Raw genomic sequence first — 51059 nt, forward strand, 5'->3', positions numbered from 1 at the left:
CACAAAAATAGGGAGTCCTGAACTCTTAGCAGTGTGATCCACTGAGGCTCAGGCTACGATCCTATACTCCACTTACCAGGAAGCAAGCTGCACTGAACTTGCTGGGAGTAACTTTCAAATGGAGATGATGACGATTATCATCATCATCTATTAAATTTCTATAGCATCCAAGGACCATGGGATGGTTTGCAACAAAAATACATGACATAATAAAAAACAAAAACAATACCCCCTCCCACATTTTGTTTATATATATATAATTTTTATTAAATTTTCTGTTTTACAATTTAAAGTACTTATTTATATATCCTTAAGATATCAATGACTTCCCTTCTCTTTCCACATTTTATTTGTTACAACTCCATGTATAATAGTAATTGAAAGGGTGGGGGAACTGTGTGCACGGGTTATAAACAGCTTGCAAGTACGTACAGCACCTTTTATTTTACGATTCAAAACGTGAATAAGTCAGATGACGAAATGCTCAGTCATTTTAGGATTGCCATATTTCCAAAAGTGAAAATCCGGACCCAAAAGCAGTTGAGCTTTCTTTTCTTGTCTTTTTGCTACCCAGGTTTTTCGCGATTTTCGAAAAATTCCCAAAGCGGTTGAGCAAAATTTCAAAATAAAATAAAAGAAAGAAGAATTTTAAATCTATTTATTTAGGAAAATAGCCCCAAACCCACTTCCGACATGGGCCGTCCGGCGTTCGGGTTTTTCCGGACACCTGGGTTTCACTCTGCCTTGCAAAGCACCACCACACAGCAGAGCATTGCGGTCTCCACGCATCTCAAGACTGTCCAACTATTCGGAATACTCGCTTCCTTTCTGAATCCAGTTTATCCCCCCGCGGCACACAGAATGCTCAGCGCGCATGCGTGCACGCTTTGCGAGCAAGCAGTATTCCCCATTCCCAACCTGCGCTGGGAACTTCAGCTACGCTCGCGACGCATGCGCTCTCTCCGAGCGCTCGGATTCGCCCGCCTCCCTCCGCGTCCGCTGCCGCGCATGCGCCTTACCGGCGGCGCTTCTATCCGGCGAAGGAGCGAGGAGAGGGAATCGACGCATGAGGTCCCGCCCGGGGCGCCTGCGCAGTACAGAGCGGCGGAAACGGATACGCGAAGCGACCGGAAGCAGCTCTTTCTTTCTCCCCGCGGCCTTCGGCTCGTGAGGCGGCCATCATGGTGAGCGCGGGCTCCTCCGCGTGGCTTTATCTCGAGGGCGACTGGGGTGGGGGCCGGAATGGCCGTCGCGGGGAGCCGCGCGGCCTGCCCTTCGCGCGGGGCGGGGAAGGCGCCCGGGAGGGAGCGGCGTGAGGCGAGGGGAGGGCCGGGAAGAGCCTTCGCTTGAGGGAGGGGGGGGAGACCGTTAAGGCTTCGGGGGGGGGCAGAAGGAAATACAGTGGTACCTCGGGTTACAGACGCTTCAGGTTACAGACGCTTCAGGTTACAGACTCCGCTAACCCAGAAATAGTACCTCAGGTTAAGAATTTTACCTCAGGTTGTGAACAGAACTCGCGCGGCGGCAGCGGGAGGCCCCATTAGCTAAAGTGGTACCTCAAGTTAAGAGCAGTTCCAGGTTAAGAATGGACCTCCGGAACGAATTAAGTTCTTAACCCGAGGTACCACTGTAGACCAAAGGCGGGGCGAGGGGGCAGGAATGGGGACGCAGGGTGTGGTGGAGAAAAGTGCGGTCTCGGGGAGAGGGAGCCCCGCCGCCAACCACCTCATGTGAAGATCCAGGCCCCGCGGAGCAGGGAAGATTTCCTCGGGAAATCTTGAGTTTTACTGTTTCCTGGGCTTCGTTTTCTTTTCTTTTTTTTTCCTGTTCTGTAATAGTGCTTTGTTCACAGTCGGGGCCGGGTTCAGGTTTGATATGGCCCTAAGTTACTGAAGGTAATGGGGCCCTTTCTATGTCCAGCTGCCTTTTGTCAACAAGAAATTGTCGCGGTTTTTTTGTGTTGAATATATGCTATGGACCTAATGGGTAATTTATGGACCTAATGGGTATCTAAACCCTGTATACAGTGGTACCTCGGGTTAAGTACTTAATTTGTTCCGGAGGTCTGTTCTTAACCTGAGGTACCACTTTAGCTAATGGGGCCTGCCGCTGCTGCCGCGCCACTGGAGCACGATTTCTGTTCTTATCCTGAAGCAAAGTTCTTAACCCGAGGCACTATTTCTGGGTTAGCTGAGTCTGTAACCTGAAGTGTATGTAACCCGAGGTACAACTGTATAGAAATGAGCAAACCAGTGATATTTTAGGGAGCAGGCTAGCAGGCAGGGCCCGTTACTTACATCATAGGAGCACACCCAACATGAAACACTCTTGCTGTATGTAGGTTTTGTTTTGTTTTTTTATCTTATATTTTGGAAATATACATCCAGGTTTTTTTTCCTTTAAATTTTTTTGGGGCCCCCAAGAGAGTGGGGCCCTAAGCTATAGCTTGTTTAGCTTATACGTAAATCCGGAACAGTTCACAGTTGAAATTGTTCCTAAGTGCCCAGCAGTACATCATTGTAAGTTGTTTAAAATAATGTTCTGTCTCTTTAAGGTGTTCAAACGCTACGTTGAGATTGGCCGAGTTGCCTATATTTCTTTTGGACCACATGCGGGCAAGCTGGTAGCGATTGTGGATGTTATTGATCAGAACAGGGTAAGTTTGAATGCTTCCTTGTGTGCCTCTTGATGACTGAGAAGGAACAGAGTCAGTGCCATTATTTTTTAAATAAACATTTCTTTTTATTTGAAATACTTGCAGGCCACCTCTGCCATGATGGTTTACATGACAAATCTTTCCAAATAAAATAGCAATAACATATATACAAAGTCCTTTCAAGTACTTGAGTGCTGAAGTGACCCAGCAATAATAAAATATCCAGCCTAAAATGTATAATTAGTTACTAAATCATCCATTTAACATAGCACTACAGGAAAAAAACAATTATGTATAGGCCGCATGAAACAAGTCTTTAGAACCTTTCTAAAAGTCTGGAGGATGGTGATTTTTCAGAGGTGGACAGACAATAAATTCCTAAATTTTGAAGTCAACAGTCAAAAGTCTCTCTTCCTTCTGCCTGACAATTTCACTAATTTAAATGTCAGGTAAATGAGGAGGGCCCTCTGTTGTTTTTAATGTACAAGTGTATAGGTGCAGGTGGTCCTTAGTTTGCCTGTAAAAAAAACCATGTAAGTCTTTTTGAAGATCTCAAGCTTCTAGTTCCTATGACTGGTCTATGTGTGCTCTGTGACACTGAGCAATTACCTAAGATTTAGGTGGGGTTGTGCTAAAGGTAGACTTGCAGACATTTAACTTTTTTCACAAATTCTTGTGTAGTCTGCCGTATCCCAGTTGCCTTGTCCAACTTGTGCAGCACAATCCCATGCATGATTACTCAGAAGTCAGTCCCAGTATGCTCAGTTGGGCTTATTCCCAGGGAAATTGTGTGTCAGATTGCATTCTAGATGGCTACTTTAGCCATTAAAAGGTTGCCATAGATGCTTTTCTTTCTGCCACTTGTGTGCAGGTAAGCTACTGAGGTAGCAAGGGAACTGCTGCTTTATAATTGTTTCAGCTGGTGCTGTTTGCCTTTCTCTGTTCAATTTCCTGCACTTCAGTTTAGAATCTAAATTCAGGTTTCCTTTTAGACTGGCAAAACAACATTGTATTTTTCTCCCTGAATCCAAGGGTCCTGTTGAAAGCCTTCTCTTTCCTCTAGGCACTAGTAGATGGTCCTTGCAGCGGTGTCCGAAGGCAAGCTATGCCCTTCAAGTGCATGCAGCTGACTGACTTTGTTCTCAAGTTTCCTCACAGGTCTGTTTTTTTCCTTGTAATCTAGCATCACTTCCTCTCTAAAATTGTGGAAATAGCTTGCATTGTTACTGCTATACCAAAGTGCATCATACTTCTCTTAACAGTTTATCATTCTGAATATGTGTGGTTTCATAGGACTGTCCTCCATTTTATTGAAATCATTTTTATTTGATTTTACATATACAAGGTTATAAAAATCCAAATATAAATCCATATACAGTTGTACCTTGGAAGTCGAACGAAATCCATTCCGGAAGTCTGTTCAACTTCCAAAATGTTTGAAAACCAAAGTACAGCTTCTCATTGGCTGCAGGAAGTTCCTGCAGCCAGTTGGAAGCTGTGGAAGTGCCGTCAGATGTTCAACATCCAAAAATAGTTTGCAAACCAGAACAATCACTTCTGGGTTTCCAGGATACAGGAGTCAAAATGTTTGAGAACTAAGCTGTTCAAGAACCAAGGTACTACTTTACAGAGATTTCTCTGAATCTCACAACTCCCCCCCCCCCATGGGGTCCCATTTTAAACATTTACAACTACATATTCCGTATTCTAACTTTTAAATCACTCCATATTGTCCATGGTATTTATTAGCTACAAGTGAAATCAAAATCCTGCCAATGTTTCCAGCTGCTTACAGTGGTCTCTTAGATAACTTAAATTATTTCCTATTCTTTTGTAAAGTTTTTAATCCTCTTGGTTCCTGAGTTTTCCAGTCAGCCTTGCCATTTCAGCATAGTCCATCAGTTTGGTTTGCCATTCCTCTCTGATAGGGACCTTGTCGTCTTTCCATCTGGAAAAATGAGTTGGAAAGGACTTCGCTCCATTTTAGAGGAAGATTTCACTTGGTATCAGCTTGAAGGGTATCCTGCTATAGTTGGGCTGAAGGTCCTAGTTTGCTAGCTTGTTAAAAAATGGGTACCAGCCCTTACTTCACAAACCTTCCCCCCATCCTCCCCAAAAATTGACTGGCATGATAGGGTCATGTCTGCTGAAACTATGACATAATCATTGTTTTTAAGAGCTGCCTATATAAAGAATCTGCTGTTTGTGACCACTGTCCTTACAAAGCAAAAAGTCCAATGCAGAGAATTTTTCAAGCCATGTTAGGATCTGAAGTGTTACCTTTTCTAAGTGGTTCTTATGAGACTATTTTTTGAAGGGGCAGGTGTATGGTTGCTACCAAGCTTTTACTCCTTACTATTAGGTCAAGAGGCTATCGGGGAAATGCAATGTAGAATGTTTTTCAGTGCATTGATTCTGGCTACTGAGATTCATCTGAAAACGGGAGCTCGTGTTTTGTTTCAGTAACAAATATTGGTGTTTTTTCTTAAATTAGTGCTCGTCAAAAGTATGTGAGAGCTGCTTGGGAGAAGGAAAACATCAATGAGAAGTGGAAAACTACCAGATGGGCACAAAAAATTGAAGCCAGGAAGAAGGTATGTTTTTGAAATACTGTAGCATGAAGTCTGCAACATTGGGCTGAGATGCTGGTGCTAATCTAGCTAAATAAGCTGTTGCTTGGGCAAGTGAATGATTAGTAGCAGCAAAAGTACTAGCAGGTCAACATGGTTGAATCTAAATCTGTTCAGTTAAAAAGCCACCTATCTATGTGCCTGGCTGCTGGTATGTTAGGTTAATTTAGGACAGGACCTTTAGGTTTTGCAATTGATGACTCTTTGGGTGCCAGCACTGAAAAACCCCTCTTCTTCTCTCTAGTATGCTCTTACTAGGGAGGTTTGCCTGGTACAGTGGTACCTTGGTAGTCGAATGGCTAGGTTCCCTTACAAAGCGGCTCCCAAACACCACAAACCCAGAAGTGAGTGTTCCAGTTTGCGAACGTTTATCGGAAGCCGCGCCTTCTTTTTCGAGCTGTTTCAGGAGTCAAACGGACTCCTGGAACGGATTAAGTTTGAATACCAAGGTACCACTGTACCTACTTTCATGGACTTTCAGAATCGGGGTGACTCTTTCTCCCCCACTCTTAAAACCTTCCTTGTTTTTTGCTGGGTTATTGGTTTTCTGAAGAGCACTAGAAGTTTTTTTGAAGGGCCAGTAAAAATCGCTATAATTAACAATAAACAAATCTGCTCTGCATGCTCTCTAACAATTATTTTTTGTCTGCTCTGGAAAATCTTTCCACAGAAAGCCAAGATGTCAGATTTTGATCGTTACAAGGTCATGAAGGCCAAGAAAATGGTAGGTAAACGCAAAACTGCTGGTAATCTAGTTTTATATTCCTTTTCCTTTGTAATTTGAATAGCCATGCCTCCTTTAACTAGTTGAATAGAACTGTCTTGCATATCAGTGTGAGCACCTTGTAGTTTCATGTTCTGGGTTTGATTAGATGGGCTGCAATTTATCATACACAAGGCTGCATTTGAAGACTCCCTCGGAAACTGCAGTGGGTCCAAATCCAGTGCTAGCCGTGTGTGGATGGAAGACAACTTGCCACCCTCGCTGGCTCTAGGGTTATCTCCGCTGCCTTGGGAGTTTTTACACTGGAAAACAGGGAAGCGGTGTTTTATCTAGATGGCTGCCTTTTCCTTCACTTCCCACTTCCATCTCTACCTTTCCCCCTCCATGCTGTGCATTCCGAGGAAGGCGTCAATCATCAGAGTGAGGCAGCCCTACCATTTTTGCTGTGATGTTGGCAAAGCCTGTTTAAAGGTTCACTGCAATGGTGCTCCATTCCTTACAAGAGGCAACCTCAAAGTGGAGGTCGAGGACTGTTTACCACCCCTCCAGATCTGCTGACTGAAGCAGGTGCCTCACCCTGCCTCATCATAGGGCTGCGCCTGACCAGATAGAAGTTTTGTCACTCAATGTGCGCTTCTGCAGTCTCTTGCAAGCATAATTTTTGAAAAATGTAACAGAAAACCGTTGACTGTTGCTCAAGCAAAATAACCCCAACCTGCATGGTAATACTTGAATCTTTCAGTTGCCCACTTACGAGTAACTAATAAAGTCAATTAGATAGGTTGAAAACGTGAGTCCTGCTTACGACTGTATAATTTTGTTTCCTTACAGAGAAACAGAATCATCAAGCACGAAGTGAAGAAGCTGCAGAAGGCTGCTGCTGCTCCTCCTCCCAAAAAAGAATAAATAGTCAGCAAATAAAATTTCATTTTTATGTGCACCTCGTATGGCCATATGACTGTTTCTTCAGCTGCTTTGACCAAATTTGTGATAAAAACTGAATACTAAGATGTGCATAGAATGGCTACCATTCCTCTTAAGTGCAGGCAAATCGATACCTGGTGCAGGTGTCAACTAGGCAATAGCCAGTTAAGAATTACCATGTCTTTTGGGTAACTGTTCAAGTTTGTACTTGACATAAATAAGCACACTCTAGTGCTTTCTAGTGTTCTGGAACATACCTTGATTACACTTGACTGTTGGTGTTACTGTAACTAAACACTAACTGTGAACACAGTTTGTATGCGCAAGGTCCCAGGTTCTGTCCCTTATAACTCTAGGTAGGGCTGCCAGTCTATATACAATTTTTATTTAAAGCGATTATACCCCATATTTCCTCCACAGAGCTGAAACTACATGCATTAGAAGCTTCCTTATACCAGCCTAGGCGTGTCTTTCTTTGAATTGCACCTCTTGGCAGCCATTATTGGTTATGTTGAGCCTTGACTCCTGAATCATTTCAAAGGGGCTTTACCACTTTTTAGTGCCATATTTTGGCTCGAATTGTGTATACGTTCGTGTTGATGTCTTTATTTTGATGCGTGTTTGTGAGAATACCTTCAATCGGATAAAACAGTGTGATGCCACCTAATGGCCTAATCTGCCCGATTTCTCTTATTTTCATATATTTGCATGTGTTCAGTGTGCACTCTCAGTAAATGGATGCATCCTCTTTGAGCCTCTCAGCCAGGATGTGACATGATACCCAGGTTGGGGATGTGAGTCTATGTTGGCCAATGGAGAGGGAAGAGATGGAGGCACAGTGAAGTGCAGCTTTATTCCAGCTGGGTTTCTCTCTCTCATAAGGTTTTTACAGAGAAGGCATCAAGTACAGTGGTACCCCAGGTTACATACGCTTCAGGTTACAGACTCCGCTAACCCAGAAATAGTACCTCAGGTTAAGAACTTTGCTTCAGGATGAGAACAGAAATTGGGCTCCGGCGGCAGCAGGAGGCCCCATTAGCTAAAGTGGTGCTTCAGGTTAAGAACAGTTTCAGGTTAACCTGACCTCCGGAACGAATTAAGTACTTAACCCGTTTGTACTTAAGTACAAATACTCATTTGGGAGATTGCATCCTCATCATGGCAAGGGAGAGACGAACCTGGCTGTGTTGATGTGCCAGAGAAAGAACAGCTTGCTTTCCTCTTCCCTCCCCTTTCCTTTTTCCTTTTGTGTTGCACCTGTTAGATTTTTGAAGCTGTGGGCAGAGACAGACGCACATCCTTTAGAAACCTTGAGGAGTTTTATAGGTGTTGTTAGACGAAGAAACAACCTTCCCATAGCACCTGCAAATGGTTGTTCGCACAAACACATTACACAACAGCTGTAGGCAACTATGTGGTCTGTCGCAAGGTGGTGCTGTTTCTCCCTTATGAAGAGTTCTCTTGGGGAAAACATCATGCATTTCCCTTAAAACTGACAGGCGAACACTGCAAATCTGTACCTGTGGAAAATTGTCATTTATCTCAACTTGCCAGTATTTATTCCAATCAAATTATCTCTAGCTTTATTGATGGACAGAACGGGGATCGAGAGTCTGGTGCAGAAAATAAAATGGATGTTGATATTAGAAGCGCTGGTTGTTTTTCAATCTGTTTGCAAATGAATATTAAAATAAGGAAATTTAACCGCAGACATTTGTTGTGCAATATACCAAAATTGTTAACTCTCAGACATCCTGCAGCAGAGATACAGTGCTTGCTATAAGAAATTCAGCTTATGGGTGTCCTATTAATTATCATCATTTTTGTTAGGGTCTGTGCATTCTGAGTAATTAAGAAGAATACGAAAGCTGTTTTGACTACAGAGATCAGCAAGCAACGGTCACAGTGTGGGACAGTTGTTAAAAATTGGGTTTCCCTCTGGGTGTATATACACGGTTACCAAACTGGAGACGGACCCTTTTGCAGGAGAGATTTGAAAACATATTTTTAAAATGCCACAGCGCTAATGCCATTATTGAATTTATATACAGCCCATTATTTCCATATTGTGTGTTCTGCGGCTGAAAGAGAATGGCTCGCGGCAGCCTTACAATGTAGCTCAGCATTAAATATTAGAGATTTTACGGGTAGGGGGACCCAAACTGAAATCAACAGAAAACTGAAGGAGCCAAGTTAAAGATTGCTTGCAATTTCACCAGATACACAGCATGTTTTAATTAGATAGAAATAATGGATTTCTGGACCAAAGCTCGCAATTTGAAAAAGTTCTCTTACAAAATAAGGATAAAATTCTGTCTAAAATGTATACCGTATTTTTCACTCTATAAGACGCACAAGACGCACCTAGTTTTTGGAGGAGGAAAACTAGAAAAAAAATATTCTGAATCTCAGAAGCCAGAACAGCAAGAGGGATCGCCGCACAGTGAAAGCAGCAATCCCTCTTGCTGTTCTGGCTTCTGTGATAGCTGCGCAGCCTGCATTCGCTCCATAAGACGCACACACATTTCCCCTTACTTTTTAGGAGAGAAAAAGTGAATCTTATAGAGCAAAAAATACGGTAATTTTTTTTACTTGAATGGGAAACAAAGGACGAGCTTGCAGAGTATATTGATGTTGATTATGTATTTTGTGGTTTTATATTTTGATTTTGTTCTGTGAACCGCCCTTAGACCTCTGGGTACAGGGCAGTATATAAATTCAAAAAATAATTTAAAAAAAGAAGTTTGTTTCCATATAGAAACAGAATGTCACTTCCAAAGAGAGTTTTGGCAATAGGCGAGAAACCATTTATGAAAAAATTAACAAACACCCATATTCTAGAGATTACAGAAACATCTGTGCTAAGGTCTTCCCCCCAAACTGGAGTATTTTTGCATTTCCCAAATACACATTTTATTCCCTGGTTATGATTATGACTCAGATAAGCATACGGCGACAGGAAATAACCAACCATCATGCCTTCCAGAAGTATTTACTCATTCCGATGGCTTAACCCAACTGTGCATACTGAAAAGCTTCCAATTGCTTTTCTAACCACAAAGCAGCCTTTGCAGAACTCCAGCTGAGATGATTTAAATAAGCGAGGCTTTTCTGAGCGCCCAATAAACGTGAGATTTCAAATGTCTCTCTGAGCAACACTGTAGAGTTCTGCTAAGACAAATAACCTTGCAAAAAGCTCTTCCAATTCGGATAGAAACAGTGACTCACACTTGGAGGTGGGCTTAGCCCAGGGATCTGAAATCCTCGGGCAAAGTGTGCCGTTTTCTCATTGACGAGAAGAAGAATCTGTACCAAATGAAAACTTCAATGTGTGTGCCAGAGATTCGATACATCAGCAGCACAGCTCAGCAGAACCTCTGGCAAGCCAGATGTTATCCAATCCAGCCAATATGGGAGTTTCAGAGCAGCAACATCTGGAGGGGCAGAGATCCCTGTATTAAATCTTTGTAATTTCAGCCCCTGTCTTACCGTTGCCACTTTCGTTCACTATCAAAAAGGTTTGTTCATCCGGCTGGGCCTTATTTACATTGGTCCATTAACTTCCTTGTCTGTGTTATAGATTTTGCTTCTCTCTATATATAATTTTGGGACGCTGTTGGTTAAACCACAGAGCCTAGGACTTGCCAATCAGAAGGTGGGTGGTTCGAATCCCCGCGACGGGGTGAGCTCCCGTTGCTCGGTCCCTGCTCCTGCCAACCTAGCAGTTCGAAAGCACGTCAAAGTGCAAGCAGATAAATAGGTACCGCTCTGGCGGGAAGGTAAACGGCGTTTCTGTGTGCTGCTCTGGTTCGCCAGAAGTGGCTTAGTCATGCTGGCCACATGACCCGGAAGCTGTACGCCAGCTCCCTCGGCCAGTAAAGCGAGATGAGCGCAGAAACCCCAGAGTCGGTCACGACTGGATCTAATGGTCCTTTATATATAATTATTTATTATTATTATTATTATTATTATTATTTATTATTAAATTTTCTGTTTTACATTTCAAAATAAAATTTTTACATATTTTAAAATATCCAGTGACTTCCCTTCTTCTCTTTCCATGGTTCATTTTACATATAAATCCCTGCATGTTTTGCAAAAACTATACCATTCAGTATTCCATTATTACACCCATCCAAACTTGCTTACGCTGTTGAATTTATCTTAATGGCCAGCGTTTAAAGGTAAAGGTACCCCTGCCCATACAGGCCAGTCGTGTCCGACTCTAGGGTTGCGCGCCCATCTCACTCAAGAGGCCGAGGGCCAGTGCTGTCCGGAGACACTTCCGGGTCACGTGGCCAGTGTGACAAAGCTGCATCTGGCAAGCCACCCACCGCGGGGATTCGAACCGCCGACCTTTCGAACGGCAAGTCCTAGGTGCTGAGGCTTTTACCCACAGTGCCACCCGCGTCCCGCTGCCAGCGTTTAGCTGTACACAATTATTTCCCCTATATTCAATAAACGTTTTCCAAAAATATGTTCTTCTTGTTGTCTTATTCTATGTGTTAAGTCTGCGAGTTGTGCATATTGTGTCAACTTAAGTTGCCACTCTTCTTTAATTTGGACCTTGCTCGTTTTCCATTTTGGGGTAGATTTTGTTTCTCGGCTTGTTTCATGCCTATTCATTTGTCTTTCGTCATTGCCCGTATTTATGCCGTGTTATGATTGCCTTTTGTGAAACTGTATGTGAAAAGTCCCATATAAATTTTACAAATAAACTAGGAAAGGAAGGGAGAGACCCGAATCGCTGCCCTGCTTGCCCACTTCCAACAAGCTCCACTGAAAAAATAAAATCGCTCTCTCTGAAAGCCGAACACCATATTTTCCCCAAGCCAAGGTGCCTGAGAAAAGGCTGGAGAACATGAATGCTGGAGAATTCAGACCGGTGAGGTGACCTCTCTCCTGCTTCTAGATCTCTCAGAACTGCAAGCAACAGTATAGTAAAAGACTTGCATTTAGAATTAAAAAAACAGAAATGCAACAACACAAAAATAGAGATGTGCAGTGGTACCTTGGGTTAAGTACTTAATTCATTCCGGAGGTCTGTTCTTAACCTGAAACTGTTCTTAACCTGAAGCACCACTTTAGCTAATGGGGGCCTCCCGCTGCGCTGCCAGAGCCCAATTTCTGTTCTTATCCTGAAGCAAAGTTCTTAACCTGAAGCACTATTTCTGGGTTAGCGGAGTCTGTAACCTGAAGCGTATGTAACCCGAGGTACCACTGTAGATCAAACAAACCAATCTCCATCTAATTCAGCCCCCTGCCTTCAAAAGTTACCATCTAAGCGGTTCCTCTTGCTTGGAAGTGCACAAACAAGGCTTGATGGGCAGGTGGAGATTTCTACTCCTTCCACTTATCCCTACTGCCTGAAAATTTGAGATATACTGCCTCAGGATCTGGAGGTTCTATTCCCATTTTTACTAATCTCTCACCAATAGATTTTTTTATATAAAAAAAGATTTTTATTAAGTTTTCAATTTTACATTTCAAAATAAGCATCTTACAAACGTTAAAATATCTGATGGCTTCCCTTCTTCTTCCATGGTTCATTTTACGTATTATACAATCCTGCATATTTTACTATAGCCATTCTCTCTTACTATAGTGGTTCCCTCACTACAGGAAGCCAAGTTACAGGGAACCAGGCAGAGGGCCTTCTCGGTGGTGGCACCCGCCCTGTGGAACGCTCCCCCACCAGATGTCAAAGAGGAAAATAACTACCAAACTTTTAGAAGACATCTGAAGGCAGGCCTGTTTAGGGAAGCTTTTAAGGTTTAGTAGGTTATTGTGGGACACGGGTGGCGCTGTGGGTAAAAGCCTCAGCGCCTAGGGCTTGCCGATTGAAAGGTCGGGTGCGCTCCCGTTGTTCGGTCCCAGCGCCTGCCAACCTAGCAGTTCGAAAGCACTCCTGGGTGCAAGTAGATAAATAGGGACCGCTTACTAGCGGGAAGGTAAACGGCGTTTCCGTATGTGGCTCTGGCTCGCCAGAGCAGCGATGTCACTCTGGCCACGTGACCCGGAAGTGTCTCCGGACAGCGCTGGCCCCCGGCCTCTTGAGTGAGATGGGCGCACAACCCTAGAGTCTGTCAAGACTGGCCCGTACGGGCAGGGGTACCTTTACCTTTACCTTTTAGGTTATTGTATTTTAGTGTTTTGTTGGAAGCCGCCCAGAGTGGCTGGGGAAACCCAGCCAGATGGGCGGGGTATAAATAATTTTATTATTATTATTATTATTATTAAAGCACATGACTCTGGTACTGATTCCCTGTGATTATTCTGTCATCGGCGGAGAAAAGCAAAGCACATTAGGCCGAGAGCAGCTCATGCATCAGCCTTGTTCCCAATGTGTCCTCTTCACCTTCACCATCCTCCCCTTGGACTAGAGAACAGAGTCATTACTAGAGAGCCAGTGTGGTGTAGTGGTTAAGAGTGGTGGACTCGTAATCTGGTGAACCAGGTTCGCTTCCCCGCTCCTCCACATCGCATGCAGCTGCTGGGTGACCTTGGGCCAGTCACACTTCTCTGAAGTCTCTCAGCCTCACTCACCTCACAGAGTGTTTGTTGTGGGGGAGGAAGGGAAAGGAGAATGTTAGTTGCTTTGAGACTCTTTCGGGTAGTGATAAAGCGGGATATCAAATCCAAACTCTTCTTCTTCTTCTTCATCCTCTGGCCTGCCCAAAATTCGGTAAGAAGCAATTGGTCACCCACCACTGTCTTCCTGCACAAATCTAGACTGTGACCACACACTTATGGAAGGCATTCTTACGCCATACAATGGACCAGCCCTGTGGATAGACGACTGAAGTGTAGACCGGCGCTTTGCTCCTTTGCATGACACCCTAGAATTTTCCGGTTGAGATGGGACCCCAAGGGACATCTAGTCCAACCCTCTGCCGACGCATTTATAGCTTTGTGTGATTGTGCTTCCTCCGGTGGAAGCGTGGCTTTGCTTTTCGTTCCTTCTCTTTCCCATCGTGATCATTCGGCACATTGCTTTGCAAGGGTACCGTCTCCCTGGATACAAATACATTTCCTGTCCCTTTTCTGGGTTAATTCATACACTAGTGGCCAAAATTGTGGAAACCTTTTGGAAAAAAGAGTATTTCTCAGGTTGGATGGCCCACGACACCACTTTTTGGGGGAGTACACTGGTACCTCAGGTTACAGATGCTTCAGGTTACAGACGCGTCAGGTTACAGATTCCGCTAACCCAGAAATAGTACCTCGGGTTAAGAACTTTGCTTCAGGATGAGAACAAAAATTGTGCGGTGGCAGCGGGAGGCCCCATTAGCTGAAGTGGTACCTCAGGTTAAGAACAGTTTCAGGTTAAGAACGGACCTCCAGAACAAATTAAGTTCTTAACCCAAGGTACCACTGTAATACCATAAAATTATATATCAATGGAAAGATAATTTAATGCAACAAAGTTTGTTCAATTATCTGCAGTGCTTTTTTCTAAAAAAAACTGTTTAGGGGTACTCTCATTTTGACTCAAGAAAATCACCATCTTATAGTTCAGATAAATAGTTCAGGGAAAAGTAAATACAGTAAATGGACAAAAGTACAAAGATTCACAAAATGTTTAGGGGTATGTGTACCCCCCCCCCCGAAAAAAATGCTGATTATCTGTATTCTATCAAAAGTTATAGCCATGTAACCAGAAAAAGGAATAACAACTTGCTTAGGTTGTTATGCAATAACTTTCCTTCACTTGAATGTAGCCAATGCGCATGAGAGCCAATGAGGTGCCATAGGCCATCAAACCTTGGAAATACACCTTTTCCAAAAGGTTTCCACAATTTTGGCCACTAGTGTACACTTTGTCCTGGTGGAGGGCAGAAATTCAGGAGGGCTTGAACCCACATCAATTTCTCCCTGATTCCTTACTACTGTAAAGCAAAGCAAACAAATAAATTTCCAGCATGCCCTCAGCTTGCTGCCCCACTGATTACAACTGATCCTCATTGATTAAATGATTAAGGCTTCACTTCATTAAACTGGCTAAAGCTCGCAGTCCGTGGCGAGGAGAATAATGGAATGGGCGCAGAAACGAAACGGGCAGCTCTGTTTTCTGCCTTTCTTTGGCACACCTGAAAAGGCGGTCGCGGCCTGAGACCTCGGGGAAATGAGGCGGGCGAAGCCAGCATGTTTTCTGGGACAAGACCAGTCCGCCGTATTGTATCGAGGATGGGAGCAAGGAACATAGCTGTCAACCTTCCCTTTTTTTGCGGGAAATTCCCTTATTCATTTTTCATAAGAATTATCATCATGCATAAATCATAATCTCCTGCCAACCTAGCAGTTCAAAAGCACAAAGTGCAAGTAGATAAATAGGTACCACTCCAGTGGGAAGGTAAACGGCGTTTCTGTGCGCTGCTCTGGTTTGCCAGAAGCGGCTTAGTCATGCTGGCCATATGACCCGGAAGCTGTACGCCGGCTCCCTCTGCCAATAAAGCAAGATGAGCGCCGCAACCCCAGAGTCGGCCACGACTGGACCTAATGGTCAGGGGTCCCTTTACCTTTTACCTATAATCATAATCATTTTACAAATAGGATTCTCAGTATCCCCAAACTTCCCTCCACCCCTCCATGGTTTCCATAGTTATTCTTTTCAAACTGCATCATATCATATTCTCCATATTTTCTTAAAACTCAATTCTCACCATAGTTCTCGCTTTATTGCAAGTGTTTTTAAAATCCTGCCAATGTTTTCAGTTGTTTACAGTGTTCTTTCAAGTAACTGATAAAGTTTCCCCATTCTTTATTAAATTTATTGTCCTCTTGATCTCTGAATTTCCCGGTCGTTTTCACCAATTCGACATAGTCCATCATCTTTACCAGCCATTCTTCTTTTGTAGGTACCGTAGTTTGTACTCCTTCCATCCTTGGGCAAATAGCATCTGCGCAGCTGTTGTAGCATACATGAAGGACCAGGTGCGCAGCCTGGGAGTCATTTTGGACTCACAGCTGTCCATGGAGGCGCAGGTCAATTCTGTGTCCAGGGCAGCTTTTTACCAGCTCCATCTGGTACGCAGGCTAACACCTTATCTGCCCACTGACTGTCACACCAGAGTGGTGCATGCTCTGATTATCTCCCACTTGGACTACTGCAATGCGCTCTATGTGACCTGGAAACTACAACTAATCCAGAATGCGGCAGCTAGACTGGTGTCTGGGAGAGTTGCCAAGACCACATAGCACTGGTTTTGAAAGACCTACGTTGGCTCCCAGTATGTTTCTGAGCACAATTCAAAGTGATGGTGCTGACCTTTAAAGCCCTAAACGGCCTCGGTCCAGTATACCTGAAGGAGTGTCTCCACCCCCATCGTTCTGCCCGGACACTGAGGTCTAGCGCCGAGGGCCTTCTGGCGGTTCCCTCATTGCGAGAAGCCAAGTTACAGGGAACCAGGCAGAGGGCCTTTTCGGTAGTGGCACCATCATTGTGGAACACCCTCCCACTAGATGTCAAAGAGAAAAACAACTACCAGACTTTTAGAAGACATCTCAAGGCAGCCCTCTTTAGGGAAGATTTTAATGTTTAAAGTATTTTAATACTTTATTGGAAGCTGCCCAGAGTGGCTGGGGAAACCGAGAAAGATGGGCGGGGTATAAATAAATTATTCTTATTCTTATTCTTATCAGTCTCTTCTGATCCTTGGGTATTTCTGGACCTAAAATTCCTAGTAAGAAAGCTTCAGGTTTTTTCACAAAAGTAATTTAAAACATTTTTTTTCAACTAATAATCATTTCCCCATATACTTTTGTTTTCTAGCACGTCCACCACATGTGACAAAATGTGCCTTCTTTCTCTTCACACTTACAACATGTATCTGTAGCAGTTCTATACATTTTTGCTAATTTAGTAGGAGTTAGGTGCCAGTGATACATCATTTTCATATAATTTTCTTTCAACATACAACATGCTGTAAATTTTAGATCTTCCCTTCATAGTTTTTCCCATGATGCCAATTGTATATTATATCCAATATCCCTTGCCCATTGTATCATTACTGATTTCAAACCACCCAGTTTGCATATATGCATGCCTAATTTCTACCTGGGCGGTTGGCATGTTCGCAGCAACAGTTTCCAGGGAACAACAACGTTGAAAAATCTGTTGCTGGAAAAGATTTAGGGCAGCAGTTCTCAACCTGTGGGTCCCCAGATATTGTTGGACTACAATTCCCATCATCCCTAAGCTCTGGCCTTACTAGCTAGGGGTGATGGGAGTTGTAGTTCAACAACATCCGGGGACCCACAGGTTGAGAAAGGCTGATTTAGGGCATGAGAGCTATCCCCCAGAAGCAACGCTACTTTGTATTTGTTTATACTTTGAGGGATGGGTTCGACTGTGGGTCGATTTTGTTGTTGATTTTATCAACAAAACCTACCCATACCCTTAAATAAAGGGAAAACACCGTTCCTACAAAATAATGTTATGTGCCACCCCAATTTCTGTGTTGTGCAAGAGTACAGGGGTCCAAGGCAGGGTTGGAAATGAGGCATGGCATAGACTGTGGTGTCTTTATGATATATGGTTTATTTACACATATACCTGAGCTGGAGGGGCTTCCAGCATTACACTCCAAGAGGGTCTTGCTTCTCCTACGGCCACAATCCAGGGTTCAAATTGTCAACCCACACGGTGCTCTGACCCCACTTTCCCAAGCCTGCTGGCCCTTGCAAACTGACCACATCCCTCCCAGCTCAGATCAGGAAAATTGCGATCCTAGACACATCTCACCTAACTAACACAGAACTTGGTTGAATTCGAACCCTTTCCCAGATCTCAGAATTTAGGGGAGCCTCGAACCCCCACCCCTCCCAAGCTTATAGCAATAATAAAGATAATAGGATAATTAAGACAGTGGTGAAAACGAACAGAAGCTCATCAGTGGCAGCTGTAAGAAATCGTGGGCTTGTGGGTGTACAAATATTATATGCTTGCATAGCAACCAGAAATGCTGGGAGGCGCAACAGGAATAATGAACTGGCTATATATTGGACACGGCAACTGGAAAACAAAAAGAAACAAATGATACTGCCCATAAGATAACTGCAGAATGAGATAACTGTTCATCTCCTTGCTTCTTAGCACCCACCCAGATCATCCGGGGGCAATGCCACCGACACTGGGAACTGCTGCTTTGACTACTGGATCATACTGCCTCCCTCCTCAACCCACTTCTTCAAGTCCACCTTTCTGCGTTTTGTCCAACCTAGCATTCATTGGTGAACCGTTTGCCCACAAATGACGCAGTGTGATTCTCTTTTCTGCACAAGAGGAGCGCCTGACCAGTCCCCCCCCCCCCCCAGGACTAAGGCTTGCGGCACAGGCTTTTAGTGTTTCAAGAGAAATCCGAGAAGGCTTTTATTGTGAAAAGAGCTTCTGCAATGCGAGCAGGCCTCCCCCCTTCCTCTGATCCCCCTCCCACAAGTCTGCCAGTCCTGGCACACTTTGAACACTCAGCAACTAAGTTGGCTGGCTGCTCAGCGAGCAATTCGTCCTATGGCTCAGAATCATCTTTTCCCCATTTGCACAGGGTCCCTCTGAACACTTCCAGCAGCACCTGAAAAGTCTAGCAAGAGATTCACAGGCTGCATTTTTTGAAGATCCAACTCCTTCCTCTTTCTTTCTTTTTTGGTTGAAAGATGAGTAAGACGAGGCTCAGCCTGCAAAGCAAACTCTCCCAAGAAAATGTAGCGGCTGGGAATGCACCTTGAAGATGTAACATCTGGTTGCAGTTAGCCCAAGAGAGAGCGAGAAATGGAGAGAGACCAGAGATCTTGACGGCTGATGTTCTGGGCTCTTGGGAAGTCCGACATATGGGGTCTTCCAGCTGAGCGATGAGAAATTAACGGGCAACCGATTAAAAGAGGCAACCGAGCCCGGGGTCTTCTGCTGGAGGTGAAGACAGGAGGTGGGAGGAAAAGGAAGAAAACTGTCCGTCTGAGCATGGTAAGAGTTTTGTTTCTAATAGTGCAGTCCTAGGAAGTTCAGTGTTGCTTACTCCCAAATACAGTGGTACCTCGGTTTAAGAACAGTCCTGTTTACGAACGATTCGGTTTACGAACTCCGCTAAACTGGAAGTAGTGTCCTGGTTGGCAAACTTCACCTCAGTTTAAGAACGGAATTTGAACGGTAGGAGGCGCACCGGCGGCAGGAGGCCTCATTAGGGAAAGCGCGCCTCAGTTCAATAACGGTTTCTGTTTAAGAACGGACTTCTGGAAAGGCTTAGGTTTGTAAACCGAGGTACCACTGTACGGGATTCAGGGCCAGCTCAATGAACTTTGCTGCCTGAGGCAAAGGAGGCACCTGCCACCCCAGGCCATAAAGAGAATCCCACCATCCTGGCAGAGGAATCTTACTGACAATGGGATGGTATACCTGAGGGCAACAGGGGAATTGGGAGGAACAGGCTGTTGTCATTCGCTCAGCGTCTGCCGCCTGAGGCAGCCCCCCTCCGACTCTGTCCAATGGCAGGGCCGGCCCCGCTAGAGCTGTAGCTTCAGTCTACAAAATGCCTCCACGCGAGAGAAATCCTTGAGGGGGACAAATGGATTTGCAAAGGTCTTGTTCCCACGTTACAGTTCTCCACTCTTTGGGGATTTCCCCCTGTCCGAAACCCCAATGCGCCTTCCCCTGCTTCGGTTCCAGTGATGTGGAGCTGGCCGCGTGCCTGGTGGCATTAACTCCCACCCTGGGGAAACTGTAAGAAAACAAGTTGTGCCTCATCTAAGGCTGACCGATACAAGACGGATGAGTTTTAGGATTTGTCACAGGTGCCATCCTGGCCCTGCGGCCAGCAACTGAGTGGCAAGTCAGCTTGTGGGCACCACAGTTCAAGAAGGACACTGACAAACTGGAACGTGTCCAGAGGAGGGCAACCAAAATGGTCAAAGGCCTGGAAACGATGCCTTATGAGGAATGGCTAAGGGAGCTGGGCATGTTTAGCCTGGAGAAGAGGAGGTTAAGGGGTGATATGATAGCCATGTTCAAATATATAAAAGGATGTCATATAGAGGAGGGAGAAAGATTGTTTTCTGCTGCTCCAGAGAAGCGGACACGGAGCAATGGATCCAAACTACAAGAAAGAAGATTCCACCTAAACATTAGGAAGAACTTCCTGACAGTAAGAGCTGTTCGACAGTGGAATTTGCTGCGAAGGAGTGTGGTGGAGTCTCCTTCTTTGGAGGTCTTTAAGCAGAGGCTTGACAACCATATGTCAGGAGTGCTCTGATGGTGTTTCCTGCTTGGCAGGGGGTTGGACTCGATGGCCCTTGTGGTCTCTTCCAACTCTATGATTCTATTCTATGATTCTATGAGGGAAAGCAAATAGGGAGCCTCTTATATGTTCAGTTGCACAGCAGGCGTCATGTGGGAATGTGGTCTTATTATCCTGGACGGCAATGAAAACTGTTGTTCAGCTCGGTTTGGACCTTACTTTGGGGAAAAGGTAGACTAAAAGAGCCAGTGTGGTGTAGTGGTTAAGAGTGGTAGACTCCTAATCTGGGGAACCGGGTTCGTGTCTCCGCTCCTCCACATGCAGCTGCTGGGTGACCTTGGGCTAGTCACACTTCTCTGAAGTTTCTCAGCCTCACTCACCTCACAGAGTGTTTGTTGTGGGGGAGGAAGGGAAAGGAGAATGTTAGCCGCTTTGAGACTCCTTCGGGTAGTGATAAAGCGGGATATCAAATCCAAACTCTTCTTCTTCTTCTTCTTCTAAACCAGGATGGCCTGTTGAGAAAAAATGTCAGGCCATGGTTATGAACCACCCTGAGATCTAAAGGTATAGAAATTTAATAAATGATAGTAATAATAATACTGCATGGAATGCGAAAGGTCAGAAATTCCATCTCTGACGTCTCCCGGGAAGGCAGAGAAAGACCTCTGTCTGAAACCTCGAGAGCGTGAATCAGAAGAATCTTTATTTGCATCAGCCGCTAGCCACAGCAATAAAATCAAATAAAATGTACCACAGATAAGAGGTAAAAACCTAACGATAGAAAATACATTTGGGGGGGTTTACATAATCAAATAATAAATGTTATACTAATCACCCCTGCTAAAAACCTTGTGGTTTTTGCTGTCAGCTGATCATCTTGATCTGCTAGACGAAAGGACACAGTAGCAATGGTTGAGTGACCCGGCACGGACAATAATAGAGGGGTAATAACCACACTAGGGACGCGGGTGGCGCTGTGGGTTAAACCACAGAGCCTAGGACTTGCCGATCAGAAGGTTGGCAGTTCGAATCCCCGCGACGGGGTGAGCTCCCGTTGCTCGGTCCCTGCTCCTGCCAACCTAGCAGTTTGAAAGCATGTCAAAGTGCAAGTAGATAAATAGGTACCGCTCCGGCGGGAAGGTAAACGGCATTTCCATGCGCTTGGTCATGCTGGCCACATGACCCGGAAGCTGTCTGCGGACAAACACCGGCTCCCTCGGCCAATAAAGCGAGATGAGCGCCGCAACCCCAGAGTCGGTCACGACTGGACCTAATGGTCAGGGGTCCTTTTACCTTTACCTTTAATAACCTCACTCCTCAAATCTTTATAAAGAGTGCAAGCCAGAAGCACATGAGCCACTGACTCAATACTGCCATCTCCACAGGGACATAACCGATGACCTAGAGAGCTACTGCCCATCGGTGTAGAGGCAGCACTGAGATAAATGGGCCAATAGACACATAGAAATTAATTGTCCTTTCTATTATTATTATTATTATTATTATTATTATTATTACCACTGATTTATTAATTGCCATCTAAGCCACCATTTCAAGACAATTTTGTTGGCATCCATCTGTCTCGAGAGACAATGGAGTGCGCCTCTGGGGGTGAAGTAAAATCACTGCGTAAGCAGCACTGAAGTGACCTTTCTGGGATGCAATCCTGGGCAGTTTGTATGGAGATCCTGGGCTGCCCAGACAAGAAGACGCCCCTCCCTCTCAGCCTCGCTGATGTGGCCCAAAGGAAAGCAGAGCAACCCGTTTAACACCAACTTGGCTGCAGGAGTTGCTGGAAGGAGGTGTGCGAGTCGCCATCGAACCGTCATAGGGACTCCAATTCAGATTCTTTAGCCTTTTCTCCCACAAGGCAGCAGAGGTTTTGGGTGAGAGCTTTCCTCCTCCCAGGCAATAATTAAAAGCAGTTAAGAACACCACAATAGCAAATATGTTTAAAGCAAAACTAAAACCCTAAGAGCCAGGGACGCGGGTGGCGCTGTGGGTAAAAGCCTCAGTGCCTAGGGCTTGCCGATTGAAAGGTTGGCGGTTCGAATCCCCGCGGCGGGGTGCGCTCCCGTTGTTCGGTCCCAGCGCCTGCCAACCTAGCAGTTCGAAAGCACTCCCGGGTGCAAGTAGATAAATAGGGACCGCTTACTAGCGGGAAGGTAAACGGCGTTTCCGTGTGCGGCTCTGGCTCGCCAGAGCAGCGATGTCACGCTGGCCACGTGACCCGGAAGTGTCTCCGGACAGCGCTGGCCCCCGGCCTCTTGAGTGAGATGGGCGCACAACCCTAGAGTCTGTCAAGACTGGCCCGTACGGGCAGGGGTACCTTTACCTTTACCTTTAAAACCCTAAGAAGTAGACAGCCTCAGTAAAGACCCATTTATCCAGCTGTGAAAGGAACCTGTCTTTAATTGTTTTTGAAAGTTCAGATAAGTGGTTTCCTGTCATATCTCGACAGGAATGCTATTTCACGGAACAGTATTATGAACAGATATGGTGGAGAAATAAGCGTCATTCCCCAGAGCTGGGCACATTTTGCATCCATTATGGCTGGCATAAATAATATTTTCATACTTGATAGCACCACAGTATGGACTCCCTGAGCAGACTTGATGTAACCGTTTCCAGAGAGGTGCTCTTCTGTGAGTCTCCTGCAGAAATAACAACAGAATCTTAAAGGTGAATGAATGAATAGATTAGGGTGTAAGCTTTGTGAATGGATACACGCTTCATCCGATGCATGACATGAAATCTTAATTTGCAAGGTATGGCAGGAGCTGAATGGCAATGAGAGGCAAGCGTTACAGCCAGTGATAACTAGAACTTAGAAACCGTTTTGTAATAAACAGAGCAGATAAAATAGCACTGGTGAGCTGATTTGTGCAACATAACAAACCTCCATTAAGCATCTTTGAGGGCTTTCGATGCAATGGCAACCACTTATCCCATGAATGTGCACAGTAGTTCATAAAGGTAAAGGGACCCCGACCATTAGGTCCAGTTGTGACCGACTCTGGGGTTGCGGCGCTCATCTCGCTTTATTGGCCGAGGGAGCTGGCGTACAGCTTCCAGGTCATGTGGCCAGCATGACTAAGCCGCTTCTGGCGAACCAGAGCAGCGCACGAAAATGCCGTTTACCTTCCCACCGGAGCAGTACCTATTTATCTACTTGCACTTTGACGTGCTTTCGAGCTGCTAGGTTGGCAGGAGCAGGGACCGAGCAACGGGAGCTCACCCTGTTGCGGGGATTCGAACCACCAACCTTCTGATCGGCAAGTCCTAGGCTCTGTGGTTTAACCCACAGCGCCACCCGCGTCCCACAGTTGTTCATACCATGAGCCAAAAATGAGCATGCACAGAGAAATGATCAATGGGGTGGTTTGTGCTGTTTCTTCACTTATGGTGGAGTTTCGTCCAAGTGTCAGTTTGAGGAGAAGTGTATTGTTCAGGCCCTGTGGCATTTATGCACCTGTTGCAAGTTTGTGATATAGTCCTCGCTTTGCCCCATCCTTAATGCCTGGAAGTCCAACCTTGACACCTAAGGCAACTGTGATAGCTGGTGTCTCAAAAAGAAGTTCCCCACAACAGCCTTGCTCTCCCACGTTAAAAAATGTCTTTGCAAACACTGCATGCGATTCCAAGCGCCCTGTGAATACTTATACGTTTATCTACATTTCCACTTTTACGAGCTCAGGCAGCATTCATGGTATGCCCACTCTTGTTTTTCCCTCCCAACAACCCTGTGAGGTAGGCTAGTCTGAGAAACGGACTGTCCCAAGGCTGGTGGTCAGTGTGCTTCAGGAGTGAGCTGGATTTTGAACCTGCCCAAGACTTCCTCTCTGCCAACACAGGAAACGACCCTGTGCCTTTCCCAAGATTCTGTTGTTGTTGTTTAGTCGTTCAGTCGTGTCCGACTCTTCGTGACCCCATGGACCAGAGCACGCCAGGCACTCCTGTCTTCCACTGCCTCCCACAGTTTGGTCAAACTCATGTTGGTAGCTTCAAGAACATTGTCCAACCATCTCGTCCTCTGTCGTCCCCTTCTCCTTGTGCTCTCCATCTTTCCCAACATCAGGGTCTTTTCCAGGGAGTCTTCTCTTCTCATGAGGTGGCCAAAGTACTGGAGCCTCAGCTTCAGGATCTGTCCTTCCAGGGAGCACTCAGGGCTGATTTCCTTCAGAATGGATAGGTTTGATCTTCTTGCAGTCCATGGGACTCTTAAGAGTCTCCTCCAGCACCATAATTCAAAAGCATCAATTCTTCGGTGATCAGCCTTCTTTATGGTCCAGCTCTCACTCCCATACATCACTACTGGGAAAACCATAGCTTTAACTATACGGACCTTTGTCGGCAAGGTGATGTCTCTGCTTTTTAAGATGCTGTCTAGGTTTGTCCCAAGATTCTGCCCATGCGCAAATATTTCCATCCTTCGTGCCTGCAGGCATTTGAGGATGAGTTGATTTCCAGAGCTGAGTGCTGCAATGAAAGCATCAGTTAACCATCCTCCTCCCTTCCACAAAAGTTCATGAAGTTGATTTGTTTTTAAAGGAACGATGGAAGTCTCCTTCGGAGAGTTTCTGTGACTATTTCCTTGAGCCAACTGACATTCTCAGCATTGCCATGTGAGCTAGTTCCAGTATAACTTCTAGGAATCCTTGTCCAGGAAGTCAATCAGAGAGCCAATTCTTTCCCTCCATACCTACTGGCCAGGATCTCAACTTTCCAATCTTCAGCACAACACAGGGTGCCACTCACGGCAAGGATCCCTACCGATTCCCATGGCTAGATGTTAGCGAGACAGCGAGAACGGAATTGTTTTAGCAGTAAAGGCTCTTGGAGGACAAGAATGCTGAGCCTGTCCCCCACCCCCTTTCTCTGAGAGAGCTGTAGTGGTTTCAAAAAATATGTGCAAGGTTGCACATTTGAGCACTGATGCAGACATGCCGTCTGCATATTAAAGGGAGCCTAGCACTCTTGGATGGAGCTGGCCCAGAGTTGTCAATTGTGCAATGGATGCACAATTGCATCCTTTGGTTTGTTTAAAAAAATAAGTTGTTATTTGATTTAATGAGCGTAGAGTGATAACAACACCAAATAAATATCCACATTTAGAGATTTCTCTGAATCTCTAGACTCCCCCCCATCCCCTCCATGGGTCTTATTGTCAATGTTTTCAACTGCATATTATTTCACAATCCATATTTTGTATGAATTCATATTGTCCATAGTATTTGTTACATTTGTTACATAGTATTTGTTATTAAGGGACCCGGGTGGCACTGTGGGTAAAAGCCTCAGCGCCTAGGACTTGCCGATTGAAAGGTCGGCGGTTCGAATCCCCGCAGCGGGGTGCGCTCCCGTCGCTCGGTCCCAGCGCCTGCCAACCTAGCAGTTCGAAAACACTCCCGGGTGCAAGTAGATAAATAGGGACCGCTTACTAGCGGGAAGGTAAACGGCGTTCCGTGTGCTGCGCTGGCTCACCAGATGCAGCTTGTCACGCTGGCCACGTGACCTGGAAAGTGTCTTCGGACAGCGCTGGCCCCCGGCCTCTTTGAGTGAGATGGGCGCACAACCCTAGAGTCTGGCAAGACTGGCCACCACATATGATAAAAGGTACCTTCTTTTTCTTTACATTTCCAGCAGGTAGTTGTACTTGTCTTACACATTTTTGCTAACTTCGTTGTTGTTGTTGTTTAGTCATTTAGTCGTGTCCGACTCTTTGTGACCCCATGGACCAGAGCATGCCAGGCACTCCTGTCTTCCACTGCCTCCCACAGTTTGGTCAAACTCATGCTGGTAGCTTCGAGAACACTATCCAACCATCTCATCCTCTGTCGTCCCCTTCTCCTTGTGCCCTCCATCTTTCCCAACATCAGGATCTTTTCCAGGGAGTCTTCACTTCTCATGAGGTGGCCAAAGTATTGGAGCCTCAGCTTCAGGATCCGTCCTTCCAGTGAGCACTCAGGGCTGATTTCCTTCAGAATGGATAGGTTTGATCTTCTTGCAGTCCATGGGACTCTCAAGAGTCTCCTCCAGCACCATAATTCAAAAGCATCAATTCTTCGGCGATCAGCCTTCTTCGTGGTCCAGCTCTCACTTCCATACATCACTATTGGGAAAACCATAGCTTTAACTATACGGACCTTTGTCTCTGCTTTTTAAGGTGTGGTCTAGGTTTGTCATTGCTTTTCTCCCAAGAAGCAGGCATCTTTTAATTTTGCTAACTTACTAGGAGTCTAATACGAAGGGTACATCATTTTCATATAGTTTTCTTTCAGCATGCAACCTGCCGACTTTCTCCGTTGCTTAAGGAAGCAACTAACCTAAGTCTTTTCAGGCAAACCTGCACCACATCCATTTAGGCAACTGGATGTGCTATTTTGGCGCATCTGATCTTTGTAGTACAGTATATGTGCGCAAAGTGCTTCATTCATTCATTCATTCATTCATTCATTCATTCATTCATTGTGTATTTGGGTCACCCACCCACCCATTGGGGCACATGGCTGGCAAGAACCACTGCTGAGTTGGGTAGGACTTACCTTGCTCATTCTCGTGGCATTGTGGGCGTTACCCAGAAAGTGGGGTGCCTCTTCTTCTATCTTTGTGATACCCCCCTACCTATGAGCCTTTCGTTTCCCATAGGATGGTGCTCGTCTTCACTCATTGTCGTTCGTCAGCAGCAGAAAAAACTTGGCTGCTCAAAATATTTTGTTATGATTACGCTTGCCCACAGTCTCAAATGATAGGGCTGGTTCCACTCATACATTGTGCCTGCGGCTGAAAAACCCTTGCTGATGCCACGAAGAAATGGCAGCGGCAGAGATCCCTAGTCTCCCTGCGCACTTGGGCCTTTCTCTCATGTTTCTGCAGCACCCCTGACTCCCAATTCAGGTCACTTCAGCAAACTGGCAAACCCACAACCCACTTTTTAACCTCTTGGGTGTCTGAAAAAGTGGCTTGTTGACTCGTGGGAGCAAGCCAAGCCAGGCCAGGAACTGGGCCAGGGAAGACCACGAAGGAAACCTGTGTTTGCGCGGGCTTTGGGATCATGGCCAATGTACACAGCTGCATTGGAGAGGTGACTCTCCTTTTCATGAGTGGTGATTTTGAGCATATGTATATTGGCTTTTTGCTGTTCTTTTCTCTCGACGGCAGCAGAAATGGGGTCTCAGAACAAGTGGAAATTATTTCGCTTTGGGGGGGGAGTCTCCTTTGAGGATGATTATTTATTATAGTTGCTTATTTCCCTTTTCATTTTTGTACAAAAAATAAACGCCAATTGACTTGCAGGGATCCCCACTCTTAATTCCACTCCTTTCATCTGGCTATCTTGGAATCTAAAGAATGCACATTATGCAGTCCTTGGGGAAAAGAAAATGGAGACCATATCTGCTGACTTGCATGCCTTCAACGGAACCCGATGCCGTCCCCTGTGAGGAACAAACGAGCACACTGCAAATCTTGAAGAAACTGAAAATCTGTGTTTTACGGTTTTGTATGTGGTGTGAAAATAGAGGGTTTTTTAAAAATATGTAAAGCATTTTTTCCCCTTCAGAAAAACAAATGAAAAAGAACGCCTTTGTAAAATCTAAGGAGGCACACAACAGCTTTTGAAGCCATTCGGAGTCCGAGCTGGTAATCCCATTAAGAAAGAAAAATATAAAACAAGACTGCGGTTCCTTCCGTACGGGATGTTCAGCCTAGAATTGTTCCGACTTCATTCAGCCTTTGCTGATGGAGAATCCAGACAACATCATTGCCAGCTCCTTGCATTCTGACTTCTTTCTCAAGGCAGAATTCATGACAACGCCCCCATCTCAGCAAAGAAAGCAACTACAGTGTCAGTCTGGGTGCAAATAACTGTGGAGTGTTTTCTGAGCTACTGTGCTTTTAAATAACAGCTACCCTTCTCTGGAAGGAATAGTTTCCTCTGCCTCTCCCACCCTCTTCCACCCCAGATTTGCTTTTCTCTTTCCTTAGCTAAGTAACTGCGCCAACATTTGACAAGGGACAACTTGGAGCCAGTGGTATAACATGGGTTGCCAATGTCCGGGGCCATGAAAGTGGGGAAAGGGATGGAGTATGCATACACATTAAAGCGCCTAGTAGCACTTCTTCTTTCCTCTGCACTGAATTCCCAGAATATCACCGAAGTCTTTTTTATATCTCCTCACAAAGGCATGAGCTTTCATTGGTTCTACACACCTCTGTTTTTTACCTTTATAAATAAAGGAAATTCATTCAGTGAATTCCCATCTGACGGGCCTCCCACCTCAGGATCACCAACAGATTAGAAGCAGTCCTCATTTAAAGGCAAATTTACACTTTCTGAATCAATACACAAAGCAAAACTTGGCCGCTCTTCAAAAATCACACTTCCCTAAGTTTTGCAATGCTGTTTTCCAGGCAAGCAATGTGTATACAGTGGTACCTCAGGTTACATACGCTTCAGGTTACATACGCTTCAGGTTACAGACTCCGCTAACCCAGAAATAGTGCTTCAGGTTAAGAACTTTGCTTCAGGATGAGAACAGAAATCGTGCTCCAGCAGCATGGTGGTAGCGGGAGGCCCCATTAGCTAAAGTGGTGCTTCAGGTTAAGAACAGTGTCAGGTTAAGTACGGGCCTCCAGAACAAATTAAGTACTTAACCTGAGGTACCACTGTATAGCACTTGGGAAGACAGATAAACTAATGCCAGTGCACTGGAAGAAGCAAAGATCATCCGTGTCGAAGCAATGATTCTTCAACATCAACTTCATTGAACTGGTCATGTTGTTCAGATGCCTGGTTATCATCTGCCAAAGCAACTACTCCGAACTTAAAAATGGATAGTGTAAAGTTGGTGGTCAACAAAAGAGGTTGAAAGACTCTCTCAAGGCAAATCTAAAAAAATGTAGTAGAAACACAGACAACTGGGAAACACTGGTCTGCAAGTGCTCCAGTTGAAGAACAGCCTTTTCCAAAGGTGTTGTGGGCTTTGAAGACGCTTGAACTCAGTACAAAAGGGAGAAACGTGCAAAGAGGAAGGCACGCTTGGCAAACCCTCACCATGATCAACTCCTGCCTGGAAACCTATGTCCCCACTGTGGAAGGACGTGTGGATCCAGAATTGGCCTCCACAGTCACTTACAGACTCACTTCTAAGACCGTGTTTATGGAAAACAATATTACTCAGCTACGAGTGATCGTCAAAGAAGAAGAATATAGTAGGAGAAAATGGGCATCAGGATGCATAAATTAGTGAAAACAGCATGCAAAAAACGAACAAACCACTCTCTGTCCAAACTGCATGCAAACGTGTATATGTGGGAAAATTTGTGCTAAAGTGCTGAAGAATTTTCACAAGGTTTTAAAAAGAACAACCTGCAAATTGATGTGGAAATGTGTGGGAAGTCTGGGCAGTGGCGTAGCGTGGGGGGTGCAGGGCGGGCCGGCCGCACCGGGCGCAACATCTGGGGGTTAGGGTTAGGGGGCGCAAATCCACGGGTTAGGGGGCGCAAATCCACGGGTTAGGGGGTACAAATTACTTGCCTTGCCCCGGGTGCTGACAACCCACGCTACGCCACTGAGTCTGGGGAAACCAGCAACTGAGAGAAACTGATATGGATGGATTTGCCCATCCCCCGCTTCAACCGGATCCTTTTAACTGGAGATGCCAGGAATTGGATCTAGGATGTTCTGCAAGCAACACATACAGCGCTATTCTCCCTTTCCAAGGGATGTTCCTAACTTCCAGGGGAAAACATGTTGTCCGACCTCTCCTGTATTCACGCCAGCAATCAAAACCATATGTATGGGTTTGGCACTGGGCTGAATTTCAGCCATAAAATAAAAACGCCTCTCTCCTTTGTCAGGCAGGCATTTTAGTGGGGAAATGTTTAGCATGTTGCTTGCAGAAGCAAGACGGTTGTGGGTTGTCTCCCCCCACCCACAACCCCCAATCTCCACATCATCTTCTTCACAACTGCTAAGCCGCTTTAGGCTTTTGATATTGGGTGCCAGAATCAACACAAGGAATTTAGTTTTAAGATATCATCTTTCATTTGTGAAAGGGGAGAGGGAACGGGAGATTGCATTTTGTTGATGGTGAACAGCCTAGAGCAGAAGGGATTCAAGTGAAAACTCGCCAAAGCCAGGGGATGCAAACCAGAAAGCAATATTTTGTGCTTGGAAGCTGCAAACTGTTTTCTTTTTTTATTTTCTTTTTTTAAAAATACTTTTATTAAAGATTTTCTTGCTTTACAAAAGTACATGCCTTGTCTCTTTTTTCTGATTGCACAGTACAGTCGTACCTTGGATGTCAAACAGAATCTGTTTCGGAAGTCCATTCGACTTCCCAAAAGTTCAGAAACCAAAGCCTGGCTTCCAATTGGCTGCAGGAAGCTCCTGCAGCCAATCAGAAGCCCCATGAGATGTTTGGCTTCTGTAATGGTTCTAGGGGTTGCTCGTGCGTAAGTTGCCTTTACTCCTGGCTAGGTTGCATGGTTGAACCCTTTCTGTCAGGACAGCCTCAAGTTCCGTGGCTGCCTCAGTCGCTGGCAGAATCTGTCAGTGGGCGTTTCTTAAACCGCTTCCAGCATAGAAGCTGTTTGACGCCCAGTCTCCTCCCCCATTGCCTGCGCAAAAGTTTTCTGCGCAAGGTGCGTGTGGGCAACGGAGTACTCGTACCCTCTCCGCTGGTCTCCTGCGAAGAGTCCTGGAGCCACCTCTCCAATTCCTCCATCTCCTCCCCTTCTCCACTGGTGTTACGCTGATTACCTTCCCCAGCGGATGGGCTATCCCTCCTCCTACTAGGACCTTCTCCACCATCGTCCGGGAGCCTCCTCTCCGCCTCCCGCTCCGATGGCAGTTCCCTGACAGCTTCCAAAAATAGTCCGCAAACCAGAACAATCACTTCTGAGTTTGTGGCGTTTGGGAACCAAAATTTTCAAGAACTAAGCTGTTTGTAAACCAAGGTACGACTGTATTTCTTACAAATCAGTTACATTTGTTATGAGACCTTAATGTTGAGTACAGTACAGTGGTACCTTGGGTTACAGACGCTTCAGGTTACAGACGCTTCAGGTAACAGCTCTGCTAACCCAGAAATAGTACCTGGGGTTAAGAACTTTGCTTCAGGATGAGAACAGAAATCGTGCTCCTGCGGTGCCGCAGCAGCAGGAGGCCCCATTAGCTAAAGTGGTGCTTCAGGTTAAGAACAGTTTCAGGTTAAGAACAGACCTCCAGAACGAATTACCGTATTTTTTGCTCTATAAGACTCACTTTCCCCCCCCCCCTAAAAAGTAAGGGGAAATGTGTGTGCGTCTTATGGAGCGAATGCAGGCTGTTTAGCTATCACAGAAGCCAGAACAGCAAGAGGGATTGCTGCTTTAACTTCGCAGCGATCCCTCTTGCTGTTCTGGCTTCTGAGATTCAGAATATTTTTTTCCTTGTTTTCCTCTCCCAAAAACCAGGTGCGTCTTGTGGTCTGGTGCGTCTTATAGAGCGAAAAATACGGTAAGTTCTTAACCCGAGGTACCGCTGTATAAGGTAAGGCTGGGGAGCTGGAGTCTGTAGCATAAAGCAGCAGGCTGGGAACATTTGCTCACAGTAGATCTGCTAAAGCATAGCTGTTCCAGTAATTTAGGATGACCATGTGCCTTACTTCACAGAGGACAGACTTCTGTTTGAAGGCATCCTCTGTTCGAAGGGATGTCTGCTCCAAGTCTGATTTAAAGATTAAAAAACCCAGTAAGATAAAAGATTTTTTAAAAAACTGTAAGAAGGGAGACCAGAAGCCTAGATGTTGCCCACCAATAGTCCTCACCTGGACAGTTAACCTACTCTGCATAAATAAGTAAATCTATACCCTCTTTTAAAATTTATTTAAAGTGATGCATTTCCTCCCCCCGCCCCCAGCAAAGCATTAAGTGGCCACCGTACAGTAATTTCTCTGCTGTACTCTTCTGCGTTTGCAGCCTACACACACACACTCCAACCAGGAGTCATATACCGTATTTTTCGTCCTATAAGGCGCACTGGCCCATAGGACGCACCTCGGGTTTTTTGGGGGGGAATGAATTTTAAAAAAATTATTTCCCCCCCCCAGCCGCGGGGCTGGGGCAGGGGAAGCCCGAGCTTCCCCCGACCGTAGCCCACAGAACAGGCTGCCGCCCCAAGCCTCGCGCGCCTGGTGGGACCTCCCACCGGGCGCACAAGGCTTGCAGACACCTGCCTGAAGCACGGGTGTCCTCCGGAGGGCGCCCCATGCTTCGGGCTGCAGGCTGCCGCCCGCAAGCCTTGCAAGCCCGCGGGAACTCCCACTGGGCGCGCAAGGCTTGCGGATAGCTTCCTGAAGCGTGGAGAGCGAGAGGGGTCGGTGCGCACCGACGCCTCTCGCTCTCCAGGCTTCAGCGAAAGCCTGCATTCGCCCCATAGGACGCACACACATTTCCCCTTCATTTTTGGAGGGGAAAAAGTGCGTCCTATAGGGCGAAAAATACGGTATTTGTTCTTTTTTTGTTCCATCATCATGGCATTTAACCAGGACAGGGAACGATCTTGTCAATCACTGTATTTGGAAGGGGAAGAGAGAGAGAGAGAGAGAGAGAGAGAGGCGCTGGAATGCATCAAGAAGAGGATGTTCGCTGCCTCTGAAGAGATCGGAGCAGGAGCAGACAAGGAAATTAATAACAGATTTCTGGCATCTCCTCGCAATTTATGTTGGTTCTGTTTTCCGCGATGCGAGACCAAGCTTGCAGCAAAGGTCCTGGATAGAATGTATTATTATAATAATAAGGAAGGGACTTCGTGGAGGAAGAGGTACAGATGGAGAAAAGGCAGGGAGCCTCATTTGGAGTTCGTTCAGGTAGCGCAGCATTTCCCAACCTTGGGCCTCCAGCTGTTTTTGGACTACAACTCCCATAATCCTCAGCTAGCAAGACCAGTGGTCAGGGATAATGGGAATTGTAGTTCGGAAACAGCTGGAGGCCCAAGGTTGGGAAACACTGAGGTAGCGTTGCTGGAGTCAGAGTCCGCCAATGTGGACGCTTTGCTTTAATTTTATTCGGGTTCAATGCAGAGACTTCTGTCATGTCCCTTTGCTCGGCTATTATATTGCTTAGGAGGTTTTTTGGCAGAAAATTCTATCCAGTCTTTCAGCCAGGAGGCTGGGGAGCCCATGAGAAGCTTTGCGAGGCGCAAGAACAAGGCTGGGAGTTCGTTCGCTTGCGATGGCTCAGTTCCTGGAGCCTTGCCGTGGTGTCTGCTTAAAGGTGCTACAGGAAAATCCTTGGGCTCACTTGGATTGCCAAACAAAGACACCAGCCAAGAATATAGGAGCAAAACAGCAGCCTGATCTTTATTCAAAAGGCTGTTGCAACAGGACTTCTACCCACCACATGGAAGAAGCAGGAAGAAGCCCAGAACAAAAGGATGCTCTTACTTTTATAAGTTTTCCCTTTTACCCACAACACCCTTAGTAGGCATCATAAATATGTCACAAACAGGGAGGGTTTTTTTTCTGGCAGAAACAGGCTAATCAGGTTTGCCCCATCTATCCCTTGCCCTCCACCTCACACCCATTGAAATGTAGGTGGGTTCCCACAAGGCAAGACACAGCGATGACAGCAAGAACCTATATCGAACTACATAACTGGGAAACGGGCAAAGCAACTGCTTATATAGATTCCTGAAAGCCTGGGCCACTCCCAACGCGATTGGCTGTCTAAACTTCTAAGCTGCAAATCACGACTCAGAGTCTAAGGGCCAATGGCAGAGGCCCAAATCCTGAAATGTTCTGTGATTGGACATCATGTATCGAATCAGAACACAGGAGCTCAGAATCCTTAGTCCAGACCCAAGCTCAGGCAAACACAGACCACTGAATACATAACACCCAACAAGTGATACCATGGAAATATTTACAAATTCCTGGTTTTCCCGCTCAGGTAATCAGACTTCTTTGCCCTGACCGAGAGCACAATCCATTCTTGGATGGTCTGCTATTGTCCATGGCACCCATTTGCCAGTGTTATGTACTGAAGTTCTCACCCTGGGCCAGCAGGGGGATACTGTAGATAGTTTTCACACACTTCCACATATGCAAATAAGGGATTGAAAGTGACGTTCAGTGATTGGGTAGTTACAGAAAGTGGTTACTGTTGCGTTGTAGTGGAGCTCTATATAAGCAGGCTGGCGGAACCCTTCAGTTCAGTTCTGTTCTGGGTCTGTGAATAAACAAGAGCTGTTTGAAGAATCGCTGTGTCGTCTGATATGTTCACCCACAACTTAACAGCACAACTTAACTGATGTGCACGTTCCGGTAACAAGGTGCACGCTCAAAAGATGGGCTTTAAGGATGGCTGCGATATCACATAAAAATCTGCTTTGTGGTGCCGTTACGTTCCAGGAGTCTTCCAGAATGACTACTATCCTGGGGCCTTGCTCCACCGACTTTAATCCGGCTTGCCCCCAGAATGGAAGTGAGCCTGTTTGTAATTTTCATTTATTTTAACCTGCCTTTCTAGCATTATGTCCCCACAAACCGGTACACAAAGGAACGAGAAGCAAGTTACAGTCGAAGAATAGTCACAGCGGAACAGATGTGCTGATTGCCATGAGAAACTACTCTGGAGACACAAGCTGGTATGAATTGCAGGTCCCCTTATTTTGAAGGAAAAAGTCACCAATCCGCTTTAAATTCTTTAGTCGCAACGCTTCGGCAGCCAGCTATTTCTTAGGAAACACATTGAGTGTTTATTCCTTTATTGTAAATGGAGCCTCACGCTGTCTACTGAGACATAAGTCCCACTGTACAGTGGTACCTCGGGTTAAGTACTCAATTCGTTTTGGAGATCCGTTCTTAACCTGAAACTGTTCTTAACCTGTTCTTAGCTAATGGGGCCTCTTCCTCCTACTGCACCTCCAGAGCACGATTTCTGTTCTCATCCTGAAGCAAAGTTCTTAACCCCGAGGTACTATTTCTGGTTTAGTTTAGTCTGTAACCTGAAGCGTACGTAACCTGAAGTGTATGTAACCCGAGGTACCACTGTATTCAATGGAGCTTACTCCCAGGTAACTGGGTAAAGATTGTGCAGCCTTACACTGCAATCCTAAGCAGTTTTACTCAGAACTAAGTCACACTAAGTTCAATAGAATTTACTCTCTGGTATGTTCCCGATCCTTCTCACAGTTTCTTTTCTTTCTTTCTTTCTTTCTTTCTTTCTTTCTTTCTTTCTTTCTTTCTTTCTTTTTTTGGAAACTGCTCATAGCACATGTCCTGTAGGTGTCATTTCTTTTCTTTCTTTTTTTAATCATTTTTATTGGGGTTTTTCTAAAAAACCCAATATCTATAATCATTACATTCAAATATCAATTTCCCCCTTCCCTGCTGACTTCCCTCAACTTTCATCCCTGGTTTATTACATCTCATATTGCATCCTGCTGTTTATACATACTTCTTTATTGTCATACTATTAGCTTTCTTGTTTTTTATAAATACAATTGCAAATGTTTATTTAAATCCTGCCAATGACTCTATATTTTTTTGTTGTTTCTGCAAATATGATGTAAAAAGTTCCCATTCTTTTTCAAAGTCACTATGGTCTTTTTCGCACAGTTTATCTGTTAACTTTGCCAACTCTGCATAGTTCATCAGCTTCTCTTCCCATGTTTCCTTTGATGGTGTTTCTCCAGTCTTCCAGTTCTGTGCTATCAGAATTCAGATCCTTCTCACAGTTTCCATTATTATTATTATTATTATTATTATTATTGACACGGGTGTCGCTGTGGTCTGAACCGCTGAGCCTCTTCGTGAGAAGGTCAGCTGTTTGAATCCCTGCGACGGGGTGACGTCCCAGCTCTGTCCCAGCTCCAGCCAACTAGCAGTTCGAAAGCACACCAGTGCAAGTAGATAAGTAGGTACTGCTGTGGCGGGAAGGTAAATGGCGTTTCCATGTGCTCTGGTTTCCGTCACAGTGCAACCCCATAGTCGCCTTTGACTGGACTTAACCGTCCAGGGGTCCTTTACCTTTTTACCTATTATTATTATTTATTATTATTATTATTATTATTATTATTATTATTATTATTATTATTTTCATCAGAGAAATGTTGGAGGATACATCTCTACACTTGTACAGAAATATGAAGTGAGAATCATTCTCCTTAGATCCCTGCTTCCATCTATTCATCTGAGGAAGCTCCTGTAGCCAATCAGAAGCTGCAGAAGCTGCATCGGATGGTTGGGTCCCGAATAACATTCGCAAACGGGAACACTCACTTCCGGGTTTGCCGTGTTCAGGAGCCAAAACGTCCGAGTACCAAGGCATTCAAGATCCAAGGCATGCCTATAATTTTCTCTTAGACCATAGCAAGCTGTAAATTTTATACCCCTCTTCCGCAGTCGTCCCCATACTTCCATGTCTATATTATGAAAAATCACTCTTTTTCTTATTCAAATTCCGCAGGCCCAGAGAACATGGTATCGAATGAGGCTAAAGAAATCTCCTGTGACTGGTTTCTGCGCCTTGCTCGCCTTGTCTGTGGTGGCTCTTACTAGTTTCTCTTCGACATCCCTGAACAGCTACAAGAAGTCCAATTTCCAATACCTGCCTGGGAATGAGCCTCAAGGGAAAGCTGCCCGTCCCAAACATTTGTGGGCGTCCTCTACGGCCCCCATTGCCTGGCAGGCTTGGCGTCAAAGCCGCCGGGAATGGCCCAGCCATCAGGGAAGACAAACTCTGCCAAACCCCAGCTCAGCCCGCAAGCAGAACAGCCAGGCTGGGCGAAATCTTAGGGGTTTAAAATCAAAGGGGCAGGTTAAGAAACATAATGTCGCAGCAAAAAGCTCCGAATGCAGCAGAGAAATCCGGCGTCAAGCCTATCCCTTCAGGACTGGCCAGAAAAGCATGAGAAAGTTTGATGCCACTTTTGCCAGCGAAGATCTGAGCACAAAGAAAATGGCGGGTCAGAAATCGCAGAGGGAGTCGGCCCCATCCTCTCATCCTTTCCGAGATGCGCAGCCTGGAGCTCTTTTATATCTCAAGAATGCCTCCACAGGCCCACGGACTTCTCCTCAGGAACAATGTAAGGCCGATGTGCAGACAGCTGGCTCCAAACATCAACGCTCGGGTGTCATCAAAGCCATCACCTCAGGCGGAAAGTCGTTCCGTGGCATGGCAGGCATTGGGGGACCGATGGAAAACTCTCGCTCTCAGAACCCAGAACCATCTCCGTTTTGGGTCAGAGACGCAGAGGAGCTGCAGAAATCGCAGTGGTGCAAGGAGCCCCAACCCAACGGCGTTTCTGGAAGACCAGAGGGCAGTCTGAGGTTGGGCGAAAACGCCCTTCCATGGTTTACGCCGGACGATGTGGAGAAGATGAAACTCCTTGCCAATGGCACGGTTGTGAGCAAACACCGAATCCCTGCCCACGGGCAAATACTCCGGGTTGTCCTTTCGCCCAGCCAAGACGCCATTTCCCACGACGCCAAAGGACTCTGTTCTGAGGGGCTGTGTGGAGTAATCAAAAGGCCCACTGACCTCTATGAGGTTCTAGCTTTCCACTTGGACAGAGTCTTGGGGCTCCACCGGAGCCTGCCTGCGGTGGCCAGGAAGTTCGGCAGTCCCCTGCTTCCTTACAAATACACCGACGGTGCCGCCAGACCCATCGTATGGTGGGCCCCCGACATACAACATCTGAATGATCCCGGGAATGACCAGAACTCCTTTGCTCTAGGGTGGCAGCAGTACCAGGAGCTGCTGAGGCAACGGTGCGGCATGGAAGATTCCAGAACAACTCTTGGGAAGGGACGATGTTTGACCGTCCTGCATTCGGAATGGGCCAAGCTGGCCCTTTTTGACTTTCTCCTGCAGGTAAACCTTGTGGTGGAGCAACCTACCTTCCTTCCTTCCTTCCTTTTCCTGAACAGTGCAACTGCCAAGTCATGATAAGAGGCCGAATGGTGCTCCTTATGAGCAGTGGCGTAGCGTGGGTTGTCAGCACCCGGGGCAAGGCAAGTAATTTACGCCCCCTAACCTGGGGCGAGGCAAGTAATTTGCACCCCCCGCTGCACTGTCCCTCCCCCAGATAGTCTCTCGCTCTCTCTCCGCACCGCACCGCACGCCTGGCACCCTCCCCTCCACAGTGGGCGGTGACCCGGCGGCTCGGATCGGATTCGCACAGCCAGCACTGCAGTGAGAGAGAGTGAGTGAGACAGGTAGGGGCAGAGAGCTGCGAGTGCGAAGGCCCCCCCAGATGTTGCGCCCGGTGCGGCCGGGCCCCCCCTGCACCCCCCACGCTACGCCACTGCTTATGAGTACTGTCATACCTCGGGTTACAGACACTTCAGGTTGCATTTTTTCAGGTTATGGACCACAGAAACTCAGAAGTAGTGGAATGGGTTACTTCTGGGTTTCGGCGGTTGCGCATGCGCAGAAGCGCCGAATCGCAACCCGCGTGTGCGCAGACACACAGACGCAGGTTGCAAACCTGCACATTCGCAACCCAAGCACCCACTGTACAGCCGTAAATTCATTCACATGTTTTGTACACTCTGCTTTAAAATTCATTTTAAGCCTTGGAATATCACGTGTCAATTTTCGATGAGAACGCTGCTTGATGCTTCCATACCAACACTCCAAATCACTTAAAATTTGCACTGCATGGTCTTTAGAATCAATTTGTGACAACTGAACATCTTTACGTCCACCAACATTGGTTGCCTTGACTTGGCTGTTTTGCTCACAAATTTATTGACAGCTGCACGAATTATGGTAGCAAGGAAGTAGAAGGGGCAAGCAGAATGTAAAATGGAAGAATGGTATAAAGAGGTGTGGGATACAGCTATTAATGATAAATTAACATGTGACATTAAGATAAGATGGGGAATAAGCAGGATAAATAATTTTGAAGAGATATGGAGGGTATTTCTAGAATTTGTACTGTTAAAATGGAAAGGGGTCAAACCGTCACAAGAGGTGTTGAAATTTTGGGAGGTTGGATAGTTACAATGGAATGGTCTCAGTGGTGGGTTGCACATTTTTATTCTTATTTATTTATGATTAGTACTTTGTCAAAAAGAAGAAGAAGAACCACTGGCCTGGCTTAGTATAAGGCACCTTCTGATGTTCCTATGCCACGCTGGGCAAAGATTTTGATTTAAGTGCACTGACCTGTAGAGATTCGCTCATGCAGAGAACCAAGCCGTATTCTCCTGGTGGCTTGTGTTCCTAATAACTCTTTGCAGAGCAGAAATCCCACCAAGACGAGAGCGCTTTTCCATTATTAAATGTGAGCACAAGACTTTCCCATAATCTTATTATTTGCAGCTCTCTTAATATACGGCTCTTTCACATGTTTTCCCAAAGACCAGCTGCGCTCGTTGGAAATCCATCCTAAACTGCACAGACTATTACTGTTGGTTGTGGGTTTGAATGGTTTTTTTTTTTAACACCTTGAGTCGCTGATAGAATTCCGATTGCTCTGTGAACAGCTCTCCACAGGAATAAGGGTTCATTGCCAAGAAAAATCTCAGAGAGAGAGAGAGAGAGAGAGAGAGAGAGAGAGAGAGTCATGTACTGCGGATGATTTTTTTAAAATGACAACAAAGCAGATGCTATTTTCAGGACTTGATTTGAAATATCTGGCAGTTCTCACAGCCCCCGTTTCCATACGAGATTGTGCTATAGGTGTGTAGCACAGGCGTACACACGCTTTGACAAACTTATCCTCCAAAAACTGCAGCACAAAACACACCAATAGTCTTATTTTTCTTTCACACCCCAACTATCCCTTTCTGCTTTTCTCTGTAACTTTGTGGCTGGGAAAGGGGGTGCAAGGTTTTGAGCTGAAAAGCAGACAGAAGGGAAAGAGTTAAGTATCTCCCCCTGACTTCCCAGTGCTGAAACCAGAAGCATAACACCAGGAATGCTCTTAAATGCAACTTCTATGTTAACATCTAGTTTGGACCCCAATCCCCATTGAATCTGTCAAGTTTTTTTTTTAAAAAAATATTTTATTAAGGATTTTCTTGTTTTACAGAAGTAAATGTAATGCCTCGTGTTTTTTTCCATGTAACATTTGTACAAATCCATTTCATTTGTTGAGGCATTAGGGGGAGAAGAAAAAAAATAAAAAGAAAAAAGAAAGGGGGGTGGAGAGAGGGAAGATGGATGGGGGTGGGGTCGGGTGGCGGTGTTTCTATTATGTTTAATGTATGTAGAGTTTGGTGTCAGCGTTGCTTGTGTTGTTCACTTGTGTTCCTTTGGTGGTGAGAGAGGTTGGGGTTGGCCTAGGGTGTGATTGTTTGCTTGTGATTGGCTGTGGTGATCTTTGTTTTCGTGTGTGAGTGAGGTGGGTGGGTGGGTGTTTTGGATCAGGTTAGCCATATTGATTTGTATGCTGTTGGTGGATTATTGTCATTGTCCTGTTGGGCTGTGTATGTGATAAAGGGGAAGGCGCCTTCTTCTGTTTGTCCCCGTGTCGGTTTCAGTTTATTAGTTAATTTTTCTAGTAGGACTGTTTCCCATACTATTTGGTACCATTGGTCCATGCTTACTCCTGACAGGTCTCTCCAGTGTCTGGCTATGATGCTTCTGGCTGCTAAACAGGGATGGCCAGGCTATCTGGGTAGTTAATATGCAGCAACTGGAGTTTGGCATCATTGCAAAATTTATTCAATATTTGCTTCTTCCAGGTACAAACATTTTTTTGTTTGCTTGGCTTGTGTGTGTATTTTAATACTTATTTTGGCAGGTACTAGGGTTATAGAGATAAAGAGCTGCGTGAAGTGTGGAATGCAAGGGAGAACAAGGTTTTATTCTTTAAAGAAGAAAAACCTTACAGAGGCATTGTAAGAGAGATTGGCTCCAAGGGTAGATTTACACTCCTGGTTTTTAATGTTAAGGAATGCTTTTGATAACATATATGGACACACGACATCCTATTTCTAATGTTCTTAATGTGTTATTATAGGGACGCGGGTGGCGCTGTGGGTTAAACCACAGAGCCTAGGACTTGCCGATCAGAAGGTTGGCGGTTCGAATCCCCGCGACGGGGTGAGCTCCCGTTGCTCGGTCCCTGCTCTGCCAACCTAGCAGTTCGAAAGCACGTCAAGTGCAAGTAGATAAATAGGTACCGCTCTGGCGGGAAGGTAAATGGCGTTTCCGTGTGCTGCTCTGGTTCACCAGAAGCGGCTTAGTCATGCTGGCCACATGACCCGGAAGCTGTCTGCAGACAAATGCCGGCTCCCTCGACCTGTAGAGCGAGATGAGCGCACAACCCCAGAGTTGTCCGCAACTGGACCTAAAGGTCAGTGGTACCTTTACCTTTTAATGTGTTATTAAAATATGACACTGGAAGGCGCTGTTGAGCAACCAGCAACAGGGAGACAGCATTTCGACTGGGGCTGGGGTGGAAACCAAGGTAAAAAATACATAAGGAATTGGGGAAATGTTTGAAAGTACTTTCCCAAAAAACCCCAGAGTCCTTTCTGTTGTCAGCTTCCTATGTTCCCGATAGAGCCATAAAATCATATTACCTTCCCCCATGGAGGGATGGATTAATTTCAATGCAGTAATTTCAATGCCACCAACTGTGTAATGGTGGCTCTAGGATAATTTTTGGAAGGTATCAGTATTTTCCCTGGCAACCCCAGAAGGCGAGAAATCTGAACCATCATTAAACGGCTGCCAACACTCACACTTTCAGATATTCCACTAACGCGCCATCTGCTGAAATGGTGTGACTTATCGGTACAGTGAAAAAGAGAACAAACGGTGCTTTCTCATGTTACGAAATCGCCCGAAAAATCAACGCCTCACTTAAACTGCACAAGTTGGAGCATGCAGTTCAAAGCAGGCTCGAGGCGGCTTGCAACATGAAATAAATACCGAACCGCCGCATGGCAAAAGGAGTCACAGATAATAAATGAAGCGTTTTTAAAAAATACGCAACCAAACGGAACCGTTGCCGCATGAGTCGCAACAAAATCTGAAATAAAGATGGAGAAAATGGAGAGCGACGACAGCAATGACCCCCACCCTAGGTTGCCAACTTGAGTAAAATATTGGGGGGTGGTAGGAAAGCCCAGCCCAATCGCAAGAAGTGGTACCCACCCACTCTTTGAATGGCAATGCCCATCAACTTTAGAGGGGGAGACCCTCAAATACTTTATTGGGGGCCAAAGGGAACTCAGCCCCTAGGAGTTGGCTCCTGATCTCCACCCCACATAATCCACAAAACAATGCCCCCAGCCCAAGAGTCTTTTCAGCAGCCTCCACTTTTGTAGTTGGAGTCAGTCAGAGACTCCAGATGAGGTCTTCCAGGACTCACAGCCAAGATGGTCTGGCCTGTTCAGCAGCCTCCAACCTTGCCAGACAATTGCTTTTTCAGAATGGGTGGTGGCTGATTGGCTAATTATGGGCTGCTCCTGTAGGCCAATCAGGTTGCGGATTCACTTTCTCCAGATGCCTGATTGGCTGCTCCTGCAGGCCAGTCAGGTTGCTGATTCACTTCCACCTGGAGCTGGATTGGGTGGCTCCTGCTGACCAATCAGACTGCTGCATTCTGGATCCTATTGTTCTAGGATTCAGCTCAGTACATAACAGTAACCCTGGCTTGAATTCAACCTGGGGGGGGAGGAAGAACCGGGAGCTCGCTCCAATGTTTTCCTTGGCATCGGAAACTTGGCACCTTTGGAATCTGATGCCTTTTTCTGTTGCTGTGGAGGGTGACTGAAATAAGTGGCCCATCTGACAAGGGCTTCAGTGTGTGCTCCTTGTTCCTTCTTTTAGTCAACATCTTCCATCATCAGACATCATATATGACACCAGGCCTGGGAAAGGTTGATGTGCTATGCTCTAAAGAGCCTGGTAAGCCAACCTCTCATAGTCTGGTGTGCCTCTAGAGTAAGGATCAGCAAGGTTTATCTCACGTGGGCCGGTTCACTCCAGTGGAGATCCCTCTGTGGGCCAGATCATGTGTGCACGTCCACAATTTCCGGTGCCTGCATCTGCGCAGACACAATTTCCAGTGCCTACGTCTGTACAGACGCAATTTTGGGTGCCTGCGCCTGTGCAGATGCAATTTCTGGCGCCACAAGTCCCCGTGCTGCACTGTGGGGGTTTAGCGCAGCAAGCGGGGACTCGCCGAGTGGATGGCTAGGTTCGAGGGCGTCTCATGTGCCGGTTAAATGACCCCCGTGGCCCGCTTGTGGCTCATGGGCCTTAGGTTGCCGACCCCTGATCTAGAGGTGCCCATCACCAGTGTCGTAGTGTGGGTTGCTGGCTCCAGGCAAGTGTTGCGCTTCCCTGGTGGACTGGACAGTGGCTAGTCCTTTCGCCGGCCAGCATCTAATCAAGGGAGTCTGAAATATAGTCAGAGTCGAGAGTGGATTCCATGCTCTTTATTCAGCTCATAGTGGTGAGGAGGAATGAAAGTTCCCCTCCCTCCTCAGTGGGCGACGACAGCGCCCTCCCTCTTGGCCAGCCCAAGGCAGTGGCGTAGCGTGGGGGGTGCAGGGGGGGCCGGCCGCACTGGGCGCAACATCTGGGGGGGGCGTGCTCGCACTCGCAGCTCTCTGCCCCTACCTGGCTCACTCACTCTCTCTCACTGCGCGAATCCGATCCGAGCCGCCGGGTCGCCGCCCACTGTGGAGGGGGGGGGTGCCAGGCGTGCGGTGCGGTGCGGAGAGAGAGCGAGGGACTATCTGGGGGAGGGACAGTGCATCGGGGGGGGGCGCAAATTACTTGCCTTGCCCCGGGTGCTGACAACCCACGCTACGCCACTGAGTGGGCGACGACAGCGCCCTCTCTCTTGGCCAGCCCAAGGTCAGGTTGTGCATGAGCATCCCTTCTCTGGCCATGAGGAAGAGGTGCCCCCTTCCCAGCCCCAAAGGCTCGTCCCATTTGCTGCTTGCCTTCCTGCAGCTTCGACCTCAATTTGGGATCCTGTCCTGGGGCACCCGGGGCCACAGTCCTCCCATGCTATGCCACTGCCAGTCACTGAAGTAAATCATGTAAAGATCAGGCTGTAAGTGCGGAAAGTACTATCATCATCATCATCATCCCCTGCCCATCTGGCTAGGTTTCTCCAGCCACTCTGGGCGGCTTCCAACAAAGATTAAAAATACATTAAAACACCAGTCATTAAAAACTTCCCCAAACAGGGCTGCCTTCAGATGTCTTATAAAAGCAAGATACAGTAGTACCCCGTGTTACAGACGTTTCAGGTTACAGAAGCTTCAGGTTACAGACTCTGCTAACCCAGAAATAGTACTCGGGTTAAGAACTTTGCTTCAGGATGAGAACAGAAATTGCATGGCGGTGGCATGGCAGCAGCAGGAGGCCTCACTAGCTAAAGTGGTGCTTCAGGTTAAGAACAGTTTCAGGTTAAGAAAAGACCTCCAGAACGAATTAAGTTCTTAACCCGAGGTACCACTGTAGTAGTTTATCTCTTTGACATCTGATGGGAGGGCCTTCCACAGGGTGGGCGCCACTACCGAGAAGGCCCTCTGCCTGGTTCCCATTGACATTCTTGTTTCATAGGTGGGGCTGAATGAGTGACTAATCTGGGCAGTTACGATTAGGCTCCAGATCCTAGGTTACTCTGCAGTCCAGTAGACCACACAGTCTCCAAGGACAAACAACCTAGAGATTGTCCGCCAGCCGCCAGCAAATATTTGTCTCCCATACAAGGAAAGGTGTCTGTCTGACATTACAGATACAGAATTCTTACGCCTCTGAATCCTCCACATCTCCTGCAGGTCCACGACCGCCTGGATCGATACTGCTGTGGCTTCCAGCCAGATCCTTCTGAGCCCTGTGTTCAGGAACTGCTCCACGAGAAGTGCCAAAATCCTGCCGAGCTGGTCTTAGTTCATATCTTGGTATGTCACTTCCCTGTGAATTGAGTTTGTTTCTGTTCTAACAAAGGATTCTCTGAATCCCTGGACTTCCCTTCACCCCTCTGTGGTTTCCATAGTTATTCTTTTCCAACTGCATCATATAATGTTCTCCATATTTTCTTAACACTCAGTTCTCACCATAGTTGTCGTTACATTGCAAGTGTTTTTTAAAACCCTGTCAATGATTTTAATTGTTTACAGTGTTCTTTTAAAATAGATTTTAAAAATTGTCCAGTAGCACCTTAGAGACTGTAATGGTTCTAGGGGCTGCTCGTGCGTAAGCTTGTCCCAACGTCTGGCTGGGTTGCCTGAGTGAACCTTTCCTGTCCGGACAGCCACTCACCCGTGGCTGTCTCAATTGCTGGCAGAATCCGTCAGTGGGCGTTTCTTAAACTTCTTCCAGCAAAGAAGCTCTTTGACGCCCAGTCTCCGCCTACTCTCCCTGTGCGGAAGCCTTCTGCGCAAGGAGGGCGTGGGCAGCGGAGGACCCCTTCTCTCCCCGCTGGTCCCCGGCAAGGAGTCATGGGATCGCCTCGCCGATTCCCCCATCTCCCCCCCTTCTCCACTGGAGCTACGCTGATTCTCTTCCCCCCAGAAGATGGGCTGCCTCTCCCACTCCCAGGACGCTCTCTGGGATCCCTTTGGAGCTTGCTCTCTCCCTCGGACACTGATGGCAGTTCCCTGACAGAGACCAACTAAGTTTGTTCTTGCTATAAGCTTTCGTGTGCATGCACACTTCTTCAGATACGAAAGCTTATACCTAGAACAAACTTAGTTGGTCTCTAAGGTGCTACCGGACAATTTATTATTATTATTTTATATATTTCGACTGCATCAGACCAACACGGCTACCTACCTGGATCTAGTGTTCTTTTAAGTAACTTATAAATTTTCGCCATTCTTTATTAAATTTATTATCCTCTTGATCTCTGATCTTCCTGGTCATTTTTGCCATTTTAGCATAGTCCATCATCTTCATCAGCCATTCTTCTCTTGTAGGTATTTTATCTTCCTTCCATCTTTGGGCTAGTAACATCCTCACAGCTGTCTTTTCTGTTCCTTTGGTGTTTTTGGACCTAGAATTCCTAATAGAAAAGCTTCTGGTTTTTTCACAAAAGTTATTTTAAACATTTTTTTCAACTCATTGTAAATAATTTCCCAAAATGCTTTTATCATGTGGTAGAATGTGCCTTCCTTCTCTTTACACTTCCAACATATATTTGTAGCAGTTCTATACATTTTTGCTAGTTTAGTGGGAGCCAGTTACCAATGATACATCGTTTTCATGTAATTTTCTTTCAATGTGCAGCATGCTGTGAATTTTAAATCCTCCCTCCATAATTTCGCCCATGATAAAAGTTGTATATTATGTCCAATATCCTTTGCCCATTGTATCATTACTGAGTTTCTGTTCTAACACTTGGTGATTTGTGGACTAGCCTGGCGATGCCTTCTTGCTTCTTACTAAAACATTTTGGATGAAAGAAAATAGGAATGAAAGAAGATGAAGTATGAAGTCTCTTGGGGGAAGCGAGAGACTTCTGCTGCTAAGGACCACTGCGCATTTAGTAATGTAAGCGTAATTGCTTTGTGGAGGATACTGCTGCACACATAAAAATGTCCATATAGCACCGAGGTGTAGGACAAACATGCCAACATTTCCCAAAATGTTCTGTAACAGACTGTTCACATTCATGTACCTGTGTCCTGAGAGCCAGTGTGGTGTAGTGGTTAAGAGCTGTAGACTCATAATCTGGGGAACCGGGTTCGCGTCTCCGCTCCTCCACATGCAGCTGCTGGGTGACCTTGGGCTAGTCACACTTCTTGAAGTCTCTCAGCCTCACTCATCTCACAGAGTGTTTGTTGTGGGGGAGGAAGGGAAAGGAGAATGTTAGCCACTTTGAGACTCCTTCGGGTAGTGATAAAGCGGGATATCAAATCCAAACTCTTCTCCTCTTCTTACTGCCAAGTTGATTCTTCTTTTCCAGATCCGGAGGAGCAAGCCTTCACACTTAGTATTTATTGACAATGCAGGCAGACCGGGCCATCCAGATGCAAAACTGAACTTCAGGCTGCTGCAAGGCATAGACGGGTAAGATGGGCATTGGCAAGTATTACCTGTGGGCTGTATATACTCAATAACATTTCCTCCCCACGGTGCCCAAAATATTGATGATACAACTAGGACAGCCCTGTTCCTTTTGAGCAGGAGATGGTTTAGTGAGTATCCATTCTTATTTAAATAATAATAATAATCTGGAGGTCAGAAATGTGAAACAAGTCACTTTAATGTTTATAGACGCAGAAAAGGCCTTTGATAATATTTCATGGGCATTTATGAAGAAAACGATAGAAATGATGAATTTTGGAGAGGCTTTTGGTAAAAGTATTGAGGCAATTTATTCAGAACAACAAGCTATGCTGATTGTGAACAACAGGATTACGGAAAAATGTAAAATAATGAAGGGGACAAGGTAAGGGTGTCCCCTGTCACCGTTATTATTTATATTAGTATTAGAAACCCTGGCAAAAAAGATACGAGCAGATGATACAATAAAAGGAATAATGGTAGGAAATAAAACGTATAAATTGAAAGCTTTTGCAGATGACCTTGTGATTACAGTAGAAGATCCTAAGAACAGTTTACCGAAAGTGTTGGAGAGGATCCAGGAATTTGGACACATAGCAGGAATCAAATTAAATAAAAATAAAACTAAGATATTGATGAAAAATATGACAAAGCAACATAAAAAGGATCTACAACAAGTTTTCGACTTATGTATATACCGTATATAAAAGTTGAATACTTGGGAGTATGGCTAACAGCTAAAAATATTAACTTATTTAAAGATAATTATATAAATATCTGGAAAGACATAAAAAGAAATTTAGAGATTTGGGGTAGGATGAAATTAATCCTTCAATAAATATTGGGAGGAAAAGAAATAGATCCCAGGGAGCAGAAGTTGGATTGCTTCGTATGCTGCCTTCATGCACTAATACTTTAGAATATGGGATTCTGTCTATAAAAAACACAACTTTTAATTTCTTTGGTCAGGTTTCCTGAGACAGCTGTGACTGTGCTCAAGTCAGGATGCTTGCAAAACCTGCTTTTGCAATCTCTGTATGTCGATGAGGAATTCTGGGGAAACCAGGGTGGACGTGAAGGAATGAAGAATTGGCTCCAAACCATCGACAGGAGAGGACAGATTCTGCTTAGGTATATTCAGGAGCACAACTTAATGGTCACAAAAGAATCCTCACGTTAGTCTTTCTTGACAAGGGTGACACGCTCACCTGCAACAAAAAGGAGCTTTTGAGCTTTTTCTGTGAAAATACCTCTGTGCCAGCAGACACACAGGCCTTTGACTGGCTATGTAACTTCTGTCATATGTGAATTCTGAAAATAAAGCTAATTTTTAAAAAAGAAATGTGTGACAAAACGTATTTATATTTGAGGAATCATCCCACATCACATTTTCTGTTTTGTAGTGTATGGTTCTTCCACATACCAAGCACACATACTGAGCACAATTCAAAGTGTTGGTTCTGACCTTTAAAGCCCTAAACGGCCTCGGTCCTGTATACCTGAAGGAGCGTCTCCACCCCCATTGTTCTGCCCGGACACTGAGATCCAGCACCAAGGGCTTTCTGGCAGTTCCCTCATTGCGAGAAGTGAGGTTACAGGGAACCAGACAGAGGGCCTTCTCAGTAGTGGCACCCACCCTGTGGAGCACCCTCCCTTCAGATGTGAAGGAAATAAGCAGTTATCCTATCTTTAAATGACATCTGAAGGCAGCCCTGTTTAGGGAAGTTTTTAATATTTTATGCTGTATTGTTTTTAACATTTGATTGGGAGCTGCCCAGAGTGGCTGGGGAGACTCAGCCAGATGGGCGGGGTATAAATTAATTATTATTATTATTATTATTATTATTATTATTATTATTATTATTATTAAATTGTTTGTGGAAAGGCAATCTCTGGACCCGATGCCAACCCAACTGTGCTTTCTGACATGCAACGAGATGAAGATGAATATTGCCATCCCTTTGAGGTCCATCTAGTAGGGTCAGTGGGTACCACATGAGAATCAGAGTTTGCATTTGCATCCCGATGTGCTTTCACATCCTTTGAAGGTAGAAATTTCCCTTGCTAGATGGGTGTGAGACAGACAGAATTACAGACAATGGGGCACATTTCGTAGAAGAGTTGGAAGGGACCCAATGGTCATCTAGTCCAACCCCCTCCAATGGAAGAATCCGGGCTAAAGCATCCATGGCAGATGGCCATCCAACCTCTGTTTAAAAACCTCCAAGGAAGGAGAGCCCACCACCTCTCATGGGAGTCTGTTCCACTGCCGAACAGCTCCTACTGCCAGAAAGTTTTTCCGAATGTTTAGTCGGAATCTCCTGTCTTGCAACTTGAAGCCATTGGTTCGAGTCCTACCCTCCAGAGCAGGAGGAAACAAGCGTGCTCCCTCCTCTATGTGGCAGCCCTTAAGATATCTGAAGATGGCTATCATGTCTTCTCTCAGTCTCCTCTTTTCCAGGCTAAACACACCCAGCTCCTTCAAGCACTCCTCAGAAGGCTTCGTTTCCAGACCCTTGATCATCTTGGTTGCCCTCCTCTGCAGACATTTGTTCTGAGACATATTTATATGGAAGTACCGTATTTTTCGCTCTATAAGACGCACCAGACCACAAGATGCACCTAGTTTTTGGAGGAGGAAAACAAGAAAAGCAATGTTCTGAATCTCAGAAGCCAGAACAACAAGAGGGATCACTGCACAGCGAAAGCAGCAATCCCTCTTGCTGTTCTGGCTTCTGGGATAGCTGCGCAGCCTGCATTCGCTCCATAAGACGCACACACATTTCCCCTTACTTTTTAGGAGGGAAAAAGTGAGTCTTATAGAGCAGAAAATATGGTATATTTTACTGAAATGCAACCAACCCCTGAGAATCAGAGAGTCTGCAGATGTTGTTGGACTCCAGCTGCCATCATCCGTAACGAATGGCTGTTTGCTGTTTGGGTCTGTTAAGAATTGGAGTCCGACAACATCTGGAGGGTCAAAGCTTTCCAATGCCTGATGCTTAAATTTGAGACCAGCCACCCAGTATCTGACCTGAAAGCAAACTGGTAACCACTGACATGGATAGAGAATATGGAAAGTATTTTGTGGTGTGCATACATCTATGTGTAGATAAGTAAAATTCCTGATTGGGTATATGTGTTTCATACGGTTCTTGTAACAAAGTGGGGTAAAGATGGGCGCCTTCTTTTTCAAAATTAAAGTTTAGTTGTGTTTTTTGTTGGCATCTGCGTGTCTCGAGAGCCAATAGAGTGCGCCTCCAGGGGCGAAGTCAAACTGCTGGGGAATCACGGCGCCTGCTGTGGCTGCAGAGACCGGTAACTCGGAACTGCTGCCTCCTGTGTTGTTTTTGCTGTGTTGGAAACACAAAAGTGGCTTCTCCAGGTCCTGGGCTGCCCAGAAAACAACTCTTCCGCCTCTCAGCCTTGCTGATGAAGGAAAGGAAGATGCTTGGTTACAGCTTGGGGCAGGAGTTGCCGGAAGGAGGCGTACAAGGCAAGTCTTAGGGACTCCAATGACGGGTTTACTCCTTGGCTTTTTCTTCTTCTGAATATATCCCGCGATCAGCGAGTATGGATTATTTGTGGTGGTGGTGGTGGTTGTTTAGTCGTGCCCGACTCTTTGTGACCCACAGGTACACAAACACCACACTTAAAACATTCAGCACAGAGTAATACAATTCTACATATTCATATCTGATATAAATACAAAATAATACAATATATATTAAAAAGAGCACAAGATACGATTACAAGGAAGTTAAGAGCATATGCAATAGAAAGCTAATGCATTCATAAAGCTATTATCCAAATCAGTGATACATAACTTATTATTAATGCATTCTGCCGCTGGATTTCATTTCCTAATGTGAAATTATATTTTTTGCATTGATCTTCCTAATGCTGTTAATTTCACA

The 51059-nt window shown here is 45.7% G+C and overlaps 2 protein-coding genes across 4 annotated transcripts; both read left to right on the forward strand.

The window, feature by feature from the left end:
- Positions 1-1040: 1040 nt before the first annotated feature.
- RPL14 (ribosomal protein L14) lies at positions 1041-6950 on the forward strand. The gene is made up of 6 exons (XM_083405258.1): positions 1041-1184; positions 2555-2656; positions 3720-3814; positions 5151-5250; positions 5957-6010; positions 6842-6950. Exons 1-6 carry the CDS (start codon positions 1182-1184, stop codon positions 6914-6916), a joined length of 429 nt encoding a protein of 142 aa, XP_083261384.1. The 5' UTR covers positions 1041-1181; the 3' UTR covers positions 6917-6950.
- An 11306-nt stretch (positions 6951-18256) lies between these two features.
- GASK1A (golgi associated kinase 1A) lies at positions 18257-48484 on the forward strand. Of its 3 annotated transcripts, none has more exons than XM_083404945.1 (5): positions 18260-18893; positions 36616-38022; positions 44913-45035; positions 47042-47145; positions 48112-48484. In XM_083404945.1, the coding sequence occupies exons 1-5, from the start codon at positions 18891-18893 to the stop codon at positions 48320-48322; spliced, it is 1848 nt and encodes a 615-aa protein (XP_083261071.1). In that variant the 5' UTR covers positions 18260-18890; the 3' UTR covers positions 48323-48484. The 3 variants fall into 3 exon arrangements, with proteins under 3 accessions (XP_083261073.1, XP_083261071.1, XP_083261072.1); XM_083404946.1 differs by lacking the exon at positions 18260-18893 and adding an exon at positions 34691-34792; XM_083404947.1 differs by lacking the exon at positions 44913-45035 and having other exon boundaries at positions 18257-18893.
- Positions 48485-51059: the final 2575 nt, after the last annotated feature.

This window comes from Podarcis tiliguerta, assembly GCF_965153285.1.
Source record: "Podarcis tiliguerta genome assembly, chromosome: 12".
NCBI classification, from domain to species: domain Eukaryota; kingdom Metazoa; phylum Chordata; class Lepidosauria; order Squamata; family Lacertidae; genus Podarcis; species Podarcis tiliguerta.

Bases quoted from the DNA above. Each gene is read 5' to 3' on its own strand.
- GASK1A (XM_083404945.1), top strand. The intron at 38,023-44,912 runs GTAAACCTTGTG...CATCTCCTGCAG, and splicing joins TTTTTGACTTTCTCCTGCAG to GTCCACGACCGCCTGGATCG. The intron at 45,036-47,041 runs GTATGTCACTTC...CTTCTTTTCCAG, and splicing joins TGGTCTTAGTTCATATCTTG to ATCCGGAGGAGCAAGCCTTC.
- RPL14 (XM_083405258.1), top strand. The intron at 2,657-3,719 runs GTAAGTTTGAAT...TCTTTCCTCTAG, and splicing joins ATGTTATTGATCAGAACAGG to GCACTAGTAGATGGTCCTTG. The intron at 5,251-5,956 runs GTATGTTTTTGA...ATCTTTCCACAG, and splicing joins AAATTGAAGCCAGGAAGAAG to AAAGCCAAGATGTCAGATTT.